Source organism: Homalodisca vitripennis, chromosome 2 (assembly GCF_021130785.1).
Source record: "Homalodisca vitripennis isolate AUS2020 chromosome 2, UT_GWSS_2.1, whole genome shotgun sequence".
Lineage (NCBI taxonomy): Eukaryota > Metazoa > Arthropoda > Insecta > Hemiptera > Cicadellidae > Homalodisca > Homalodisca vitripennis.
Window position 1 is genome coordinate 22,139,851 of NC_060208.1, and position 72,089 is coordinate 22,211,939.

The window sequence follows — 72,089 nt, forward strand, 5'->3', positions numbered from 1 at the left end:
ATCGTATTTGAATTTATTTGTTAATTTCATTTGCTTGAGTGTTGTTTTCTTTTGTTTTTCTAAGAAAGTTGGAGCCTCTACACAGGCAGTTCCTTGCCTTTTGAGGTCCTATTTTGTTTTCTTGAATTTTGTTTATTGATGTACCCTAGCTGTATTAAAATAAAAAAAGACATGTTCATATTTCTTTAATAAAAAGTAACATTGTTTTATTTTTATTCTCATGTCAATTGTGTCTACAACTAAGGAGCAATGTTTGTGTTTGTGCTTAAGGTATAAATGATGTTTATATAATTTTACTATTGTACATATTTTCAAGAAACTAAATAATTTTTCTATTGTATTCTAGATTATGACATTTTATTCGTTGTGCACCATCTCACATTTTGTAAAGTATCTTTGGAGTTATAAAGAAAGTTCAATATTAATATAATTAATTCGATATAATTTCTATGTTTTGCAGATATGTTCGGATATAAAACGACTCATTAATTCGGATATAAAACGACTCATTAATTCGTAAGATAATAGAAATCAGAACCGTTCCGAACTGAGGTCGCTATCAGCCGCATGTACAGGGTTTGTCAGGAATGTTCGGGATTTATCGGTACTGCTCGGCTCTGCCCCCACTCTTTCTCTCCGCCTGTCACGATCACCCCATTGAAAACAAACGGGAGGAGCTCGTCACTACACAACGCCTGACAGCTGTTAGATGATACACACTGGCCTCTAGTAGTGTTTATTTGAACTACTACAAGTCCACAATGGTGCTGTTCAACTGCTACTACACTCTGACGGTCAACTAAGGAACTATCACGAAAGTAGATGGTGAAGTTTTACCTGGGCATTAAAAACAAAACGTATTGTTTTCTAGTTTTTTCAGTTGCGTTTTTGAAGTTTTTTTATTTGTGGTTCATTCGGTAACGCAGAGATTACTTGTAATAACGATAAGGACTTTTTATCATTTGTTCGGGTACGTCGTTGTGAGTTAGGCATCCAGCAGTGTGTATTTTTCTGATTCAGATCTACTCAATTCCAGATTCTGGCGGCAGTACGGTAAACGAAGATGTTGCTAAAGTTGACCATGGTGAACGAGAAACACGCTACATATAATATGTTGACAATGGAGCAGCTCTGTGCATGACAAATATACCCGGCAGTGCATCACCGCTGAAAACTCGGCTGTTGAAAAGGGGTAAAGACAAATCGATATTGGTAAAAAATAGGTTGCTAATAAACCATAAACACAGAATATGGACATCATTTAGCACTAACAACCACACAGTATATAATTTATATAGTTGCGATTCTGAAAGTTCTACGATCATAAATACACATGCAATACTAATTGCAGAGGGCAAATAAAATAACATCTCTATAACGGATTATTCTGGTCAAAACTACAATGCATCGAATATTTACTACGTGATTACTACGCTAAGCGTTCCAGTAGTTTGAATGTAGCAGACCAGTCTGAGCGTTGTCAAATGAAATAATAGACAGCTAGTAGTACACCATTCCAAATGTAAAATGTTTTTGTTATAGTTATAGTTCGTAATACATTTGTGATTTCATGAGGAGTACAGTATTAAAAAATGTTAATGTTTATGTTTGTTTTTGAAGCAATATTGCATAGTATAATATTGTATTGTAAAAAGATTTGTACCAATAATAAATAAGCTTCACTCTATAGCCGGTCTTGAATAAAAAAAACCAATGTAACTTGTATTACTCGTACTACTAAAACGCTTGCCAGAACCTGAGTACTATGAACTTGAATTTGTAAGATATATTTAACATTGTACCGTTGAGATGAGCCAATATAGATATAATATAACAGCTATGCCTACATACATCTGGTTGTTTAAGTATAAACAGTGAATTGCTGTGTGAAATTCTATTATTTGTCTCTCGAAGTTTTTCGGAGTGTGGGGGAGGTCTTGAGCTCCTCATGTAGGCCTACGTCTGTGGAACAAATATGTAATGATGGGTCCCTATCAAACGATTTTTTTAAACTCGAGATTTCTTTTACTATTATTTTTTGTTCGTTGTTTTGTAGAATAATTTAAAACAACTCCCTTCAGTTTCTGATGGATAAAAAAAGAGTTAATAAAATTGTTTAGAAATGTGTTATGCGTTTTGAACTTGTTTTTTCGGTGATCGGGATTGTTGCGCTCTCGTATAACTGAAGTCGTATAACTGAATTTATAAAATTAATGTTATATGATTGAGGATATATACCTAAAATTGTGTTTGTTTGTCTAGAAACCGTGAAGTTTTGTGTTTTTATTAATATAGGAATGGAAACCAAGTGTCTAGTTTTGAAAGAATTACAAATGAATGTTGATTAAAACACAACCTTAGTAATAAACGAACTTGACAAAATACGAGAACGAAGATTGAGCAAATGTTTTAAAATCTTTTAAAAGCCAGACAATAGCGACAAAGTTCTAAATGGAGTTGGTAGAAACTCTTCTTGACAATAAGGACCATGGAACCTATGGTACTGAAATTAATTAAATTCTCTTTATAAGACAAATAACACTTCACTTTCAACACTTCGTAACATAATGTAAAAACGCAAATGTGTATTTGTGTTTAACGAAAATGTTGTTTTTTTATACATTTAATATCCATTCTCTCAAGACCTACAATACGCAAAGTCTTCAACTGTTTACCATTTACTCTTATGGTGTGTTTTTGACTTTTAATTAACTTTTCCGGTTTGATACTTTTTTCCGGTTATTATTTGACTTTTTACTACCACTTTTTAATTGCAAATTCTTAAACATTAATTTATTAAGTATACAGTTGTTTTAATTCATAAAAAATTAAAAATAGTCTCCTGTCTAACTCTTTAGACACTTTAGAGTATGTTAACTAGCAGTCACAAAAAATGCAACCACTTATCTATTTAATTTTCAAGTATACGGACCATTAAGGTGCCAATTTTAACGTGGACAATATAGGGCCTAGCGAACCTTATCGAGTTTCTTTACCGAAGATTGGCAAAATATTTAGATTACATATATATATATATATATATATATATATATATATATATATATATATATATATATCTTTAGCTCCTAGTTCGTAATAGTTCAAGAGATGGTCACTGCACCGCAGCACTGTACAACTTGCGCTAATCTACCCAACAGAATTTGGGAGATTATTCGATCAAGAAATATAAAAAATGAATAAAATAAAATCAGTACTATTTCGTAAATTGTAAAAACGTAAACACGACGGTACTGATGTCTTTTGTTTGTTTGCAGAAATGTTATAATATGCCGAAAACATTGAAGGTCTATCATTCTATAACAATGTCACATTTTACACATACACACATTACAGTTTCAATAACCAAAGTGAGTGTACTTACTCACCAACTTGCTTGTTAAAAAAATTATGGTTGCCTGTAAAGTCGGTTTTACGGGCGAAGATTTTACGTGACAACGTCTTTTTCTCGGTAGAATATTTATTGATATGAATATTATTAAATTGCACAATAGGAACAAGGAATTGAATGAAAATAAGAATTGCACAAATTTTAACTATAGAAATATATTTTGTTTACTAAAACATTGTACATAATTTGAAATTAATTAAAATTTGTTATTGTAAATGGTAAAGTTGAATAAAACATTTACTAAAATTGGAATTTTAAATTCTTGCTAAACACAGTTAAATTCTAACTCCGCGCGTGGTGATTGGTCGGTTTAGTTCGTTTGTTTGGTCGCACTGTTATGACAGGTTAGAGGTTATAATTTGTTACTTTAAATGTTTGACTAGCAATACGCGCTGTTTCTTCTCAATCGACTGAATTACAATTGATTGCAGAGTGATTTAAACTAATAATTTACTTAACACTATCAACATTTGTCAATAGTATGACATAACCTATAAACTCAGTTTCTCAACTTTTGTGTCAATCTAACAATTAATCAATCAATCATAGTTTACGATAATGAAATATCAGTGTACAATTATTTACCTTTATTGTTGTAGTTGTTGTAAATGACGAATCTAAGCACTCCACATTTTCACGAATAAACATAGTTATCTGCTTTATCCCGTGCGGCGGACCCACAGTTATCTGCTTTATCCCGTGCGGATCCCGTGCGGCGGACCCACTGGACGGGCATCGTAACGTTACCGGGCGTTACACTTTTTCATGAGTGACTCCGAGCCGCAACCTAATTTAAGACGTTGTCACGTCAAAATAATTTTCTACATTGGTTTACTACGCACTTCTATACAATTAATCACCACTTAAAACTACCAATTATTGTTAACTTGTTGTCTATGGTTATTAATTATCTTTTTGACGTGACAACGTCTTAAATTAGGTTGCGGCTCGGAGTCACTCATGAAAAAGTGTAACGCCCGGTAACGTTACGATGCCCGTCCAGTGGGTCCGCCGCACGGGATCCGCACGGGATAAAGCAGATAACTGTGGGTCCGCCGCACGGGATAAAGCAGATAACTATGTTTATTCGTGAAAATGTGGAGTGCTTAGATTCGTCATTTACAACAACTACAACAATAAAGGTAAATAATTGTACACTGATATTTCATTATCGTAAACTATGATTGATTGATTAATTGTTAGATTGACACAAAAGTTGAGAAACTGAGTTTATAGGTTATGTCATACTATTGACAAATGTTGATAGTGTTAAGTAAATTATTAGTTTAAATCACTCTGCAATCAATCGTAATTCAGTCGATTGAGAAGAAACAGCGCGTATTGCTAGTCAAACATTTAAAATAACAAATTATAACCTCTAACCTGTCATAACAGTGCGACCAAACAAACGAACTAAACCGACCAATCACCACGCGCGGAGTTAGAATTTAACTGTGTTTAGCACGAATTTAAAATTCCAATTTTAGTAAATGTTTTATTCAACTTTACCATTTACAATAACAAATTTTAATTAATTTCAAATTATGTACAATGTTTTAGTAAACAAAATATATTTCTATAGTTAAAATTTGTGCAATTCTTATTTTCATTCAATTCCTTGTTCCTATTGTGCAATTTAATAATATTCATATCAATAAAATAATATTCTACCGAGAAAAAGACGTTGTCACGTAAAATCTTCGCCCGTAAAACCGACTTTACAGGCAACCATAATGTTTTTTGGTCATTGAATTATGTGATGTTTCTTTTTAAATATTACAGCGTTTTCTATGTTGAATATTCTTCAATATTAACCTATAAAGTAAAAATAATTTAGTTTTGCCTGTATATATAATAACACCATAAAAACCCCCAAAAGAGTTTGAATGTATAATAGTACTATTTTTACAATTTTATATCTTAAAAATTAATCAAAGCAAAACAACTGAAACTGCTCAAATGGTATCAATAATTTGAGCAAAACCACTTAATGAAACATTCAACAGTTGAGTGAATCAGCTGTTTTAAATCGGTTGTTCCCATCATTAGTTTTAATAGACTTTGAGGCAACACCCCTGTATTAACTTTTGATATTTAGTGGACTTTAATTATTCAAGTACAATAAAAATATGTGAAATTTGCGAAGGTAGCATTCCGTGATTAATGGTAGTATAGGGGAAACTTCATAATTCTCTGAAATAAGTAGCAGTAACATTGCAGTGACGTTATGTTTTATTTTACAGAAAGCGTGCAATGAAGCAGGAACATGAAAGTGTAGGCTACATAGTGGACGACCGGTGCTAAGAGCCCATGTCGATAACTCGACCTCACCTGTTGCATTTATACAGTGTAATCAATTGAGATAGCAGAAAATAATAACGATAACTGTTGGTATACTTGTCACCATCAAGTTGAACCACCACGAAAATATGAACTGCTTCGATTCTGCCTTGTGATGTATATTTGTTATGTTTTGTTTGTTTACATTATGAATTTGAATGTTTTAGTAGTGTCTTAACAAAACTAATATTATTACGTTTTAGTACACCGAAACGAATTATCATAACTGAAAACGGATTTTCAGGTGAGCGATTTGTGCTGATTTATTGGCATGTAATTAATTAGTCGATTAGTTGTTATGCGAATATAATAACATACTATTACTGAAAGTTACGAAGTGGTTAATTATAATCACTTATAAAACTAATACATGTGTATCTAGAAAGAAAGTTAATTGTAAACTTAATTGGATTTGATAATTATTTCTCTGTCCAATCTTTAACAGAGAAATATGGCAGAATTTCTTATGAATAGATGTCAATTGTTTAAATTAAAATTTTTATGTAATGATTGAATAGATAAAATTGGAAAGAAGCATCCAATTTAACTGATATTTAGAATGATATGTAATAAAGATCAGCAAATAAGTACTAACTTTAAATAAATAAATTCTTGAAATGTATTTATTTACACATTTTAACACTTAAATTTATGGTACTAAAAATAGCTTATTTCAGTGTTATCAAACTGTGTTGAAATTAAATATCAAAACTAAATGCTTCTAAGAACTTCAACAAAAACTACAAATACTGTACAGCATGATAAGGAATACATAATAAAGAAAAATTAATGATTATTTTTGGGAAAGTTATGTGTAATTTTAAGTTTTTGAATTAAAATGACTTGCTAAGAGTACGCTCATTCTTCCTGTAACATGATGTAGGAACACTTTGCACATATTAAATCTACTCAATACTCTTTGTTTTTTTGTGTACAAGGATATTATGCAATCAATTTACTTCGGTTAATTAAAAAGGCAATGTGTATGTCAATAATGAGCCTATAAGAAACAAGTTGTTAAAATAATTATACGAGATTTGCAGCTTAACTAGTATGCACAGTTATCACATTGTCCCAGAAAATAAAATTGTTAAAACCCAACACGGATATCACCCACAATGTAAACATAAACAATGAAATATTTCTGAACTATATGAAGAAATCTGATTAAAAACCTTATATGTAATCTGAACTCCATAATACATCTCCATCCCTACTTTAAGATAGTTTCCCAACATCTTTAAGTTATGTGATGATTATAGGAAGATCTTATCTTGATGCTTTTTAATAAAATACACTGGACCTTCAAAAGGTGGCTTTCTGGTAAAAAATACAATATTCTAAACCATCATCAGAATCTTTGGAATAAGTGAAGAACGTTGGATGTATGTTAGAACAAAACTCACATCTCTGCACTCCATTTTAATTCAAGGACTTCAGGACTGAATACAATTGAAATCCAGTAGCAATCCTAAAATTCAAATCATCCTTAAAAATCTTTAAGGTAAATAATGGACATGGGCAGAGACCCACTCTATGTTATTTAGTTGATTCAGGATGGAATACACAAACTTGGCCTCCAATTGGAGGTCATCCAGTAAAAAATAAAAAAATTCTAAGTTATCCTTTTTACAGACCTTGAGGTAAGTTGAGAATATTAGAAGAAACAGCATTTCAGCACGCTTATGTTAAATAATCTTTTTAGAGTGGAATACATTTGGTTTCCAAATTGAGATTATCTGGTAAAGAATCATAAAGTTCTAAATTATCCTTGCAATCCTTGGCGTAATTGATAAATATTAAAAAAGAAATGCCAACCCTGTACTCTTATGCTAAGTGACCGCTTCAGTATAAAAACCATCTGACCTCCAAACAAAAAGGTCATGCAGTAAGAAATCATAAAACACTAAATTATCTTTAAAACCATTGAGTTAAGTAACAAACATTAGTAGAAACCACAATTTCTTAACTAAGATGGTAACTAACCTTCGGGGTGGAATATAATTGACCTCCATTCTGAGGTCTTAAGAAAATGTAATATAAAAGAAAAGTGTTAGTAAGAAAATTAACATAAATAATCAAATAAAATATTGTATTTTCACCTACAAAATGCTGTTGTTTCTGTTTAAATTTTAACCAAAAATATGTACGAGTATACGATTTTTTGCAGGACACTTTGTTTATATAGTTTGTAACCATAATAAATATTTGCTTTCACCTTAAAACTGTTAAATTCTTTATAAAATATTAATTTAATGTACTAAAGAAAGCAGTGTTCAAGAGAAACGAGTAATGAAATAAAATCAACTGGGAGGATTTCAAAGAGGAATATTAATATAAAGCACTAGCTCAGGAATATGAGAGGAGGACAAAGAAACACTGGAGAGCATATTGTTGTAGAATCCTCGAATGTGTCGGGAGAAAAGGAAGCCTGTACATGAAATAGAGTTGGGTAATTCTAAGCAATATATGGGTCAACCTCGATTTTTCTCATATTACAATATAATGTTCCAATAGTCAATTAGAAAAGGAAATGACTATAATTTCTTGCCGGAAAGCAGTTATAGGGAGCAGGCAACTCATATTACAATATAATGTTCCAATAGTCAATTAGAAAAGGAAATGACTAGAATTTCTTGCTGGAAAACAGTTATAGGGAGCAGGCAACCGCGAGAATTACCTATTAGTGATCAGGGGCACTGACGTGATCTGGGCTTCAAATTTGGAACTACTCGAGTTAATTTTTTTTCTAAAAGAGCAAGCAGCGCGAAGCGCTGCGCAGCGGGCAAGCATCGTGCGTGATCTTCGTATATACTGAATTGATTCAGGCCAAAGGAATGACACAGATTCCTTTACCAGATTTTTATGGAGATTTTGTATTGGGCGGATTATATTGGTTTACTTTGCTTTCCAGCATGTAATTATGTGTTTAAAATTGTTTTACATACATTACCTACATTATATTGTAATATGTAATAACAATTTATCAGAAATTTTTAATAAAAAAAGGATCACGCACGATGCCTGCCCGCTGCGCAGCGCTTCGCGCTGCTTGCTCTTTTAGAAAAAAAAATTAACTCGAGTAATTCCAAATTTGAAGCCCAGATCACGTCAGTGCCCCTGATCACTAATAGGTAACTCTAAGCAATATATGACCGTCTGGCGGTTGCCTGCTCCCTATAACTGCTTTCCGGCAAGAAATTCTAGTCATTTCCTTTTCTAATTGACTATTGGAACATTATATTGTAATATGAGAAAAATCGAGGTTGACCCATATATTGCTTAGAATTACCTAGAGTTGTAGGATCAATGATCATGTAGACCCTGGTAAAGTGTTACAGATGTGGAAATGTGTAAGCAACACAATACTAAGTAGTGGTGATTAACACAGTTTTAAAAAAATACATGAAGGAAAAACAACAAAGAGATGGTATAACCTGTATAAACTAAAAGAAACATTTTTTGCAGACTTAAATCACAGTACAAAATGAAGAAAATTCTCAGTATGTCAGAGAACTATTGAGAGGCAACACGAAACAATTGACTCTGGAATTTAGGTAACGGAAACAAAGTTGTGAAAACTGAAGTTTGAAGAGAAGATTAAAAGAAGGAATAGTTAAAAAAACCGTTGATCCTGAGTGATAAAGACATGGAGGGAAGTAGAGAGATATATTAGCTACAATAATAGTGAAAAAAGTAACAATGTATCGTAGAAAGAAGCCTGGGGCTTAAAGTTTCAACTTGTGCTGCATATGTAGATGGAACAAAGGTTCTGGCCATAAATCTCACCCCTTTAGTGTATCATCATTTTGTGTATGAATGCTATAGTTGGCAAATAGATTGTACCTTTCTTCAGGTAATGAGGGCAAATAAATTTTCAGTGTCTTTTTTAAAAAATGGAGAAATTTCTTAAATTGAACAATCATCAATAATGTATTTGAATACACAAATATTTCCATTCTGTTTTCTTGCCACACTTAGTTTCATTCAACTTGCATTCAAATACCTCTTTATTTAATTAATGCTAGCTCATGAAGATTTGTAAAGTTCTTTGGTTTTATTATAATTTTTTAAATAAAACAAGCTAATATTGATATTTTTACTTTTGTAAACTAAGAAGACCATTGATAAAAAGTCTGTAAAACATGTATACCCTAGAACCTTTGTATCATAATAATTTATGATAATCTATTAATAATAAATCAGCTTTTATATAGTTCTTTTAAAGATCTATTTGTAACATTATAAGACTAAAACATTTAAAATAACAATATCTGCCTATTTGAAACTCAGCAGAGAAATGTGATCCTGAAATATATACACAGTATCCATACAGAGTCACAGTTGTGCTTTCATAAGTTCTTCACTTAAAGTAGTCTTTGATTGTCAGACATTAGAAATAATTTTGTAGTTTTTTCAGTATGTAATTTGCAGTAATTGTGCAGTAGTATTAGTTTATTTTAAATATAAAAACTGCTAAAATTTAAATAAATATAATTCATGCTTTAATTATAATTTGTAGATTTTTAACTTCACAAACAGTATTTAATTAATTATTTCAATTGTTTGGAAATAATTTTTAATCTTAATTATACAAATATACGTAATTCACAAGAAAGTTTTGTAAACTGTAAGTGTTGATTTTACTGTATTGATTGTACAGTGGGCAGGTGGTAGTTATTGTTTCACATGGTTGGGCCCATCCCACCTGCTATTGATTGAGAGGTAGCTGTACTACGGTTGCCGCGGCAACACAACCAACATGGCCGCTGATATGTAAATGTGGTGTAGTGTCAGTGTGGCGACGGTGGCGAAGACGACCACGGCTAGACTGAGGAATGCTTGTTCACAACGATGAACCGATATATCACCCTCAATCAGCTGGGAGACGGCACCTATGGCTCGGTGGTCCTCGGCCAACGCATTGACACGGGCGAGAAGGTGGCCATCAAAAGGTGAGATAGGTTAGGAGAAACGCTTTTTCAAATTTTCTCTGACAGTGCACATGAAGTGTATCGTGGCTAGGTCTAAGGCTCAGGGAAACATGTTTATATATTGTATGGTCCTGAAATGTTAGGCAACAACATACTAAAATTTTGCATTGAACTGGTTTTTTTTGAGGTGGTTGGGTGAGAAGATAATATTTTTTTTAGTGTTTTGCAGGTATTTTTGAAAATATTAATCAAAAAATCAGGTCTAAGGTAAATTAAATTTTCTTACTGAACTGTGATAGAGAAAAAAGATAATATTGTTATAGATAATTTTTTTATTCATTTGGCTTTTTAAAACCCTTATGATTTGATTTTGAATATTGAATAAAAAAATATTTGTGCATTAAGACATAATGTTTTAAAACAATCTTGGCTAAATACAAAATCAAAGTTGTTATAAGAATTTAAAAATAACAGTAGGTTTTATTTTTAAATTGTATATTCTTAACTATTATGCAATAAGCAAGTCACAAATAAATAAATTGATTCAAAATATACATACATACACACACAAATGTATGATAAAACTCTATTGTTTTATTAAGCATGAAAAGCAAGCAATATGTAAAAAAAAATACCAAAATTGTATTTCTGATAAACTGAGGAGTTGTGATCAAATAAATTTATAATTGTGTTAAGATTCAATTATATCTTCATCTTCTTTTTGCCAGATAATCCCTATTCATCCCAAGATTCAAGATTCTTTATTTGTCTTTAAACATATATAAATGCAATTGACATCTTCAGAATATTCATATAACTAGCCAATACCAAATTCCTTAATTTCTTGTATACAAAATTATTCAATAAGCCTATAATAAAATAAATAAATAATTAAAACGTAATGTACTACTACAATAAATAAGTTCATAACATAACAACAATAAATAGAATATATAAGAAGTAATAACTGGAGAATAAAACAAATAACAACTCAACAAATTTGTAACGGTGGCGTCAAGATTGAAACAGGACAAATGCTCATCAAAAGGTTTTGTCCAATGAGAAATAATAAATAAACTTTAAAAGAAACAAGAAAGATAAAAACAGTAGACTAAAATTTTATTTCACTAGTGTCACAGGACAAATACTCATCATTTGAATAAATGGCTTTGTCCTTCAACCAACTACTAATAGAAGTTTTAAACTTGACAATACTAACTCTTCATGCATTATCAGGCAAGTTGTTGAAAAGTTTAATTTCCATGCATAAATGACTTTTCTTAGTTTTTTCTAGCCTAAAATTTACCATATCTAGCTTGCCTTTGTTCCTTGTATTATAATTATGTATATTTTGTCTGAGCTGATATGTTTCTAAATTTTCTTTACACTTTAATAAACATGAATATATATACATACTTGGCAGAGTCATAATTTGCAATTCTTTGAAAAGGGGCTTGCAAGAAGTTCTGTCAGGTAAACCTTTAATAACTCTTAGCTCCTTTTTTTGCAATATAAAAGCTTTTTGAGCAGCGCTACTATTTCCCCATAACAAAATTCCATACATTAAAAGTGAATTAAAGAAGGCATAATAGGCTGTCATGAGCATATCCATGCTAACACAGAATCTTAATTTTCTAAGTAAGTAGATGACTCTTGCCAATTTTTTACACATCATTTGCACATGTACATCCCAGCTTAGCTTACTATCCAAATATTATTCCTAAAAGTTTTACAGGGTTAAAATTTAAATCATCATAATTATTATTATCAAGAGAGAAACATATATTCTCTGTTTTATCACGGTTTACAACTAGAGAATTAGATCTGAACCATTCATTTGCATCATCTAGCAGCCTCCTACGATTTATCAATAGCTGGTCTATTTTTTCATTGCTACTCACTAGGGTGGTGTCATCAGCATATAGTACAGAAAAACATGGTATATTGTGTGCAAAGTCATTCACAGCCACTACAAACAGAAAAGGCCCTAACACTGAACCTTGTGGTACCCCTATTGTAACATTTTTAAGATCCGATTTGTCTCTACCTTGTACTACCATTTGTTTTCTACCATTGAGATATGATGAAAAGAGCTTCAATTCCTCACCTTTTATACCGTAACCTTCTAGTTTTTTTAAGAGTAATTTATGTGGAATACAATCAAAAGCTTTAGATAAATCTATCAAGGTAGCTGAACAAATCATTTTATTTTCAAAGCCAAACAAAGCCCACCAGTAAACTTAGACATTGCATATGTTTGCTGGAAACCAAATCTCAGTCTCATATCTTCACAGCATCAATTGTTTATTCATTGAGGGGCCAGTAAGTCTGTTAGCATGTACCATTTATCCCATTTTCCTTGTTCATAAGTGCACTTTCCATTAAACATGAAAGTAGCAAGTGACAACAATTTCATCTTCAGAGAGTGTGTTGTATTGGTGATCCAATTGTTAGTATTTATAAAGCTTAATAATGTATATTATATGCAAATGTTGAGTTCAGCCCAATTTCACCTTCCGCTTAGTGCAGCGTCTGAGATCTGACACTGTTACATACTTGACTCAAGGAATCTAGAGTCAATGTCCTTCTGAAGAGATCTAAAAATTCAGTGACGAACAAGCTCAAAATGAAATCTTTCCATTTGTTTCGTCAGATTAGATATTCTCATTGTCTCATAAGGTGCACTACGATGTTTTAGACACAATCCCAAAGCGCGGCGGAGCAACCGAGTTTTCTACACATAACGTAGCTATGGTTGGACGCGTTGATTCTACGCAAATGTACTGATTTCAGATGCTTCACTAAGCGGAAGATAAAATGGAGCTAAATTCAACATTCGCATTGAATCTACCCTTTTCACCTTAGCTATGTTATATTATATGCTTGATTTTTCCCCAATGACTGTGATATTTGTTTTCAAAGGATTAATGATAAGACAAAGATATTTCTCAAGGAAATTTGTAAGAAGGTAATAACACTGTATTTTTAAGTCATTTATTATTGACAATTTATTTGAAAAGATTAGAGGGTTGTTATGGACCTTTGCCATTGTTAAGTGTTACATAATAATTGGAACACGATGTATCAAGAACTTCTCTTGCCTGTAGGTGACAAAAACGTAGAACATAAGATTAAACATACAGAAAGTTTAACAAAAAATGAACATAGCACTGAATTAGTGCTGTATGTAAACAATTATTTCAGAGAGGGTTGGCATATGGTATGTTTGGTTGTACCCCAAAAGTAGGAGATGTTCAGCCTATCTCTTTAAAAAAATTATCTCCTAAGACTCATAAATTATGTTTATTAGAGCTTTGTTTTAACACAACTATAGTATAAATTCTTGAAGGATTCTACAACATCAGTGTTATTGCCGAGAGAAAAGTGTTAGATGATGCATGATAACCACATTTCCGCATATTATGATACGTAATTGAACCAATGATATCAGCATGCTTAAATACCTAAAATATTTTACTGTTAACCAAATCATTATTTTACTATTTACTCACATTCAAGTTTTGAGTAGAGTAGATTTTGAACTAAATTAATTGAGTTGAAATGGTCACATATCAGGAATTCTGATGGCCGAGTAGTCTAAGACTTCAGACTTTGGGCCTGAGTTACAGATAGCGCAGGTCCGAATCCTGTCTGTGACTGTTGCACTTTTTATCAGTACCAACGGTTTCGTATCGTACCGACTCTCCTCCTTATTCCTTATTGATAAGATGCTCACTAGAGGATATACTTTGGCCAAATAGTAACCTTTGGTTTAAGTTTTATAAAAAATAATCCATTGTAAACGGATTTCAGTTTTGAATAGAAAAACACATATGAAATATTTATTAATATTTGTGTTTCAGTTTCATTTTGGGAGGAGGGTTTTGAGCTACTTGGGTACTCTCTTATAGTTGAATTACCAAAGCTTTTTCACAAAAGAATTTCACTAAAACAACAGAAAAATTGTTGTTTTGAAGGTCGTCAACACCATTACTGATGGTCGGTGCTAAATAAGACAAATTGTTTGTCTTATCTTACTGTAGAACATCATGATTTGAGTTATTGATAACTGAAGAAAACTTGTAAGTGTTCATGACTAAGACTTTTTAGACTTGATTTTTTTATAAGTGAGAAATTAACTCTTTGTTAACATTATACATTCACACAATATTTAACTGTTGTTATACACAAGAATGTAGCCAGGACGAAATTTTTGGGAGTCCAGACAACTAATATTTTTCCATAGTGAACAGACAGTAAGACCCATTTTGTCCATTAAAAAGCTCTTGACCCATTTCTTTGTTGAGAACGATCTTTAAGCAGTACATGTCATTAATACTGTATTATTTAAATAGTAGTAATCTTTTACTAAAAATTTTAAAAATAATTGAAAATTTGGGGAGGGTCTGGACCCCTTGGACCCCCTCGTTTGCTACGTCCTTGGTTATACACTATTATAACTCATATCTGCCTGTAGAGTATTACTATTATGATGACTAAAGACTGTAGTATACCACACAGAGTTATCCACTGAGATAATGTGAGTTAATATTGGGCTACAATATTATGTGTCTATTAGTTCAATGCAATATTAATACTACTAATTAATAAAACATTATACTTGTACCGGACCTAAATATATGATTAGCATTTGCATCTAGTTTGTTAACGTAATTGTTGAACTTAGAAACCTTGAAACTGAAAATTGTGTACTAGGAAGTAAAATGGTTTCAAAATAGTGATACAATCTCAAAAGTTTGTGTTTTTCAAAATTATGAATACATATTATTAGAAGTATCATATATTCCAATCAAGTCAAAAATTGGTCTTAAACTTGAAACAAATGAATGGCAGCTATCAAAATGCATGATCATATTATACAATTTGGCAATAGCACCTTTGATCATTAAAAAAAATTATGAATGATTTTTTAAAGGACTTCAGAAGAAAACAAGATTTTGAGCAAAATTAGTGTGTGAATTAAACTCATAACTAATAACATGACAAAAACTATTGTGTCATTACTGTAAAACTGAAAACAATAATAAATGACTACACAGTTAATTGGTTAAAAATAAATTGCTTTTCATTTAACTACCCAAACATATTCATTACTACATAATTCGTTGTAATTAGATAGTAAAAAATTGAGAAACTCCAATCTGACTGCTATTTTACAACTGCATGCAATTTACGTTGGATTCATGTTCACTTCAACTGTTAAAATGTATTTACATGGTTATTTATTCACACTAGGAATAAACAGGTCCATACTATCTAAGGACCCAACAGAACATAACAAACGTTTCTACAGTTCCTCAGAACATGTCCTAAGGTATAATTTAATGTTACTACTGAACTGTGATAGAGAGAAAAAAATATTGTTATAAAAAAATAATTTTTTATTCATATAACTTTAAAAAAACCATATGATTTGATTTTGAATATTGAGCACAAAAATGATTATGCATTAAGACAATGTTTTAAGATAATCTTTGCTAAATACACGATAAAAGTTGTTATAAGAGTTTAAAAATAACAGAAGTTTAATAAACATTGTATAATTCACTTAGTCAGTATATTCATACTGACTAAGTCTTCCTGGAATAATATCTTTTGTAAAGACAACCGTTAAGAATATTTATTTAAATATTGTAATATTTTTGCTTGTTTAATCTACCACTCCTAATTTGCAGTTTGTAATTTAATTGCTTACTTAGATATAAAATATTTAATAAAAGGCACATGCAGAGGCAGATGGATAACTTAGCACTTTAGGAGATACTGTACCTTTTTCTGTTTTTCATCTTCAATCAGTTATGAAATGTATTCACAAATTTTTAATCAACCATTAACATTATGATAAAATAATGTAATACACAAAAAATTTTGTCTAATAATAATGTTTAGAACCGGTTAAGAAAGACGGTTACCTTAAAATTTAAATGACAATCAACGAGTTTATAACTCAATTTATAACAAAGATCGAGTTTCACTTTGCATACATAAACTTTTTGTGCAGTCAGATTGGTCATTTGATCAATAAAACTGTGTACTATTTCTTTACAAAGTATTACAGTTCAAAATTTATTTGGTTAATATTTTAACTTTTGATTTATAGTAGTTTTTACTTTACTTCACATTCATCTTCAAAGTACATTTCTTTATATGTATTCATTTTTGTATTTCGATATTGGCCTCATAATAATTTTTAATTGATGATAAAGTATTCCCTTCTCTTAGATTTTTCCTAGTTTTGTTCCAATACATAATAAATTAGTATTCATTTTTTGTTATTTTCTTTTTAATTTTAAAAATATAGTATTGATGAAGACTGGCGAACTCTGTTCCCTGCTCACAGACACAGACTGATACTCACTTTACCCATGTATAGAGTAATACAAAAACATGATTTTTTGCTTATTTTTTTCTTTTACATAAAAGTCTTTTTGTGATGGAGAAAATTTATATTCAACAAAATTCAATAACATCAACAATAATATGTTACTTTGTGAGAACTTACTTTTTTTGACACCATAAAAATAAACATGTGTCTAAATAATTAATTATGTGTTTGGAAAAATCCATCTATTTTTTATGCGTTTGCAAACTTTAAGGACAATATCATGAATGTGTGACTTAGAAATTAAGTTTGTGTATTTCATTTTAATGCATTTCCACAATTTTTTATGTTGTAATACAGTAGTTTTAAATAAAAACTAAATTTAGTTGTAATCTGGTGAAAGTGTATACTGAGACTGGTGTGTGAAGTTTTAGGTTTATACATTTTTTAGTTTAGATATTTTTACATGAATATAGCAGTAGTTATCAAGAATTTGACAAATAAATTGAAAAAATATACTAACAATTTTAATTACATACATATGGTACAATTGCTGGTACCAACTAAAATTTAAAATAGTAAAATATAACTTATTTGTTAGCCAAAAAAAACCAGTCAGAGAATAACAAAAACAGAAATTAGGCAATATTGTTTTTTGTAATAGTTGTCATAGTTTTTTCTATAATTTCAATTATAAATTCATAGTAACTGAATGAACTTTTCCAAATTGTACATAATTTTAAATTGTGATTTAATATAATATCATGTGGCTTACAAAGTCCTGCAACTACTATAAAAGGACACCAGTCATTATACAGGGTTAATAAAATGTCTGACTTTTTATTAACCCTGTATATAGTGAGTGATGTTTGAATAAAAGTGTGTTTAAAAAAAATTGTATAAATATATAAAATGAATACCATTTTTGTCTATTGTAATTATTTTTTTATGTCAAGGATTATTTTCAAACTAAGTGGTTATCAAACCGTTTTTTGGAGGAAAACTCTTTAAACTCTTGAAATTACATTTGTTAAAGTTGCCATCATAACACAATAATATACTTCTGTATGTATACTTTGGAATACGTTGAACCAGAAAGGGTTCATTTACCGCTATTGTAACCCGGAACAACGGATGTGGAATGTTATTAATCCTGTGTGGGCGTTCTTGCATTATTCATAAGGGTTGCATGACTCAGATCTGGGAGATAACGTGTCCTGCTCCTTGAACAACACCATGAAACTGTATTAAAAGGATTGGCTGGATCGTCATGACATCTTTTATTTTAATGCTCGTTTCCGGTTCCTGTTTCACTCAATAACTACCATCAGAAATTGCTTGCATGCTGTTTCTTCTTTTTATTCCCATAATGTTAGGTTTATTGCTTTGTGTTGGTTTTTGCTAGTGTATGTAGAAAAAGCAATAATCTATGCATGAATAACAATGCATAACGCTACCAACTAATAATTTTAAAGTACATTTTTTCTCTACAATATTTTTATGTCTTGCAGTATTGTCTATTTTGATTGTGCTTTCTCTATAAAATATTTGCAAATTTTAAACTCTGATCACTTTTCAGAATTTGTGATTTTGGACTAGGAGAGACAAAACATGTAACAATGAATCAAGTATAGTTGGTTTACTAATTATTTATTGTATATCTTTGGGTTTTCTGTCACTTTTTTTAAGAAATAAAATAAAACTACCAGGTATGAATAAGAATCTAATTAACACAAATTTTGTGGGTTAACTGCTGGATGAGAGGTTTTAGTATAATACTGAAGTTGAAATAAAATTTATTAATCCTTGTCTTTTATATAACGTTATTTATATAATAAAACATTTTCTTAAATTTTTTTATAACTTTAAATATCTATTGAGTAGGTTTAAACAACTTCTTAACATTTTTATTCAATTTCTAGTATTAATAGAAATATATATATATATATATATATATATATATATATACACATGAATGTTTATCTGTATGTTCTTTATAGACTCAGAAACTATTTCACCGATCATTATGAACATTTTTATGTATATTATGTATTTTTCTACGTAGAAGGTTTATATGGCGATTGATGTAACTCAGCACCAGACAGTGCTGCAAAATATAAAAGTTATCAAAGTGCCTGCACATTATAAATTGCAATTATGAGACAGTTCATATATTAAATAGCCAAACACTATTTGAAGGTGCTAAGTCATGATGAATATTTGTCTTTAAAATAAATTTCTGGTTGAACTTAAAGCTTGAGCGTTAGACCACTTTATAATAAAGTACATGTACGTGTACAATGGCTATAAACATACACTTTTGACAGATATTTTGATTGTGGCAAGGTAAACTCTACATCGCATTGGAATAATTCACTTGAACCAGAAGTGCACATACACGGGCAAAGTTTATGAAAAGCTTACCATACAATTTTATTATTTGCCGCCAAATACTATACATGTATAATAAATGTCTCTCCAACAGGAGTTTATGTAGGTATGTGAAGAGAAGTTAAAGGTACAAATTTTTCTCATTCATGTGTAGGGGACAATTTCGGGGTTAGATCCACTCTCTTGAAGTTCAAGTTGATTGAAATTGAACTCAAGACACTAGATTATCTTTTGTGCCCATTAACTAAAGTCAATGTATAACTTGGTAATAGTGAACATTAATAATACATTTTACTGTATGGAAAATGTATTGTGAAACCCTACCCCCACCCTAAAGACATTCTGTACCTCTACTTTTAACATTATTTATTATTCTAGTCCCTAATGCTTATGTATTATTTATAATCCCTTGATCACTGTATTATTTATAATGTTTAGACCCAGTCTCAGCTTGTGTTTGGAGCACTAGTAATTAACAATATACAACCATGTATGAATTGTATTGACTTGTCAATGCAATTATTTGTTAAAAATTACCAATAAATATTTTATCTTATCTACTTCTCTAGGATTAGTTGCTGTATCTACTCCATGATTGTATTTTTTATACATGCACACTACACATGTTCTGAACAGTAGTTTTTAGGCAATACTTTCAGAACTTAAGACCAATAAACATGCAAATGTTCTTATAAGTAATTATTACTTACTTTTAAATGGTAAAAATGGAATAATGTGTGGTGGGTAATATATACAGTAATTATGCCAAACTACTGCTGCAAATAAAATATTGTATTTGAAAATTATTTTTATACTCAAAGATATTGTTTTTTAATTGATTTACTGAAAATATTCGTTGTTTTTTTTTTCAGAATGAAAAGAAAATACAAGTCTTGGGAAGAGGCTATGAACCTCCGGGAGGTGAAGGTAGGTCCAATATTTTTATAAACATATAAAATCTGTGTTACGTCCAGTAGCGTAGCCAGAAATTTACGTTCGGTGGGGGGGGGTCCGAAAATTTGGGTCCGAAAACGGGGGAGGGGGGACGTTTTGTGTGTTATTTGCCAATGTAAAAGGTAAATACCAAAAAATTTGGAGCTTTAGTAACTACGCCTTATAGAAAATGGAAAGATGTAATAGGCAAATTCAACTCTCACAGCAACTCTAGTACCACCAAATTTTCTTATATAGCTACAGAAAAACTTTACGAAGTTCAATTCTGGCCGAATAGAAGGCACCAAAGTGATGTTGGATTCACTGGATAAGAAAGAAAAAAGAACAAAAACAGAGCTTCACTCAAGCGTATAATTGACACAACTATATTCTTGTGGAGAAAATGAAATACCCCTTCAGGGACATTGGGCCACTGACGGCCGAAAACCCTTCAGAAAAGGAGGGCAATTTTCGAGTGTTGCTCGGGTAAACCTACAGATCAAACTAACGGTCGGAAAATGCACCGGAAAACTCTACTGATTAGAAGTTCGGCTACTTTGGAATTCACTGATTGAGGTATTTATGAATGAGTTATAATGACGAATTTTTTGTATCATTACAGTGTAGACAAGTATATAATTATCGGAAAAAAAAATCAATTTCGGTCGGAAATAAAATACACCTGAAAAACTCTAATGATTAGAACTTCAACTACTTCGGACTTCAGTTATTGAGGTAAACGTGGTATTTTTTTATTGAGTTAGGACGACGACTTTTTGTTATCATTAAACTGTACTCGACCTGTATAATTATCGAGAAAAAAATCACTTTCGGTCGGTAAATACCGAAGAAAAGCTCTCTAACAGATTCAAGTTTTGAATGATTTTGGATTTCACTGGTTGAGTGGTTGAGGTAAAGTGGTACTTATAATTATGTTAGGACATTGATTTTAGGTATATTAATCCAACGCCGATTAATAAATATATAATTATCGAGAAAAAAACTAAAATAATCACTTCCGATCGGAATATATTAAGGAAAATGAAATAATACCTCAGTCAGTGAAATCCAAAGTAGTCTGAACTTCTTATCAGTAGAGTTTTTTTCCGGTGTATTATCCAACCGGAAGTGATTTTTTTTTTTCAATTTTTTTTCTTCGATAATTATATAGATATTAGTCGGCGTTCAATTGATACCTAAAATCAATGTTTCTAAACATAATTCTAAGTACCACTTTTATCTCAATGACTCAACCCAGTGAAATCCAAAATTCTCAAAAATCTGAATCAGTAGAGCTTTTTTTCCTCGGTATTTTCCGACCGGAAAGTGATTTTATTGTTTTGTTACTACTCGATATTTATATATATATAAATATTAGTCGACGTTGAATTAATACCTAAAATAAACGTCCTAACATAATTACAAGTAACACTTTTACCTCAACCAATGAAATTCAAAATTGTCAAAACTTGAATCTGTAGAGGACCCTTTTCTTCGGCATTTACCAACCGGAAGTGATTTTTTTCTCGATAATTATATAGGTACATTGTACAGTTTAATGATAACAAAAATCGTCGTCCTAACTCAGTCGAAAACACCACATTTACCTCAATCACTGAAGTCCAAATTAGTTGAAGTTCTAATCTGTAGAGTTTTTCAAGTGTATTTTCCAACCGAAAGTGATTTTTTATAATTTTTTCGATAATTATATACACGTCTACAGTTTAATGACACCTAAAATCAACGTCGTAACTTAACTCTAAGCAGTCATTTTAAGTCCTCAAGACGAATTTGAACGAAGTGGTCGCTAATTTAAAGTGTTCGCCGTGTTTACGGTCCAGGTTACTTTGCGACGTCACGTGACCCGCGGCCCTATAGAAATACTGTGATTACACTACATTATCCGAAAGGCTGAGCCCTAAGTATCGTTTGATACTCTATGATTTAAACGAAAGGACAATTTATATTTTTTAACAACGGTCACTTTAATCAATTTAAATTAATCAATTTAATGTTTGTAGACAAGAGTAATGATAACTCTCCTTTTTTCTCCTGCTCCATGCTTTATTTTTTATGTGTCTTAAAATTTTCAGGGGGGGGGTCCGGACCCCCTGGACCCCCCCCTTCGCTACGCCACTGGTTACGTCTATTACACAATGATTTCAAATTGTTTTAGACTAACAAAACAATGATAGTGACGATTATGATAGTGGGTTCTTATTTTTGTTTAGTTTTGAGCTGTCTTCTCACAAACATATGGGTTTATCATTTTTACAAATATTATGGGTTCTTCAAAAAAATCAAGCTTCATGAGTAATTTAACATCATAAAAGTTTCATAAAATAACTTTTCATAATGTAGTAACATTCTGAAACATTCTTCAAATTATCATTTTATTATGCATAACATTAATTGTTTTCCTCTAAAAGCTTTAAAATTAGTGGTTACATTAAAAAAGTATAGTGTAGTGTAGAATTAAAAAAAACAGAACTAGTGTTATAGAAAAATTAAGTTTGAAGTTTTAGTGAGGGCATTTTAAAATTGAACAAAATTATATATATAATTATCAGACTATCACTAGTTACTAATGTAATTAAAAATAGTTACATATTACTAAGAAAATAAATAAGCTAAAATAATTTGTAAAGAAATATAGAAATATATATTTGTGAATGCAAGTGTAAAAGAAGAGGGCCCAAATTTAATTAGGTTTTTTACAAAATTTTTTGGTTTTTATACAAGCTAAATCAATTGAATGAAGCACATCAATTGTGACAAAGCAGTTAATAATTTTGAGATGGTGGCTGTGTTAGATGGAGCCATTCAGTATGTGGGTCTGATGATGTGTTCTTAAACACTAAAGGCCTAAAAAAATAAAATTTAATAATTATTGGAGTGTTTGTGTATAAATTAAGTATTATACTCTAATAAGAAGAAGCTGGTAGAGAATGTAAGAATTTGAATAACAAAGAATACAGATATAATAAGACATACAAAATATACAGTAACATTGCAGTAAACTTTATTTTACAACATATTCTCTTATAATTTTCTTAAACTTGTTCAAAGTTAACAATTTTTATGTTAGAGGGATTATTATTGTAGTAGATACGAGTCCCTAAATATAATGGACTTTTTCAAATAAAGAAAAATTATGCCTTGAGACAGTTAAGTCTCATCAATATGTTTAGTATTACATAAATGCTGATTTTTAAACTGATGAAAAAGATTATTTTTACTGGACAAATAGAATTTTGTACATGTGATGGTTTGTTAAAGTAAATATATTTAGATTTTCAAATAAATGGTGACAGCTGACCAAAAATTGACCATTGATATTACACTGATTATACTCTTTTGTGGCCTTAAAAACTTTATTTAACATTTAAGTTGACATTCCCAAAAACACAATACCATATTTAACGAGAGATTGTACATATGCAAAGTAAACTATCTTGATCATGTCTAATGAAACTGAGTTTCGAATCATTCTTAAGGAAAGTTGAAATGAAGTCAACTTGTTAACAAGTGATTCGTATGATGTTTTAATTTAAAGTTTTTTGTCCATTAGGATAGATAGAAATTTATGGCAGTGAGCAAGGTCGTTATTTCCTGTTGGGAAGTGTATTATGCTTGTTTTCTCTGTCTTCAAAGGAAGGCCGTTAGTTTTAAACCAATTTCTTAGATCAGTTATTGTAAATTTTTATTGTTGATTTCAAGATTTTAGTTCGTTAACCACAACACTAGTATCATCAGCAAACAAAACAATCTTTTTATTAATTTTAGTTGCTGCTATAAACATTAAAACAGATAGGGAACCAAAGTAGACCGTAAAACTCGTTCCTGTTATATTATCATGAATTTCTGTCCTCTGCCTCCTCTCGTCAAGGTTAGCAATCATTAGTTGAAGTGCTTTTAGGACTTAATACCAACTCTGGCATTTTGGTCATAACCAGCTTATGATTTACACAATCAAAGGCGTTGGACAGGTCACTGAAAATACCAGCAATACACTGTGAACAACCCAAGGCTTCTGCCGTGCTGATGACAAAACAAATGAGTGCTGACTCTGTATTTATATTTTTTACAAAACATTGTTCATTTGTAATTAAACTATTTCTTCCCATGAAACTAAACTATCCTTTGATTGAGGGTTTTTTTTAAATTTAGATATTTTATTTAATAGTGAAATTGACTTATAATTATTAATATCAATTTTAAAAACAGACTTAATTTAAGAAAATTTTAATTTAGTTTGAAATATACGTGTTGATTGTTAAGTTGAAAATGAAAGTCAAAACAAGGCTACCTGCATAACATAAAATAAGCTTATAATTTCAATAGAAATAGAATTTCACACTACCTACATGATTTACTATTTTTAGGGTCAAAATATTATTAGTTATTTCTTTGGCAGAAAATAATGGAAAGTCACTTAGAAGATGATCACTACAGTCAACACTATTATTACTAACATACAGATTTGTAGCTTTAGGCACTTTCAGAATATCACCTTCAACCCTTTTTTAAAGTACAGGGTGTGGAAAGTATTTTGTTCAAACTTGCCCAGTTACCTCATATAGATACTATTACAATTTTCTAAATTTGTAAGAAAGATCATATTGGGCTTTAAATACTATTCCATACCATCATTGTTTTATTTTGTTTATGGTTAGTTTTGTTATTTATTATCCCAATAATAATATTGTCAACTTGAAGTAATATTATATTATATTTACTTCAAGTTAACAATTAAAACTCTGAACAGGTTATGTTTTTAATTTACTTTTTTCTTCAGTGGAAAAAATAGTTGAAAAGTAGTTTAAATTAAGTTTTCTGCACTGCAAGGAGCACAAAGGTGTTAGAAACATTTCCTATTGGTGTGAGACAGACTTTCTCGATGGGAAGAAGGTTGAATAGATAAAGGAAATGTAGGTTAGTGCCAAAGCTTGCATGTCTGACTGTAGCATGTCTGAAAGAGTGGGAAGATAGTTATAAACTTGTAGACGTCAAATTGTCTTCTTGGGAACTCGTCCGGTGGTTTGCGGTGGAAATAATTAAAGTTCGGTTTAACAACTGAAACTTACAAGTGTTGAAAATATAACTGTGCAGAAACTTGTTTTGAAATCATGTGCTTGTGGTTGTAATCACTTAGGAACATGAAAAGTTTCAAGGAGATATTTTCTGTTTTATTCTGTGCTCTTAATTTTCTATGAAAAGATTATTTTCCAATTTTCAACTTACTTATGCGGTTCTACATGTTAAGTTTAAATGTTCGGTTAATACACTTTTTATATGTTGTTGAGTGGAAATAGTCCAGACAAAAGTTAGTCACCATGTAAGATATGAATGACGTTTAAAATGTGTGGATACCACGTGTAGTCTTTTTGCAGTTTGCTGTCTAGATTATAATCTTTAGATGTGGAAACTTTCTGAACACAAAAAGTGCTTTGCTTTTGCGTTTAAACATTACATACCATGTAATTAAATGATAAAAACAAACCATTTGTGACTAACCGTTACATTATTATATATTATACCTCTAAGTGTAATGATTGTTATATTAAATAGTAATATTAATATTAATAATATTATTATTAATATTAATATTATTAAATATTAAATAAATTTTATTCTCGAGGATTTTGACATGTCATGTTGGGTCTTATTTAATACAAAGCTCATATTTTCTTAGTAAAAATGTTGTAAATTTATTTATTTAGTTCAGATGCAGGGCGTTTTTTTGTTTTTATTATACACGGTGTTCACAAACTTCTGTGAGTGATAGTATTCATCATTTCAAGCAAAAGAGTCCTATAAATATAGATTTTAAAAAAATTGTCTATCCGCCATTTTGTATAAAAAAATTAATATCTCTAGAACTATTTAAGCTAAGGAACCCAAATTTGGCACATAGGTTTGAATAGATTAGAGGAAAATAAAAAATAATTGTGTTATTTTCTTTAATATTAACAAAATATAATGTTGAAAATATTTAGTAAAAAAAACCTGTTTTTAAGACCTAGTGAATCAGGTTATCTTCTTTTCTACATTCATTGTGTCTGTCTTAAATACATATTAAATCATGGTTATAGAAAAGTTAAATATTAAAAATCATTATGTAGTTAAATGAGTTGTTAATTTTAAAACATTTTGGTATGACTCATTATGTGACAAATACAAAATTGAAATGAAATGAAATGAAATATGTTTATTGTCATTAATCAACAGTAGTTGCAATAGACATAGTCAAACTTACACAGCCTTACTGTAGCCTTAATCTTAGATATTAAAGGTTACATGTCAAATTAAATGGGTCAAATAGAATACATCTATAGTCAACAAAAGTGAATAAGATATGGTAAATATACATTTAAAATGTATAACAATAAGTGTAATAAGTTAAAAACATATAAATGAATAAAACCTATAAATAAATTAAACACACACAATATAAATGTAAAGATTCAAGTAAAAAACACATATTTACATAATATCTTGGATTACAATTTTACAGAATAGAAATTCCCATTTTGAAATTCAGCTACACTATAAAATGCTTGACTAATCAGCCAATTTTTAATTTTTGTTTTAAAAGCGTTAATTGGAAGGTTTCTAATGTTCAAGGACAATTTATTAAAAAGTTTTATACAAACAAAGCTAAAAGACTTTTGGGTTTTACTCAGTCTAGCATATCTTACATCTTTAATATAATGATTTAATACAGACTAAATTTACATTTAGATAAAAAAAAATTATTTTCACACTGGTAGTGACTTAAACACAATCTTTAAAAACTAGCCATTATACCACAGAAAATATCACAATGTGTAATTAGTTTGGTTTTTATATTTTATGTGGTTGTAAAAATTGCTTTTTTTATAGGCTGATTGTGTTAAGACCGAAGTAAAAATTTTAATTTAATAATTCCCAATTACTTCCCTGGTTGAACGTTTCTAATCACTGGTCAGAACAGACTGGTGTCCATTCATCGATCCATAGTCCTTGACCTTCACCCCTGCCCCATCCCCCATCCCTACAGATGGACTGACCACTCTGCCTTTCCAATGAATGTTCTGTGTACACTGTTTATGAACACTTTACACTCTTTTTATTATTTGGAGTTTTCTTATATTTTTGTAGTGCAAACTTCGAGAAACCAACTTATTTTGCGTAAGGTTTCTAACATAAAAATTGATGTGTACACCACATACTAAAGCAATAATACTCTACAAAATGTTAAAACAGATTCAGCCTAGTCAGTTATTAAATATTTATCCTGAATATTGTTTTATTATTCTTAAGAGCCAAATGTACCGATGGTAATCGTGATTTATATTTTATACTAGCTGTTTCCCACGGCTTCGCACGTTTTTCGTAAGCTTTGTCCGTGTATGAGCACTTCTGGTTCAAGTAAATTATATTTGCAATGTAGAGTTTATTGCCAGAATCAAGAAAATCTGTCAAAAATATATTGTACATGTTCATGTACTTTATTATAAAGTGGTCTAACACTTAAGCTTTAAGTTCAACCAGAAATTTATTTTAAAGACAAATATACATCATAACTTAATGCCTTCAAATAGTGTTTGGCTGTTTAATATACGTAACCGTCTCGTAATTGCAGTTTATAATGTGCAGGCCCTTTGAAAACTTTTATCTTTCGCAGCACCGCCTGATGGCGAGTTATATCAATGGGCATAGCATATAAACCTTCTCCATGGAAAAATACATATACATACAAATTTTCATAATGATTGGTCAAATAGTTTACGATTCTATAAAGGACATACAGACAAATTTCATTTTTAAATATACTCGTATTTAGAAGAACATTTCTAAAACATAACACCTTTGCTGTTGTGGATACCTTTGGTTACTTGGTACTATGGTCTGGCTTGAGTATATCACCGCAGTTAGTGTTTATACTATTTCAATCTTTAATCTTTATTTTTAGTGGAAGAGTTTCCCATGATGACTCATTTACATATCTGACTGTTTTTTGTTCTTTTGTAGTGTTAAACATTTTCAGCGAAATCAGATGACTAGTATTTGTTAGTTAATGGTTTTTTAAATCATTTAAGATTATAAATACTTGACTTGTATGTTTATTTATCTAAGTATTCAAAGGAGGCCAATGTTTATTACACAATTTTAGAAACAGTTGTTGTTTCGGTTTACTAACTTAGCTACAGACAATTGAAATAGTTGTGAAGGAAGTGAAAACGTACTAAGAATATTTCGGAAGGAAACGAGGTCATACAATCAAGATAGTGGAAATATGATTAATATCCTGCACAGTGTGGCAGCTGTGAGGAAGGATTGTGGTGAGGGGCAGGGGGGTTCATTGATGTGTGACCCCTCAATGTGTGGGACGTTGACCCTTCCTTTCATTCCCTTATAACCTCCCACACTCAATTTCGTACTCCATATGTCAACAAAAGTGTTGTGCAACAACAGAATTTACTTTAGTAGCATCATTGGTGAATATTCTGATACACCTTTCAGAGGGTAATTTACAAATGGCACTGTGAAGGAATGTTCGAAAAAGAATGGATCTGTGCAATTTGAGTTGAAAGAATGATATGCCCTATGTAGGCTTATTTTGTAACCTATGCATCTTGGTTTAACTTAATATTATGGTTATTAACCACTGTACCATTGATGAGGAAACGAAAAGAGTCAAAAGCAAAGAATCTACAATTTACTACAAAGGAAAAATGGTATTTAGAAACTCACTGCTGTTTTAATTACCATGTATTGGAGATAGCTGAACATGGATTATAAAGCTGCCATAGAGGTCGCATCAAGAGTAATGAAGCTGAATGTAACCAATGGCTGGAGCGTTATCCAATGCTGGTTGGTACGTGGAACGAGCATTGATGGCGGTTCATGTAAACCCAACATGAACTGCAAAGTAGGTGACAATCCATTTGTATCCAACACAGAGGTGTTCCTGCATTGGCCAGTTTGCATACCACAAAGGTGGCCAAGTATCATGACAACCGGTTGAGGATGATGGCTCTGTCACAAAAATACAGTGGTATTTCATACTAGTACATCTAAAATGTTCATATACACACATCACATTAAGAATCTGGACTCTGCAAAGTTGTTGGTATTATTTTGCAGCTTTTTTCAGAGACAACGAACTTAACTTCTCTAATAGGTGGGACAAGATGGATGACTATCTAAGTTCCATGGACTTTTGAAAATTCAGGTAATATATCATCCCATGCTTGAGACTTTGGAATAATAAGTACGATACAATACTAGAGGGTCAAAAGGGTAAAATAGTACTCCCCATGACCATGGGCCCTGAGGATCTATTGTGACTTAATCCTAAATCTAGACAACCCAGGTCATCTTGAGGCTCTTAATAAATCTCAATACATCCCTGGGAGCTAAAAATCCCACGTCAGGAGGTTTTAGAAATGCCCTGTACAGGTTTTTCCACCTGATCAAAGCAATCGCTTCACAGTCACAAATTATGTATACAACAGTCTCCGTGGACTCCTTGCAAAATCAACAAATCTCTGTCTGAAAGATAACTATCTTCAACAGGTGGTAGTTAAGAGGGCAATGTCCAATCATCACACTAGAGAGCAATCTGATGCTTGGTCTGCTGAGGCCAAGAATAGCTCTGCTGTCTATTTGACTATTTGCTTGCTGTCTGATTTGGGGTATATGACAGCTTTCACTTGTCTCAGGCCTGGGAGGTTTCCCAGCCACACATTTCTTGACAGTTCCTGACGATACTTGACCAAGTAACAATAGGGTTACAGTCCTACAAGTCGCAACATAGCTCCAGCTCTGACCAAACCAGTCTGCCATCTCATTTCCTGCAATTCCTTTTTGTCCTGGTACGATACTTAGCCAAGTCACAATAGGGATACAGATCTACGAGTCACAACTGGACTTTTTCCAGCCCTCTGAGTAATAGCAAAACATACAAAATTTAAATTCTGCAGCTTAATTAATTCTCAAGATATCCCACTGAGTTATAGGCTTTGCTAACACTCAGCCAAATCACATGAACAGACAAGTATATTCAAACTTGTTGTTGCCTGTATAGAAATAAAACTGGATACAAAGTTTCAAGTCTATAGCACATTTCGTTCACGAGAAATCCTGTGGAAAACAGAAAAACAGTCAGAAGAATATTTTTACCAGCTCCCTTAGTGGTAGAATAAAATAAGCAAGATTCCAAGGCTATAACTTAATCTGTTCTTGAGATATCTGAGGAAAGTAGACTTCACTCAGCCAAATCTCACTGGAAGACATGCACCATCATGGAACTCGATGTTGTGTACATAGGAGTGAAGCTTCATGCAAAATTTTCACGTTTATATCTCAATTAGTTTTTGAGATAGACATGTAACGTATTAAGTAAAATTTTTCTAGTTCTCCGAGTGATAGGCTTTATTAAACTTGAAACAATAATGTGACAAATGTTAAGATCAAATAACTGATTTAAGCCTAATTTAAATTTGTTTAAACATTCTTAAAAATAGAAATAAAACTCACAGGACATGTTGGTTTTCAGTTTCTAAAGTATTTACCTGACAACACTTATATATCAAAATCAGTTCAAAATAACAAAACATTTTTCTTACTATTTAAAAAAAATATATTACAAATAAGGAACAAAAAACAAGTTAAAAATTATCAAAGCTGAAATAGGCTGAAACAGAAAACATTGAATTATTACCTAAACTGTGGTGGAGTATGATTGTACACACAACAAATTAAATTGTAGTGCTCTCCTGGGCACAAGTAATTTAAAAAATATTTAAATCTAATTTTTTGTGGTGTATTGATTTTTTACTGTTCTTAAAAAAAAATTTTCTTTCAAAATTTCATGGAGTATATATCCTGATATCTTTCCCCGGCTACACCTCTGGCCAGGATAGGTACTGTCGTGATACCTTCTCGGACCTTTGTGTCAATGTGATAGTGACCACATTATTTCATTTTTCTTGTTTGAATCCACCAAAAACGACTATGTATACAATGCGAAATATAAGAAGTTGAATGTGACGTTCCTGGCATGGTAACCAGTTGTGTTGAGTTAGATGGCCTCGATGTGTGATCAATAGTTACGGTGAATATGTCACCAGTCAAGTGGTCGTGACTTGATGTGACAGGTATGGCTGCAACAACACGTTGTGATCACACCTCAACCTCGCATGTCACAATAACTCCTCTGTTTCATGGCTGCTGGGGTGTGACCATGTTAGCGGTGGTATTTTTAGCCTCCAGGTGTGGATGGCAGGTCTCGTTTCACTGTAGAAGTTTCAGAGCATGGAATCCCAGTAAGTTATGGAAAGGTGTGAAACTTAATGTCTGTGTTCAGAGTCCGATTTGAATTTGAAGTGATTAAGGAGTAGTCAAAATAAAAATTCAAAAAAATTCAACCCTAGGAAAAGGTGTTTTCATCTCTTTAATTTCCCTAATAATCAAGTTTCATTCTTTAGAAGGCAATGGGATTTTAACTTCTTTAACTCATTTAATTTTCTGCAAGAGGAGCAACGTACCAATCAGATCAGTGATTCACATTTGGTCTAGTTTTTATGTTAAACTCTTCCTATCTTGATCATGATGTGTCAATCAAAAATACTGTGTGTCCATAGAAACACAATGTATTTATCACATATTTTTAGTAGTTATGTCTACTGTTTAAGTGTAAGAAAAAGCCAAGTGGACTTACATTTACCTGTTCAAATACAAGATTTTCATTTAATTTCAGTCAGTGCTCTTAAATAAATATCTTAATTACTGTATTGTATTAAACATATACCATGTAGGTGCTCTTTTCTGATTGGACATATTTCTTTACATGAAGAATCTTGGAGCATTGGAAAAACGTGTAATTTACTATCACTGGTAAATAAATATAAATTTTCCAATATTTATTTTATTATTGCAAGGCCTTTCAGAATCGATGATTCCTTCATCAGGCAATTCACAAATGATGATGCCTGATGACGGAAGCATTGATTCCAAAAGGCCTTGCAATAATAAAATAAATATTGGAAAATTTGTGTTTATTTACCAGTGAAAGTAAATCATACTTCTTTGGGTTAATTTTTAAATAAAACAATCCAATAACTTTTATAAGTCCTGAGGTCTTTCTTTTTTGAAGAAAATTTCTTCAGCCCCAAATAACTGAACAAAAATGATTGAATTGAACAAAATATTATTAAACAGTCCTCATTATTTAATGGACAATATGCACGCCACTACTGATGTATGAAATAATGCATTGTTTATTGAATGTTGTATTGAAACCCATTTTACTATTGGTAAATGCTATTAAATATAAAATAATATAAATGTCTACAAGTATATAGTGAACCAACACACAATTTGAATAGTTGAACATGATGAGTGGGAGAGTACAGTACAAACATAACCTATAAATATTGGATGGTAAAGATGGGTGTGTGTACACAATAAACCACCTAATGGCAGGTCTCTAGCCATAGATCAACATAGTGTATTGTTTAATAGAAGATATGTTCACTGTGGCACGCTATCCTATTCCGTCAATAGCCTATAGAGGGTTAAACATGGGGAGTAGAAAGTACAGTGCCAGTAGCGTAGCCAGAAATTTTCGTTCGGGGGGGGGGGTCCGAAAATTTGGGTCCGAAACCGGGAGATCCGGGGGACGTTTTTATGTGTTATTTGCCAGTGAGTTCACTGGTAAAAGGTAAATACCAAAAATGTGGAGCTTTAGTAACTACGCCTTATAGAAAGTGGAAAGATGTAATAGGCAAATTCAACTCTCACAGCAACTCTAGTACCACAAATTTTCTTGTATAGCTACAGAAACTTTACGAAGTTCAATTCTGGCCGAATAGAAGGCACCAAAGTGATGTTGGATTCACTGGATAAGAAAGAAAAAAGAACAAAACAGAGCTTCACTCAAGTGTATAATTGACACAACTATATTCTGTGGAGAAAATGAAATACCCCTTCGGGGACATTGGGCCACTGACGGCCGAAAACCCTTTAGAAAAGGAGGGCAATTTTCGAGCGTTGCTCGGGTACAGATCAAACTAACGGTCGAAAAATACACTGGAAAAACTATACTGATTACAAGTTGGGCTACTTTGGATTTTCACTGATTGAGGTATTTATGAATGAGTTATAATGACGATTTTTTGTATCATTACATTGTAGAGGAGTATATAATTATCAGGAAAAAAAATCACTTTCGGTCTGAAATAAAATACACCTGAAAAAGTCTAATGATTAGAACTTCAACTACTTCAGACTTCAGTTATTGAGGTAAACGTGGTATTTTTGATTGAGTTAGGACGACGATTTTTGTTATCATTAAACTGTACTCGACTACCTATATAATTATCGAGAAAAAAAATATCACTTTCGGTCGGTAAATACCGAAGAAAAGCTCTCTACAGATTCAAGTTTTGACGATTTTGGATTTCACTGGTTGAGTGGTTGAGGTAAAGTGGTACTTTATAATTATGTTAGGACATTGATTTTAGGTATTAATTGAACGCCAACTAATAAATATATAATTATCGAGAAAAAAAACAAAAATAATCACTTCCGATCGGAATATACTAAGGAAAATGAAATAATACCTCAGTCAGTGAAATCTAAAGTAGTCGGAAACTTCTTATCAGTTAGAGTTTTTCCGGTGTATTATCCGACCGGAAGTGAATTTTTTTTCAATTTTTCTTCGATAATTATATAGGTATTAGTCGCGTTGAATTAATACCTAAAATCAATGTCCTAACATAATTATAAGTACCAATTTTACCTCAACAACTCAACCAGTGAAATCCAAAATCGTCAAAACTTGAATCAAAAGTGTTTACAGACCGGAAGTGATTTTTTTTTTCTCGATTATTATATAGGTACATTGTACAGTTTTAATGATAACAAAAATCGTCGTCCTAACTCAATCAGTAGTATTAACATATAGTATCAACTCAGTCAGCAGTATTATGAATAAAAATAATCGTTTGGACTCAGAAAAAAAATAAAGAACTTCCATATACAGTTGTAAAAAATAGGAAAACAAAAACATGCAACAAATATCATTTTTCAGAATAAAGATTTAAATTTTATTTCCAAAAATCAATATGAGGTGCTGTCGGTGGAGGAAGAAGAAGAAGAAAATGGGCCAAAGGAACAGCCAGTACAAACGTCTTCAAGAGAGAAGAAGAAGCTCCTCATTTGTGCCGATAGTCATGGGAAGAGACCTAGCTTGGAATCTAAACCAAACTCAACACACATATGAAAGCTGTGGGTTTTGTTCGACCAGGTGGTCGTACAGGTCAAGTTTTGGACAACCACAACATCGAGGAGGAAAAATTGGGAGAAGAGGGATGGACTAGTGATTCTTTGTGGGACCCAATGACGTGGCAATAAATAATGCTCAAGATGCAATAAAAAACATTGAGTTGGCGCTAAATAAAATAACAAGTACTGTTTCCAAAATCGTTGTAGTAGATATACCAAGGAGGTATGACTTGGTGGAATGGTCCTGTGTTAATCAAGAGGTGAAAAAGACTAACTGTGCCCTTAAAGAAATGTGTAATAAATTCAGAGACGTGAGTTTTGGTGGAGGTTAGTAGAGCTGAAAGACACTTGCACACCCGTCATGGTATGCATCTCAACAGAAGAGGGAAGATGTGGCTAGCACATCAGATAGCCAGAGTCCTGGACAGCAAACAGGAGCAAGAGACTTATAATGTTTCACCAACTCTTAGGACCGGCTCAGAGGAATCAGTAGCTGACGCCATGATGACGACGGAGATCAGCACTCCAACTACCGAGGACAGTACAATGTCATCGGGAAACTCTCCGCTCCAGACACCAACCCACAAACCGGTAGGCCTACCCCAGTACTGCTCCAGGGACTTAAGTGTATACCATTTGAATGTGCAATCTATTAGAAATAAATTAGAGGCTCTAGAATTATGGTTAGACAAATATTGTTTTGATATTTTGACAATTAATGAACATTGGCTGGATAAAGAAGAATCAACACTGTATATACCAACTGGTTATACCTTAGCCAGCATTTTTTGTAGAAAACCCACCATTAAAAAGAGGTGGAAGCTCAATTTTTGTAAAGAATTGTATTGGACTTTAAATTGTTAGATATTGACAAGTTTTGTGTTGATTACTCCTTTGAGGCAGCTGCTATAATCTTGTCAAAGATTAATGTCATTGTTGTAACTGTTTACCCGTACTCCAAATTCTGATACCAACCAATTTTTCCATAGTTTAGAGTTTATCGTAGAATTTTTTAAATGAAAAATTTGCAAATTTAAAAACTTATTTTAACTGGTGACTTTAATATAAATATTAACAATAAATCTAATGAATGTAATTGTTTTCTGAACATACTTCGCTCTTTGAATTTATACTGTTTAAATGAGCAAAACACTAGACAAGAAGCCTGCTTGGATAATATAATAACAAACCTTAATGAGTCAAACATAGTACAATGTCAAGTGTTAGATCCTAATTTGTCTGACCATGCTGGTGTATCTGCAGTGTTTTTTGACTTGATCATAGTTGACAACAATAGTGAAAAAGTTTCATTTTTGTTAAAAAGAATGCTTTCTGCTAATTCAGTCTTAAAGTTTAAGGAACAACTGTCACAATTTAACTGGTCACAACTTACGAAGTGCACCAATGTTAACCAAGCTTTTGACTACTTCTTATTTATTTTGACAACTTCTCTTGAAGAATGCTGTAAAACTAAAAAAATAAAAAAAAGTAAATTTAAAAGGCCAAAAATCACATGGTTCACACCAGAGTTAAAAAAATTTAGAGATTTTATTGTTACCTTATATGATAGATATAAGTTATCGGTAGGGGGAGAAAGTGAACAACTGCATAAAAAAAACGTTATAATGAAGCAAAAAAATTATATAAGGCTAAAATTTTAGAAGGCAAAATATCTGCGAATGACGAATATATAAAGAATTCTAAGAATAAATGTAAAGCTGCTTGGAATATTATAAAGCTTGAGACCAACCGTTCTAAAGTTAGTCAAGAAGTACCTGTTAATACTAATGATTTTTAATGACTATTTTATAAGCTCTGTTTCACTTACACCAACAAATAATGTTTTAGCAATTGAGTTTGTTGATGATTTATATTTTAAGTTGTAACGGTGGGGTCAGTTGTTTTAAGTGGCAAAGCATTGATAACACTAAGGTGTTAAAGTGTGTGTCTCAAAGTTAAGTTCGTCCCAAAGTGAAGATTATTATGGGTTCTCTAACAAACTTTTAAAAGAAATAATCGATGTACTTGTAGACCCATTAACTTTTTTGTTCAATATGATGTTGGAATATGGTGTCTTTCCTGAAGCATTAAAAGTGACCAAAGTCATTCCAATTTATAAAAAGGGTGAGAAATCACATCCTTCCAGTTATCGGCCAATCTCTTTGGTACCTATATTTAGTAAGGTTTTTTGAAAGTTGTGTAAAGGACCAACTAAGTTTATATTTTTACAATAATAATTTATTATGTAAAGATCAATTTGGGTTTCTTCCAAAACTTAAACACAACCAAAAGCCATAGAAGCAATAGTAGAAAACGTTTTAGAGAATTTTGAAAATAAATTTTTGTCGTCTGCAACTTTAATAGATCTCACAAAAGCATTTGACTCCATCTCTCATGAAACTGATTGTAAGTAAATTCAATAGCTATGGAGTTAGAGAATTCTGAACTACAGTTAATTTCCTCTTACTTAAGTAATAGAAAACAAATGGTTGTAACAGGCTTGGAACTATCTGATTTTAAAACAATTCAAGTTGGGGTACCGCAAGGATCTGTTCTGGGTCCTTTTCTATTTATAGTTGCTGTGAATGATTTTTCATTCAATGTGCCATGTAAAGCAGTACTATATGCCGATGACACCACTCTTCTGAATCAAAGTAAAGATTTGAATGGGTTATTGTTAGAAGAAAATAATTCAATGATAGCAGCTCAGGAATGGTTCAAAGTCAACGGGCTACTTGTAAACAGTAGTAAAACCGAAAATATTGTTTTTTCTCATTGAATAAACTTATAAATGAAGGTACTAAAAACCCGTTAAAACTATTAGGATTATATCTAGATAGTAGGCTTAGCTGGGAATGTCAAATAAATCAATTGTGTATAAAACTATCTAGAGTTTACTTATTTATTAAGAAAACTAAAAAATTGTGTTAGTTTCCCAATGTTAGTTGCTGCTTACTATGCCTTCTTTAATTCCCATTTATTATATGGAATAACACTTTGGGGCAACAGCTCACAATCACTAAAAGTGTTCAAATGGCAAAAAAAAGCTATTAGGATAATGGCAAATATCTCAGGTAGAGAATCATGTGTATTCCATATTTTAAAGAATTCCAGATAATGAATCTTCCATGTATGTACATATATTTTAGCTTAGTTAGTGTTAAGGAAAACTTAAATAATTATAATTTTAGAAATGAAGTTCACACCTATAATACTAGACAAAATTACTTACTGATTGTATTTCTATAAAACTAGAAAAATAAAAAAAAGCCATGTGTTTTATGAAAATAAAAATTATTTAATAAGTTACCAAAAGAAGCATGGTCTGTAAACCTTAGCAGATTTAAATTTATTCTGTCAAAATGGTTGAAAAGAAATTGCCTTTTACTCTGTTAGTGATTTTTGGCCTGTGATATTAGTACTTTAAGATTTTAACCGTATTTTTAAATGTCATCTTGTTTTTTAATTTATTTTGTAATTCTAATGTCTATGTGTTATCTATTTTATTTATATAGATATATATTTATGTCTATGTTTATTAAACAGTCAAGATATTTACTCTTTAGGAAGATGCTTAAATATATAATAATTTTCTAGACCTTATGTAAAATATAAATAATGTTTATTAACTGTTTATTTATTTTGCACATGTATATATATTTTTTTTTTTTGTAGAAATTGTATTAGATGAAACTGTATTTTATTTGACTTTGTCTATTGCCATGTGCTTAACGACAATAAAATTCTTAATTCTTGATTCTTGATTCTTGATTCTTGAAAATCGAAAACACCACATTTACCTCAATCAATCACTGAAGTCCCAAATTAGTTGAAGTTCTAATCAGTAGAGTTTTTTCAACTGTATTTTCCGACCAAAAGTGATTTTTTATATTTTTTTTCAATAATTATATACACGTCTACAGTTTAATGACACCTAAAATCAACGTCGTAACTTAATTCTAAGCAGTAATTTTAACGAAGTGGTCGCTAATTTAAACTGTTCGCCGTGTTACGGTTCAGGTTACTTTGCGACATCACGTGACCACGCCCTATAGAAATACTGTGATTACACTACATTATCCGAAAAGGCCGAGCCCCAAAGTATCGTTTGATACTCTATGATTTAAAACGAAAGGACAACAACGGTCACTTTAATCAATTGAATCAATCAATTTATTTTATTTGAGACAAGAGTATTGATAACTCTCCTTTTTTCTCCTGCTCCATGCTTTATTTTTTTAATTTGTCTTAAAAATTTCGGGGGGGGGGGTCCGGACCCCCTGGACCCCCCCTTCGCTACGCCACTGTACAGTGCAAACATAACCTATAAATATTGGATGGTAAAGATGGGTGTGTACACAATAGACCACCTAATGGCAGGTCTCTCGCCATAGATCAACACAGTTTAATGTTCAATGGGAGATATGTTCACTGTGGCACGCTATCCTATTCCGTCAATAGACTATAGAGATGTTCTGCATTGATCCAAAGACAGCTGTCACTTATTTGTGGCTCTTGCTTAACCTTTCCTATACTTTTGGGTTAGTTTGCTAAGTTCAGCTGAAATATTCAATATTTAATTATGAAGGATGTATGTATGATGTCTTTATCGTTATTTATTCTACAGGATGTTTCTTTATGGGCAATAAATATCTTTAAAAAATTGGTTTAGGGCATCAAATAAGGAAAATAACTTAATAATTATATGTCTGAAAACGATACGTTTTCAGCTTGTCCATCCATATGTTTTAGACATATTTTTCTATTTGTCCATGGTTTGAAACAAAGCATTGAAATTTGGTACAGTATCATAAGGTTGGTTACTGATAGTAATATAAAACAAAATAATTTAAATTTGGTTGTTAGAAGGTGGCAGTTCAAAATCTTGGATATAGAATGTTATGGGTTATTAACAATACACAAGTAATAATAACAAATATGAATAATTAAGTTGATGATGTCAGACTTTACATTCTTATACTGAATAAAACATATTTTCCTTCAGCCATGTCTTCACTATATGTTGCTGTGTGGGTAATTGAAGAACATAATCAAGAAATAGAATGAATTTGAATGTGTGCATGAACTTTTAATTTAAATAGTTTTATAATCTATGAATACTTAAAACAAATTAATATATTCCCAAAGAATTGGATTATTGGCAAAATAGTTGATGGTTAATTTATAAAAGCTAGTTTATTTTAATTTTCCAATTCAGCAGTTAACTCTGTGAGGTGAAATATTCACCTCAATAAAGAGGTGGGTATTTTCATTCCATTCAAGGTTTCTTGTGTTCTTCCAGTCCCTGAAGAAGCTGAGCCATGCCAATGTGGTGAAACTGAAGGAAGTGATTCGTGAGAATGACACCCTCTACTTTGTCTTTGAGTATATGAAGGAGAACCTCTACCAACTGATGAAGGATAGGTGAGTGTCCCAGAATTTGTTCTAAACAGTTTCAATCCCTGAAGAAGCTGGGCCATGCCAGTGAGATGACTCATGAGTATGACATTCTCTTCTTTCAAATTATGATAGGAGTTCGGATATTTGCCATTTCGGATATAGGGCTGGAGGCAGCTCCCTTAACCCTTCTCCCTCCTTATCCTCCCTTAGTAATTTACATCATCTTCATATATACTAACCACAAATGTCAAAGTATTGATGTAAAGAATTGATTGAAAGGTGTAGTTTACTGTGAGGGATGATTGTTGTTAGAGTGGGTGGGGCATGCTTAGTTTCAAAGGTTTTTGCAAGCCTAAATGTGAGGGTGAAGGAGAGACTTCCACCTGTCGTAATATATTTTGTCATCCTAAGTTTTAAATTTCCTGAAACAGAGAAATATTTGTGTTGTCCAGAGACTTATTTCAGCTACTCTGTGCTGGCTGTACTGATAGATGTTAAGGCATAATTTCAAAACTAGATTGAAAACCATGTCACCATCCCACTAAAAGTGAAGTGTCTTTTTATACTCTTTGTCTGTGTCCAAACCAAGGGTTTGTCATGACACCAAGATTCTTGCATGACTCCAGAGGTTTTAATCTGGCATTACTCTAACTACCATCACTTTGTTCCTAGACCATAATGTAGGTTCTTCAAACTAGTTTTCATAACTTACATTGTCAGAAAATAGCAAAAGTGTAATAAATCACTAGTTATGCTCATTTGCTTACATTATTCGATTCAAAGCAATGCCTTGATTTTCTTTCCTTGATTCTTTTTCCATTTGAGATTTTTATTTTTAAATTATCAACATCTTGATTCTCAATGTTGAAGTATCCATGTTATAATTTAATGTTGTATTAATAATGGTTTTTTTTTTTATTCCAGTCAGCTTGTTTAATAATTTGTATCAATTCTCTATGAGTACAGTTTGAAGTGTCCACGTTTTATTTTTCAAAGTAAACAATCATAAAAATGCATTTTATACTCTGTAAAGTTATTTCTCATAACGTAAAAGTTTTCATCACAAATTTTGAGGACCCTGTAAAAACTATAGAATTAATGCCACAAATAAATGAAATAATACAACTCAAAAATAATAATTATATGGATTTTTACAATAGTATATTAATCTTGCATGTAATTATATTAGTTACACAATAATAGATAATACATAGTGAAATTTTCCTTTTTCTTAGAAAAACCTTCCTGAAGAGAAGGGATTTTATTTATATTTTCTATTTCATTAATTAATTTTCTGTACATTACTTTATAAGATAGAGTCCAAATCCAAATTTATTACATGTTGTATAAACATAATACAATAAATCTTTCAGAGGAAGAATGGTAGAGATGTTTGCCTTCACTTCAGTGATGACTCAATAGCATGAGGCACTGTCGTTTCATCCATGAATAACTTAAACATGAATGTCCCATTTGTGAATTTTCATGATTTGACTTTACTGAAGGAGTATTCTTAAAGTGTTATCCTCTTCTTCTTCTTGAAGAGAAAATTTATTGAAATAAGTCAGGAATTGAACTACTTTAATAAAACTCGTGCAAAATATCGCTCTAATATTGTAGTCTATATAGTTCAAAAGACGGCACTTACATTTTTATTTATCTATTCTTTCAAAGTTATTGTTGTATGGATTTTCTACTCGCAATCGTTAAATTATTTTATGTACATTGTTATGTTGGTGGTAATTGCTGTTATTTGTATAATTACGTATTGATTTTTGCTATGGACAAGGAGAGTAATAAATTTGAGGCAAGAAAAAACATAATAAAGAGGTGTTCAAGGTGATGGTAATAAAAGCTGATTTTTCTTGAATATTTTCTTCTCCTGTCATAGGGACAAACTGTTCCCGGAGCCGGTCATCCGAAACATGCTGTACCAGGTGCTACAGGGACTGGCGTTCATGCACCGGCACGGGTTCTTCCACAGAGACATGAAGCCGGAGAACGTCCTGTGCTGCGGACCCGAACTGGTCAAGATCGCAGACTTTGGGCTTGCCCGCGAGATCCGCTCCAACCCTCCCTATACTGACTACGTGTCAACTAGGTATATTTAGTATAATTGAAATGAAATTAAAAATGTATCTATTGAACACAAAGAAAACATACTCAATTGGTGAGGTTAGGACTATTAAGTCCTCTCTAACACCTAACCATAAATGTATAAACAATATCTTTTAGTGTCAAACAGAGCCACTATCTTTAAAAAATTGCTGGTTTTTAAGATATTTAAATACAATGTTTTAATGCATTTTGAAAGTAACAATGTTTAATGTATTTTGAAAGTATTAAAGATAATACCACAATAATTGTTGTAGTAACTGGCCTTGTTACCATAAACTTTTGGCCCGAATTTGGTAAGATTTAAATTATTAGTTTTTAAGATATTAATTTTGCCATGAAAAACACATACAGACAGACAGATGGGAAACTAAGCTCTGCATGGGGGAGACCCATGTTCATGTGGTGAAATATGTTTGTCTTGACCTGAGCAATAATGTGGTATACCTTGGTCCAGAGAGTTATGGCACACCCTGTGTAATTTAATAAATTTTAAACTTTTAATATTTACAAAAATGTTTGATTTGTTTTTGTTCGAGCCCTTTTCTTCAACTTTCAAATTTTTAAAAATGAATGACGTCAAACCATGTAATTTACACTTACACTTTCCAGTGTTTATATTTCTTCTAAATGCAGTTTTAGCAGTAATTTTTACTTCTAAAAAGAGGCTATGTAATTTGAAATTGGCCATATGACAGTATCCTTTGTCAGTATTATTTGCAATAAGACTACTGGTGATTCATTTGGAACAGTTCTCATTCCAATAAATTTTTGAAGTTGGTATCCATTGCTACATAAATGATTCCGGGTTTTCTGAAACGTTTGCTTTCACCTTGGGAAATGTTTACGGTGAATGCTTAGACTACGCGTGAGAGAGGCTATTCAATACTGCCCCAGGACAACCGGGGCGGATAGAAGTGTCAGGGAAGGTGATATAACTGTCAGTTTGGCGAGAGACTCGTGACTTATACTGCAACTTCTGCCGTGTACCTCTGCACACCTGGTTGTCTGTCTTGTCTTTACGCTTCTAAATATACCACAGTCTATCTCTTGTTGTTTTTACGTGCATAATTCCACTGCTTGTATGGATTGTTTGTTGCAACAATATTTGTAGGCCAATTTATTAAACAACTTATAGGATGAAATAAAATAAAAAGTATATAGAACTAAACTTTAATTAGACTTTTTGAGGTTTAGTTTAATTACTAACATTTATTTTTCCCGTTTTATAAAAAAAATAGAAGGTTGTAGGTAATTTAGTATTTTAAAACAACTATCTCCAGTGTGTGACTAAACACAAAATATAAAATCCAATATATATTATGTATTTTAATGTAGTGGTTACTGTTCAATAAAAATTTTATACTTTGCTTTAAAAATAAATAAGCTCCATCCAAACCATTATCTGATGAAATTTGAAGTAAACGCTTCTGGAAATGACCACCAAATTAATTTGAAATGTAATTTGAATTTTGGGGTGTAATTAGATCCTACATGCATGTAATTACACTATCACGTGAGGATTTTACCCTATTTATCCATAGAGTTTATGGGTTTAGTACGAGTTGTGATTGACTGTATTATGTGAATTTCTACAAATTAACTTTAATCACATTATATTCAGTATTTTTTAATATTTTTCTTGTAGTGAAAATATTAAATTATAATATTCTAGTATACACAAACTTCATACACTGATTTAAATTTAGATCACTCATGCACTATTGATGAAAACATGTAGTAATTAGAGAAATAAAAGTAGATATTTTGCATAATCTGTACCACAATGGCTCTTATGCTTTTCTCACAACCCTATATAAACTATAATTTTATAATTATATTACCGTAACCAAGCAAACAAATAAGGGGCTCTCCATCAAGTGTTTTCCTGAAGGCATAACCACTCAAAAAATACTCCCTTCTTTTCTTAGACCAACCTGGAAACGGTGTTCCCTATACTTCAAGTTAGGCCTTTTGTTTGAGCCTATTCAAGCTTTTATCTGGTTTCCTTTTTTCCTACATTAGTTGCTCACGATCTAGGGTCATCTTTTTCACCCTTAAGATGTTTCCACGTATTTGGCAACTATATTCCTCCTCAGAGCATAACTCCAATGATAGTCTGCGGTTGAAGATCATCCAAGCTGTAACATTAGCTCCCGCCTTTCTTCTGTCCATCATCTGCACTTTAAAGAATAGAATAGAATATATTTTATTGCGTTGACAATATATACATTACATTGTATTGCAATAGTCAATAATACCAATTTTTTTTACGGTATTTATCTTAAAAACTAAATCCATTCACTCGACTGTTCCATACAGTTGCACGCTAGGCACACATTCATACACATACAAAATTCATAATTCGTGGAGGATCAACCCCCAGGATTGCAACACTGCCGCGAATATCAATCCCAAGTGTGCTCCATAAACTCGCCAACTGAGTAAAAAGCACAAGACACCAGGTAGTGTTTTAAATTGGGTTTTAAATTTTTTTTGGATTTGTTTCTAAATTTAGTGTTTCAGGGAGATTGTTAATGAATTTGATCCCAGCTTGCGATAAGGGAAGGCGTTTCAAATGCTGCTGTTCTATGCTGTCGGGCTCGAAAGCGCCCCCGAAGCTCTTGTCTCGTATTTGTGTATATCACTGCCCTGCGTCAATATACACTGAAATCGACAGTAAAATGAAGTCTCTAAAATATACAAGCTGGGTTAGAGTTAGCAAGTTGAGCTCCCTGAAGGCACTTCGACATGACTCTCTGTTGTTCAATTTTGCGATGATTCGAACAGCTTTTTTCTGCAGTCTGAATACTCTTTCCAAGTTTGATATGGCACAATTGCCCCACAGAGAAATTCTGTACGACAGGTATGGAAATATTAATCCATAGTAAGCCATCATTAAGACATCAGACGTACAAAAACTTTGATAAATTGCGAAGGACAAAAATTCCAGTTGCCAATTTAGCACATACACTTTCAATGTGAACTTTCCAGGTTAACCCTTTATCTAGGTGTATTCCTAGAAATTTAGCAGAATCAGTTTCTTCCAGAAACAATGTTATCCATCATTACTGTTGGGGTTTCATAGTATTCAACCCACGTAAACAGAAGTTGATGTAATTTGTCTTTTCATGATTAGTTTTGAGGAGATTATTTACCAGAAAATTTTGAATGCAGGAGTTAAGATCAATGAAGGTTTGAATCTCCAATGTAGTTAGAGAGAATCAGCCCGGAAACAGAGAGTCGTGTCATCTGCGTATTGAATGATTTTCCCATATAAGGCTGACGCATGGATATTATTCACATAAATCAAGAAAAGGACAGGACCCAAGATTGATCCCTGTGGGACTCCTTGGTATATTCTAATAGTACTTGATACTGCATTCTGGACCTGAACACATTGACTTCTACTGCTCAAGTATGAGTGGAGCCACTGGTGTGCTGTCCCTCGTACACCACAGCCTTCCAGCTTGTGTTAGCAATATACCATGATTAACAGTATCAAACGCTTTTGAGAGATCAAGAAAGACACTGAGCGTTCTTTGGTGTGTGTCTCAAAGCCTTCCACAATAAAGTCTACAAGTTGTGTGATTGCTCCAAAAGTTGATCTTCCTGGTCTGAAACCAAATTGTAGATCAGACAAAATTTTGTGTTTGTCAAGAAAATTAAGAAGTCGGTCCAGGAACAGTTTTTCAAAAAAATTTTGCTAAAAAACAGGTAAAAATTGAAATTGGTCGATAGTTATCCGCTAACTTTGGATCGCCTTTTTTGAAAACAGGTACGACTTTTGCCAATTGGAGTGCGGCCATGGGAATGTGCCAGTTTCGAAAGAAACATTTATGATTTTTTTGTCAATGGGCTTAATATGTGCTGATAACATTGTTTTTTGTTTGAAGGTTATTTTTGACGATGGAAGGATTGTGAAGGAAAACAGGATTTTTCCGGACATTTGCCATCGTTAAGTGAAACAAGAAAACAGTAACACTACGTTTCGAGAGATTCTGCAATCTGATCTCTTCTTCAGGTAAAGAAACTAACCTAATACATAATTACAAAACTAGGTTAAAATAAACAAATCTTACTAAAGCGTTGTGGCACGCCTGAGTCAGGAATCACAACCTACATGTTGTATATGTCAAACTTCACTAACACTAAAGACATGCACTTAATAAAAAAAAAACTATACAAAACACCAATCATTAAACTAAACTACGGAATACAGGTCACAATATGTCTTCACTCGTCTTTACTAACCATTTACGACTCCGTAATGGTCGTAAATGGTTAGTAGACGAGTGAAGACATATTGTGACCTGTATTCCGTAGTTTAGTTTAATGATTGGTGTTTTGTATAGTTGTTTTTTTATTAAGTGCATGTCTTTAGTGTTAGTGAAGTTGACATACAACATGTAGGTTGTGATTCCTGGACTCAGGCGTGCCACAACGCTTTAGTAAGATTTGTTTATTTTAACCTAGTTTGTAAATTATGTATTAGGTTAGTTCTTTACCTGAAGAAGAGATCAGATTGCAGATACTCGGAAACGTAGTGTTACTGTTTTCTTGTTTCACTTAACGATGGCAAAATGTCCGGAAAAATTTCCTGTTTTCCTTCAACATTGTTTTATAATGTTTTATTGATATGCCATTTTATGTCATTGGAAGTTTTAGCTGAAAACTTCTTACAATACGTTCCCACTTCGTCCTCACACACAGGGGCCAGAACCATAGATGAAGCAGGGGTATGTGTGGTGACTGTATCCAGTTCCAATTCACGGTCAGCATCAAAGAGAACCAGCCACTGAGGAGAAAAAATTTTATTAAATTCCAAAAGCTATTGCATTTGGATCGGTTAATTTTATCCCATCAGCATCAAGCTGAATGGATTTTGAAGATGCTTTATTTGTTGAGTTTTTTATAATGTTCCAAGCTGTCTTAGAAAAGTTAGATGACTGTTTTAGTTTTATTGTTTATTTCGTATGATTTTGCAAGCAGTTATTACTTTTTTATAAATTCTTTTGTAATTTCTATAGAAGGATTTGAATCTATAATCATTAGTGTTCCTGAATATTTCATTATAGAATTTTAATTTATTTCTAGAAATCAGAATTCCAGGTGTTATCAAGAATTCTTCTGAACTTTACCTTTTGTTTTTTATTTTCCTAAGGGGACAGCAAACATTTAAGTGGAACATGAAACAAACTGTTGAAAGAGTCGAATATTGTGTCTGCAGAAGTAAAAGAATCTAAAAAAAATCCAATTTTCATCTGCCAGACATTTATTTAAAAGATTTATATTATGTGGATTGGAAATTTCTCCTTAAAATAATGTTGTGGGATTCTTGGCTCACTGAACATCCACGGATCACCACCTCCTGTGCGTAATGGTGGATTATAGCAGTGTTCAGCACTGACACAGAACTATTGAGTACGTTTTGTTATGACATTATCAATGGCAGTGCTCGATGTCGCTGTCACACGAGTTGGCGAGTTCACAGACCAGCTAAGACTAAAAGATTTGAGCAAGTCTCTAAGTGTTGAGTTTGCTTAAGAAGGTATGTCCCACATCATCTCGAGGTGAATCTCCAAAAACGAAAGTGGGCAACTCCCGTTTCCCCATCCTGTGCAGGTACGATCCAAAATAACCGTTGCCCGACAAGAATTGTGGGAGGAAGAAGTCCACCTTCCCAACGGTATACCTCGGTAGTTCAATATTTCCAAATTTGATAGTTAAAAATCTTATCGTTCCCTATGAAACTATGTCTATTGAGTAGCAATCTGTTCAGGTGGTACAGAGCCCCGGAAGTGTTGCTCCATTCTACTGTCTACTCCAGCCCCATAGACCTATGGGCGGTGGGTTGTATCATGGCAGAGCTCTACACATTCAGGCCTTTGTTTCCTGGAAACAGTGAGATAGACCAGATATTCAAGATCTGCTCAGTTCTCGGCACTCCTGACAAGGTAATACATTACAATCTTGATTATCCGGATTAGTTGGGATCGGAAGTGAACCGGATAAATCGAAATCTAGCCAAACCAGGAATACAGTAATAAAATAGATTGCAGATGATAATAAGCAATTTACTTGTTTAATGATAAAGATAAGAGAGTCAATGTACTATTTCATTTTACAAAAGAAAAAACAACAAAATGTTTACTGTTTTGTGAAACATTCTCTTTTGTTTGGCTTTGACGCTGCTTCCAGGATGTTTGATGTTTCAAGGCTATAATGTCTGTTAACAAATGGCAGACTGTAACTCAAAATTAACCTGTGGCCAGTCTAGATTAGCCATGCCTCAGAATTATACATGAAATTTTCTAGTTCTGCGTTATCAGAATGGTTTGTATTGGCCTTTGTTACCATTGAAGAACAATCTGCTCATACAGTTTTCTGTTTTAGTTTTTTTAATCATTCATCACACAAATACTATTGTTGGTATGATGCCAATTATTTACACGTTCTAAATTTCTAGATCAATCTCTAGAAGGCCTACTACAACATTGTTAGTCAGTTATTATATTATTATATGCATTATTTCAAACACAAACATGTATTAATGGAAAACAAATTGTGCTGGATTTCAAGAAAAATTGAATTCCATAAGTCCCATGAATGAAGTGTTGGCTACAATTTTGGTGGCTAGTCTATTGTCCTATTTGTTGGGCAGAGGGAGTGGTATGAGGGTCACCAGTTGGCAGCTAATATGAACTTCAAGTTCCCACACTTCCGGCGTACGCCGCTGGGTTCTCTGATCCCTCACGCAAGCCGTGATGCCATCGTTCTGCTGGAGGCTCTGCTGCATTGGAACCCTGCCAAGCGACCAACTGCACAGCATTCACTGAGGTACTGGAGTTCAGAGCAAAATTGAGGTAGTAAGAAGAAGTGAAAGGATTTTGAGGGTTTTCGATTGCAATAAATGATAAATTAGGAGTGATTAGATCCTCACAAAACTTTTAACTGAAGAATTGAGGCAACATACAAATGCATACTTAGCTTTTAAAAAATGAATTATCTCTCTTATTAATCTACCGATTTTGATAAACTTGGTTTTGTAAAAATTTGGAGTTCCGGACATTTCTAATTTTAAATTTAAAAATAGTTTCCTCTAGGAACATACAATTTTTTAAACTTAATATACCAAACTCCTTTCAGCTAATTGAAATTTACATTGAGCTCGAACAGCATGAAACCAATACTTTTTTAAGAAAGGTATCTCGTTCTAATGCAGGGCTATTTTTGTTTAGGTGTGTTTCCTCCACTCAGCAAGTGTTGTTAATTTGTGGTTCTAATATTTTTTTCTGTCTGTTATTGATAAACAGTATATTGATAATAATGATATTGTACATAATGAAACCAGTAAAGTAAAGATATAACAGTAAATTTAAATTTAGAAGTTGTAAAACTATTAAATAATATTCAAACACAATTGTTTTGTTAAAGTAAATATGCTAGAACATGTTAGAACTTACATGATGAGAACTTGATATACTGTTCATGAACTAATCATTATAGTTGTATAGTAGATTAAAAAATATTTCATTTAAATCACAAAAAGACTATGCAGCAGTCAATAATAAAATAATTAGATTACATTTACATTATTTTTATGTACTGCAGTACTTGAATGAACCTATTAATTATATATGACCAAAATAATATTAGTCAGTACAAACTAACGTATGTACTCGTATCTACAATGAGTAGAGATGCACATTTCAAGATATTTTTGAGTTTTATAAATCTCAAATTTTATTTCATTTCTTTGTGGATAATTCTAAGAACTTCAGCTATTATTGCCTTCAGTAGTGATAAACGTGAAGCATTGGTGAAATCATGACTCAAAAGTATTTGAACAGTATACATTGCGCCAACTTGGGTTAAATTTAAATTGTACTTATTCATCTGCCCATTCTGTGAAATCTTAAAATATGCATTATATTAAGGAAGGACTTGATAGTGCCTTTTTTAAATCAGTCTTTGCCTATCCGTGTGTGTGATAGATCTTGATAGAATGGTCCTGGAGACTTTAAACTTGGTACATAGGGTCCTCTTAGTCCAAGAACAAACTGTTTTGATTAAAAAGGCCAAAATTAAAGGTAATAATAAAATTTCAAAATTTTTACATTGGTCCTATGGGTTACCATTACGGAAATGAGAAAATTGCAGAATTAACAAATTAAAAAATATCATGATATTTTATCCTGTACGTAATAACACGTATTATAAAGTTATTTTGTTGGATGGTTGGTAAGATTTTGTGTGTCTCTACTGAATCCTATAATTTCCCCTCCCAATCAATGCTGTATGGTTTGTCAGACAAGCGTACTTCCAAGTGGGAGGCAAACTAAGTGGGATGCTGCCAGAGGATCGACTGAGAGCGCAGTACATCCGGCAGCCGTCAGGGCGCAGCACTGTCAAGTTGCCGGCCCATGTCACACTCAACGAGAAGGACTTTGTTGATCTTCTCAGGTGAGTACAATGTGGAAATAGAATTAGGGAATAAAGAGAAGAAGTTTGAGTTGAGACCGTGTAGAAAAGTTCTCAGACAAGCATGACAGTTTTGTTTTTCATTGTCTGATTCACATTTCATCCGTGTTCACAATATGGAAACATCCTTCATCTTTTCACAGGTCTAAAAAGTCTTGTGAAGCTTCAATGTGGCTTTTGTAAATCGGCATCAGCATTTTGATCATCCATCGCATACTGATTTCATTCATATACAAATGAAAATGAAGAATGTTTCCCACGTTTCTTTACCACCATTACCATTAATGCTTACCATCTCAGCAATCTGCCACAACTTGATTCTATGATCGTCCAACACCAATCATTCACTTTCTCAAGGGTCATCTTCAATTGACTCAAACATAGGCTCTGCCTTACATTGGCGCACCCAGAAATCTTCTTTGGATGGTGTCCGGAACAACAGTGAGTTGGGGGTATGGAAAACCCTCCACATCAGTAGAGAGTGCAGGAGCCCTCTCCAAGGAAATCTATGAAATGTTAGATCCAAAAACCGTTATTTTATAGTACTTCTCTACTAATAACAAAAGGCCAAAGTTCAGATCAGAGTATGTAAAGTTTACAGTAAAACCACTCTACCACCAATCACCAAGAAGCTTATACAAGGATAATAACAATCTTCTGCAACAAAAACAATGTATATGAAGTATGTTGAACTAAAACAAAACTTAATTATAACATTAACCAAATATTGAACAAAATAGTTAGGTGAAAATCACAAATCAAGACCAAAAGTAAATCTTTTCTATTCTTGAATAAAAAAACTCTAGATATCTGATTTTGAATGATGACTGTAATCTAACTAATAGATCTACAATAACTGGAGTTATGTTAAAATTGAACCAGTTTATTTCTGGGTTTCTACATATAAAACTGTTTACTAACAATAACTTTCAGTTTTTATATTGATAATAACAAACAAATGACGGTTTTCAACCAAGCTGCAACTTTGAAAATTCATAACTCGGTAACTTGTGTTCCGATTAACTAAATGTTATACAAGATAGATACAAGTGCACTTTAATTAAGTATGAAATTTTAGAATAGCATGAAAATAAAGTTGTTATTAAATTACCACTTTAACTTTTATTCTTGACCGAGTGATCCACAAAATCCACATGTAATTTTGTGAAGAACTATTTAAAACATATAATTTTTATCACAGATTAAAAATTTAGCAGGTTTTGTAAATTTACCATAACCGGCTTGTTTTAATGTGCAAATCGCCAGACTTCCCAGGGCAGTGTTGCCTCGTGGTACCAATGGAAGACAACAAACTAACACAGTACCAAACTGCTCAGAGCTTGACAACTCACTCACTACCGTGACAACTGATCACGTTAAGACTATACTGTAACAAATAATTTTTACCGGATACTCATCTGTCCAGAGAGTTACAAGTTAACGCAAACCGAAAATACCCTGTTATAGGTACTTTTGTATTACAGATACTTTATATGTTTATAGCTGTTCCTGGTAAAAAGTACTCGGACTCGTTTAGCAGTACCAGTAACTGGAACATAACATATACCTGTACAATTTTAGGACTCTCTGTAACGTATGATTCTAAATCAGTACTTGTACATTTTGTATTTGGTTACTGAAAGTACTAGGTACAGATAGCAGCCACGAGAAATAGTGAGAACTAACCTCACTTTCTTAGTCGCTGCGTGACGGTAAAACTAAAATATTTACGGTTTTAAATAAAATTGAATCATTATATGTTCAGTGATGTGTATTTTGCAAATTAAAATAGTTGTAAACTTATACATTTAATTATGACTGATTTCAAAGTTCCAAAATAAATTTTCAGTCAAAAATAGACTATAAGAGGACCGATCATTTTGAAATTAAATGCTCTTAGGGGTTGGGGGAATTGTCCCGTTTGTCCCCCCTGTTGGTGCGCCCCTGCTGCCTAACAGCTTACTTCAAAGTTTTACTGTGGCATACAATGGGCCACAATCATAGTACACAGAAGACATTTGCTCAAGAATTTCTTTCCATGTTTTATTACTTTTAGTGAGGTTTTAGTGGGTTGTGGAAATACTAATTTGTAAGATGGGTGTATGAGTTTTCTCCAAAAGTCTACATTCAAGTCAATTAAGATACTGTATTACTTTAGTTTACAGTCTTCCTAAGATGATTTACTCTCCATCGTTGACCTCAATATCTGTTCTCGGTTGCTGTATGCTTCCTCAGTGGTGACAAGGAAGTCAAGGAGAACCGAGGCTGGTACCAAGGCACGACGCCGAGGTCAAAGAAGCTCTCAGCCAAGCAACATTACCTCTCGGTGGCTCGGTACGTCGCCGGACATCCAATTACTTTTGTCAATAAGTAAGTCCACTGCCTCTTTCTGGTAGAATTGGCCAGATTCAGATATGTCCACTGAAAATTACATTTTTTAGTCAATTTTTGTTTTTAGGTGTAGAAGACCTGATTTCACTTTTTGAGATTGCACGTACTTGTAAGTCATAATATTCGACTATTTTGGACCATTTATTCTGTGCAGTACCCCGTCTTTTCAACTATATCCCCTGGCCATTTTATAGTAGAACCAAATACAATCTTTATAAAACGCCAGCAAAGCAGTAATTCTTGAACAATAGAAACTAGAGACCAAACCCGTTTTAATATGTCTTCTGTAGTTTAAATTTATTCATTCATGGAAAAACCAACCATCTTTAGTTCAACGATAGTTGCACAATTTGTGACTGACCTCTTTCCAAAAAATTTTGAAGATTGATTTCATTAAATGTAAGAATATTTTAGTATTCTGAGTAACACAAAAGACAGTACAAAAAGTTTTGCTTTTATGTCAAGTGTTAGATGGCTTGGACATGTGTCGACTAAACCATCCTGTTTTCTTAAATATATGCAGTATCCAGCAGTTTTCATTGGTTCAGCAGAGGCCTAAGGACATTATAGTATCCAGGTTAACTACAGACATTGTTCTTAACTCTATAATCTGACCTGTAACTTAAATAGCTATACCTGTATTATTTATCCCCAGAACACATTTCTTGAGCCGGTTGCTGACCCAGCCACACTTCACTGTTGCTTGGTTATTATACGATTAATATTATGTACAAATGTATCAATTTTTTTTTTTGTATAAAAAAGGAGAGACCGATCCCCTTTTAAGCCTTATTCTGTCCGTCCTCATGGGCCACTGGCCTGTGCGAGGATCTTATCAAACAGAATAAGGGGGAGAGTCGATACAGTACAAGGTTGATTGTACTGATAAAAGTGCAACGGTCACAGACAGGATTTAACCTGCGGTATCTCTAACTCAGACCCAAAGTCCAACGACTTAGACCGCTCGGCCATCGGCCCAAGTATATAAAGGTTGATTCTTACTCAAAACAGTTATGTTGTTCTAAATTATAACTATTAATTAAAATTTGAGTAAGCACTATTTGGTGTACAATATTTTTAGTTAATCTCTTTTGTTAATACAAATGAATTAGATGGTTTACATTACTAACACGTGAAAATGCAACAAATAGTTGGCCATGAGAGAAACATGGATTTTCTAAATCTAAGCCGCAAATGGACTAATTTGGCCTTGATATTTGTTAATGGTCGTCGCAAATGCTAATAGAACAGGGAATTGAAGCCTTTTGAATGATATTGTAGTATTTGACAGTATCTTTGTAATACATGGCAACAGAGCAATTTCTTCTTTACTTTGTTGATAACTCCACCAATAATTTACCAAGACATGTTAGAACCTTTCGCCATTCCACAACTTTAGGACGTTCCCAAGTTGATTTTTCAGCTTGAAAGTTCATCTCCACACTGGTCATTTGATGGCCATCAATGTTTAGGTGAGCATTTCCTACAATGTTGGATTGTAAGAGGTGGGCCAGTACAATGGCTACTTTGTTGTCTTGATATCACACCTTGTGAGGCTTCATAAAGGACATTATTTACAGAATACAAGTACGCGTAGTAGATGAGTCCAGAAAGAGAATTTACGGCCGGCCTTTCTGCAGATTTCACCACAAAAATTCGTACAACACATGAATAGAACTTGACCATTATCTTTATGTTCTCCTAGCCACTAATGGAGGGCCTGTAGAGATATTCTAGGTAGTTAGATGGAAAATATAAATATATTTTCAAATTTATATAAATACAACGAAATAAACCTAACTTTTACATGCATTTGTATTATTACTAAACGAAGCTGTACTAATCATTTGTGGACACCCTTGTATATGTAGAGTTTATAAATACAAGATAGATTCATTTAGTAGTACGTGTGTTTAGTCACCTTACAGGCTTTTTAAAAACCATTTATTTTACCATAATTAACTAAGAGTGTTCAACCTCTGCTTTCAGTGAGCAATATCAAAAAAAGCCACTGGCAACGCGTCAAGACATATTCGCGCATAACAAGTTGTATGCAGGTGGCAACAATCCTACTACAGGCCGCGCGAGAGTCTACGGACGCACAGACTGGGCCGCTAAGTAAGTAAACATCTTTTTTGATACCTCTTACAGTATTTGCCTTCCCTTCAGTTGTTGACATTGGTTTGTGGATTGTCAGAAAGAAAGTGAAGCACCGTTCTCCGCTGCGGGCCGTCACCAGTAAGGTCCCAAGGGCGCCGGGTGATGTCGTCACAAACCGTGCTGGATCGTTCCGCAAACGCACCCTATCCGTGAGTAAGGGGAGGCATGCGTAGCGTGCAGGGGTGTGCCCCCAGGCCTATAAAATCTCTGTCTCTTTGTAGATCTAGTGTTAGAATTACTGCTTGGAAATGTCACCTTTTAGCTGGTTTCCATAGGGAAATCGCTCATGGCTTTGCTGTGGAATTTGCACTGATTCCACAGATTTCTGTTTGGGTGGGTATACCTCTGCACCCTTCCGATGCTGAAGTTTCAACACCTTGTTTTCTCCTTTAGTTTCTCTATTTCAGTGTTTGCAACACCCGAGTTAACTTCGAATCAACAAGCTAACTTCCTCAAGAAGCAGCAACTGTGAAAATCTCCAGCAGAGTATCGAGATTCATTGCATGATAGATACGTGTGTCTCTAACTTTTTTTTCAGAATTTAAGTTTTCCTGTCATTATTAATTTGGTACTTTATGATATTTAAATATTAAATATGTAAGATGTACTAATAATTTATGTGGACTGTAAACATTTGGTTGGGAGCTAAATAAACTGCCTAAGAAATGAGAGTTCAATAGATAGTTGGATTATAGTCTGTATTTTAAATAGAAACTTAATAAAAATAAAATATTGTATATGAATCTAAAATTACCATTTTATGTTTCAGGTACCTGAAGTGACTCCTCTACAATCAACCGATGTAAATAAACGCATTATTTATAATTGCTATTTGTGAAATATAAAACTGTTATTGGTATTATTTTGCTCCCCATTCCCTCGAGTGATTTGATCTACGTATTATACAAGGTGTATCTGAACAAATGTATTTTTGTATCCCCTTAGTAGTCTAGGAATGTTTCAGTATCTTGGAGGTCTTATGGGACCGTTGTATGTGAGCCATACAATTCTTTTATTTTCATCAGGAGTGTTGCAAGGGGGGTGGTGGTTAGGACTATTAATTAACAAAAGACACAATGGGTTGAGAGAAAGGGAAGTGAAAAGAATCACCTCCAGTCCATTTTTTTTACTGTTTCTTTTTCTAGACTTCACTTTATGCATCCTTATTTAATTGGAAAAGGTTCCTTTAGTTTTTTAAAAATTTGTTTACGTTTCCCAGTTAATTCTTTTTTATTTATTGGTAGCCAAAGTGACATGACTTCAACACAAGTTAATTTAGCGACTTGTCTGCTAATTTTATGTGTAAGGCACCAATAAATTATCAATTATGTATGAAGACTAATATTTCATCGTCAATAATTGATTTTAAACAAAAATGACAAAATAAATTAAATTTACACTGTAATGTAGTATTATCCCAAATGTATTATATTTTACAAATACACTTTAAGTGTCATCTGCGTGTTTTTAAACAAATGTGATTATCTGATTTGTAAAGTTTTAAATTACCAGGCATAATTGATGTTTTATTGCACGCATCCATTTGAAAATGTTCATCTTAGAAGGAAAATTAGTTATTAAGAGAATTGGAAAATTATGAATCTAACAGGTTATAATAAATTATTGTTTGAAGTATACATAATTTTTACTTAGTGTTTTGCTCGTATATAATAACACTAATTATTTTCAAGTTTCATCACTGTATTACTGGTGCGTACAAATAAATAAAAAAGAAAATAAAGAGACAGGTTTAAATAGCAAATGGTATTCAAACTATTTTGATATTGTACATAACAGGTTGATTGTACATGCAGTAATGTCGAGTATTTTGATAGCAAATTTATCAACAAGGCCCTGGTTTATCTTCCTCATGCATGTGATAAAATTCAGAATAGCATTTAGATTGTGAATAAAACAGTGATTTGGTGTGGGGAAATTTTATACTAATAACACCTTGTATCAAACTCAATTCTTTCACTGCAACTATTCTGGGATATCTCTTTCTCTATATCACTCATTAAATTTGGATATACCCAAAAAGGAACTTTCCCATTTCTGGATGGCTGACTATCATACGTTCTTCTATAACTAAGTCAGATAGCTACATTTTACGGAACAGGCATATTTTTTTATAATTTTTACTTATTAACTAAATAACAAGACTTCTGATATATTTCAAGTTGAACTGGGAAGAAATAATTATTTAATTTTCTGTTGCCTATGTTTTTATGTGTAAAACAAAGTGATTTACAAAATTATTAAATAAAACTATTGTAAATAAAGTTTTTACAAGTTTTGACATCAACTAAGCTTCAAACATCTTGAGCCTTTTCATTCATACAGGTATGGGAGATGTACACATTTAAAGACATCATTAGTGTACATACACATATTTGTGTACTTATACAGAGTATACTTTATGAACTTTTAAATGATAAAGTAAAAAGGGGTTTTTAACTAATAACAATAACAACACAAAACACATTCGGTGTATGTGTTAATCATATTAAAAAAATGATAAATCTCACACAATTCTACAACCTAAAAAAAGGATGTGAATGGGAGTGAGGTTTAATATTTTCTTATGTGGCTAAAGTCAATGTAACCGTCAATACAATTGGTTCTCAACAAGCCAATTGGTTCTCAATTGGAACCAAAAATTTTGTAATTTTTGGTTTGTAATGCAATATTAAACTAAACATAAATATATCAGCTTTCAGATTATTGGATTTATATTGAAGTTTTATTACTTTTTTTAGTTCAGTAGAAAGATGCAATTCGTAAGGCTGTGACATATTAAACAAATAAGGTTTTGGAAAAACATTTCCAAAAACTATATTTCTGAAGGTATTCACATATATTTTCTGTATTGGTGTCAAAATATGTATATTTTTTTACAATAATAATGGTTTCCTTTGAAATTTTTGTTACACTAGTCTTTAACAATCAAATATAAGTAATGAAAAAATACTAATGCATTAAAAATACAGATTTCATAAAAAAAGATTTTTATGCTTTTAAATATAATACTAAGGAAAACAAAACAAAAATCATTTAGATGCTAATATTTATAGATGAGTTACACCAGTTTTTGTAGGAGTGTGTCAAAAGTGCCATTATGAGGCTGGTCTTTTTTGCAAGAAAACTGGATTTAATTAATGGCTGGGGTGTTTAGAATTAAATCTAAATTTACGGTCTGGTCTTCAAAGGGTTAAGTTCCCCAAATTACGATGAAAGAATTGGAGAGAAACAACGGGTATTCGTTAGATCTGCATCTCTAACAAAGCTATTCAGCACTGTACTAACGATATCTTTCTACTTTACTCCGTGTTTGTTATCAAGATAGGATATTAGCCAGGATCCCTTGTAACATATCTATTAATCTGTAAGAGATGAAAATTTGTATCAAAACTGTGAGTACACTGTTTGAGAGAAAATTTTGATTTTTTAACACATTTCTACTGAACTAAGAAGAAGAACGATAACAAATTTTTACATGTTTGATATATCCCTTGTCAGACCGGTGAAAATTTCATTAAAATCAGACTATCTGTGTGGCTCTATAGATGGACAAACTTTCTCACAAGACCCACCCTTTCCAATTCAGGATATCCTAAAACAGGGGTGCTACAGGTCAGGGAAGTCAGGGGAAAAAAACAGGACTGGAAATCAGGGAATTTCAACGTTGGTCAGGGAAAAATATAAAGTCCATTTACACAAATAAACTTACTGCCGCCGCGCCGAGTCCAAGCCTGCAGATGACGCGGCGCATATTTTACTTCTGTGTTGTAAAAGATCATTTAAGTCAATCTTTTTGTACGTATTAAACTGTGTTCACTTTATTTTTTGCTTTTTTATATTTGCCACCCTGTTAGCCTCAACACCGCTTTTTTCCACCCATTAATTGCCAAAAACCCTGGGGATTGCATAGAAAAAAGTCAGGGAAAAATAAAAATTTGGTCTGGAAATAAGGGAAAAGTCAGGGAATTTCATTATTGGACTCCTGTAGCAACCCTGTAAAATGAACATTACTTCCAAAATATCTAAACCAATTTTTTTACTCCAAGAAGTTTTGTGCAGCAGAAGAGAATAGTGCACCAGAAATCCATTGGAGGATATGCCATGTTTACGGAAAATTTAAAATGTTCTACCCACTCCTCGTGGACCGATCCCATAGAAGAATAGCAGAACACTGACTACATTTTATAGTAGGTGTTTTAGTATAGTAATCTTGTGTCAAATTTTGTAGCTTCATCTGATATGGTTACAATAAAATTAACAGGATTTTTTCGGACATTTGCCATCATTCAGTGATAAAAAAAATTAGTAACACTATGTTTCGAGATCTTTGCTTTGGTTGCAAATTCTAAAAAAATGAACTAAAAAGAAAACCAAAAGTCGAATCAATCAATCAATCATATTTCTATTGCTTTCAAACAATGTTACATTGTATTTGCAAACATCAATAAATAAAGCTAAAAATCCTGCAGTTTGCTATTCTAAGATTCATTCACTGCTCACATACATACATTAAATTACATTCTACCTCTCATTCATACATGGCTTCAGTATCGGTGCTAAGTTACGAAAAATTAGTGGTCCCAGTGGCGTAACATGAACTCATCTACAGAGTAAAACACTTCGGACACTAAAAGGTCCTTTAATCGAGCTTTAAACAGGGTTGGGTTGTTGACATTTTGGATGTAGCTCTTTATTGCTGATGCCGATGTGAGTTAGTGCGTGGCAGGGACGTCCACAGGTATGATACTAGAGGTGGGGACAGCTATAGGATGCAACATCAGCATGCTCTCAGGGAGATTATTTATTAATCTGACACCAACTTGTGAAGGAAGTTGTCCAGATGCCAGTGTTCTATGATGTTGCATCCTACAGCTGTCCCCACCTCTAGTATCATACCTGTGGACGTCCCTGCCACGCACTAACTCACATCGGCATCAGCAATAAAGAGCTACATCCAAAATATTGAGGCAGGGTAAAGTCAGAAAACCATGCTCCCTGAAAGCATCGCGGCATGACTCTCTAGGATTCAATTTGCACACAATTCTAATAACTTTTTTCTGAAGCCTGTAAACTCTATTGAATCTGATCCTGGCACATCCACCCCAAAGGCGTATGCCGTAGGTCAAATGGGGATATAAAAGGCCAAAATAGGCCATCCTTAGAATCAAAAGTGCAAACCTGTGCCAAATTCCTCAGGGCAAAAACGCCTGAAGCAACCCTTGCACATACATGCTCAACATGATCGGTCCAAGTTAATCCTCTATCAAGATATATTCCTAAAAATCGAGTGGATTCCACTTCCTCTAAAAGGGTGTCCTCTACCATGGCAATGGGTCGAATTTCATTAACTTGTTGACGGAGACAAAAACTAATATAATTCGTTTTTGTATTATTTGTTTTAAAATTTCAATCCGAGAAATACTGAATACAAGAATTCATTTCAACAAAAGTTTTTATTTCCAGAGCTGTATTTGATTTTGCTCTGACGCAGAGAGTCGTGTCATTCGCATATTGGACTATCTTTCCATTCTGAGTTGATAGTCCAAGATCGTTCACATAAACTAAGAACAGTACAGGTCCAAGGATAGATCCCTGGGGGACCCCCTGATTTAAAGGAACTCTCTGTGACTGAATATTAGAAATTTATACAAACTGATATCTGTCACCGAGATACGATTTCAACCACTTCAATGGCAGACCACGTACCCCATACGATTCCAGTTTTCACAAAAGTAGCATGGTGAACACAATCAAAGGCCTTCGAAAGATCGAGAAATACACCAATTGTGTGCTCCCGACCCTCAAAACCCTCCACGATCGCATCCACAAGGCTTGTGATGAATATTGGAAATTTCTACAAACTGATATCTGTCACTGAGATACGATTTCAACCACTTCAGTGGCAGACCACGTACCCCATACGATTCCAGTTTTCGCAAAAGTAGCATGGTGAACACAATCAAAGGCCTTCGAAAGATCGAGAAATACACCAATTGTGTGCTCCCGACCCTCAAAACCCTCCACGATCGCATTCACAAGGCTTGTGATAGCATCAGTTGTTGACATGTATTTCCGAAATCCAAATTGTCTTGAAGACAAAATGTCAAACCTATTGAGGAAATCCATGAGTCTTGCAAGAAAAACTTTTCAAATACTTTACTTAAAACTGGCAGAATTGAAATGGGACAATAGTTGCTTGCAAGGCAAGGATCGTCCTTCTTGAAAACTGGAATCACTTTGGCTGTTTTTAGCTGGGTTGGAAACACTCCTATTTCAAAGGACATGTTAACCAGTCTTGTAAGTGGTTTCAAAATGTGCTTTAGGCAACGTTTTAGTAGCCACACTGACATGCCATTGATGTCGCATGATTTTTTTGTGTTGAATCCCTGTATCACCACCTTGTTCTCGCTAACAGGAGAAAGCACCATGGACGATACCGGTCCCCTTATAGGTTCCAAACTAGACCAACTACCGCTCAAAGGCAGGTTCGGTACCGCAGTTAAAAAAAATTACTAAACTCCCTGGCCACTTCTTCAGGGGACTGTTAAAGTTCATCCCCAACTTGAATTTTTATTGGTTTTGAAAATTTGAAAAAATTTGGTTTTAAATTTGAGTTAATAATTTCCCATGCTACTTTGGATATTTTATCTGCTCTATTCAGTCTACTTTCAATGTCACATGCTTTAGCTGCTTTTATGACTTTCCTGTAAATTCTCTTATAGCTTTTGAAAAAGGTTTTAAAACCGCTCATCTTGAGACTCCCAAAATATGGAGTAGTAAAACTTAAATTTTTCTGTTGATTTGAGAATGCCCTGGGTAACCCATTGATTTTTTTTGAAATCTTATTTTTTTTCTTAACGTTTTGAATGGGCAAGTGGCGTCAAGATGTGTGGTTATGCAATAACTAAATGCGTTAAATGCCTCATTTAGAGATTTTAAATTGTTTGAGAAAGCCCAGTCTCTTTTGAAAGAGACTGACAGAGACGATCAACATTTCTGGGATGTAGAGACCGTTTGAGTTTTTTAGTTTGGTGTTCTGATTCCGGCCTCACTCCAAGGATGGTAACCCCCTGCGCAAAATGGTCAGAGATGGCGGTGTCCAATACAGAGACCACGGGAGTTGAAATGTTTGTGATGACATTGTCAATGGCTGTGCTCGATGTAACAGTCACTCTAGTGGGCAAGTTCACAGCCCACTCCAATCCGAATTACAAAAATGGCCACACCTCCCCCTTTGAAAAGACTGCGATGAAAAGAGTTTGCCAATTAATTGATAATTGTTAATTTTAAACTGAGAAATTTAATTAATGTTGAAACTTTGCTCTGTAACAACAAAAACATCAGGATTAAATTCCTCGCATAGCAGTGACAGTTCACTCACTTTGTTCGTTGCGATCTGGGCATTTTGATGTACCACAGAAAGCTTATTTAAATTAAATTTAGGGTTTGTTAGTTTTGAACGATGCCAATTTTTGTTGTGGTGTACCGATACTGAAACCGAGATGCGTCTACTGGGACTTCTTAAAAAAGATTTGGTCTATGTACAGTCAGTTTATCTCCCTTGTTCATTTTTAATGCGTCCGCATATGAGTCTGTACAAGGGCACATACGTGGGACGTTTTCAACTGGAGGTCCAAAAACGGATGAGAGCTCACCGGAAGAAAGTGGATCGGCAACATCAGTCAACCCAGCAGCAGGAGGCTTCAGATGGAGTTCAGCAAGTACAGGAGGATCATCACGAGGTTCAGTGGCAGGAGGAGGGCCAGCAGCAGAAGAGAGCCCCGCATCGTGTTCAGGCCCCGCAGCGGCCACAGGTTTGGTGTCATCAGAAAGTTCGGTCGCATCAGAGGATGACTTGGCTCCATGATGTAGCTCCGTAGCGGCCACAGGTCCAGTGGTGTACGGGAACTTATCAGTAGGAGACGCCATGATAGCTGATTAAGGTTTACAGACGGGTATATTAATCCTCAGCAAAGCCTCGATGATAAGTTTAGCGAAGAGGCTCTTGCCGGGCATCCTAAGATGCATGCCATGGCTCGTGAATAGGCGGCGATTAATGTTATTGAAACCAACAACCTCAAGGTTTTTATGTTTGGCCCTCGTTTCCTTAATAAACCCATTTACTCGCTTCGTGTGTCCGTTGACTGAATGGTCAGCCGCGAGGTCGTGACGATGAGGCAGAGTGGACACAATAACCGTTGAAGAGCTCAGTTTGGCTGTGATGCGCTGCTCTAGAAGTTGGAGAAGGGTAGTGTGCTCACCCGCTGCGACATCATTAGTTCCAGCGATTATTATTGTACATGTATGAGGTGGAGGCAGAGTGTCGGATGTCACACTCAGAAGCTTCGCTCCCGACTTGACCACCGCCGTAACCCTAGGACTCAGGCCTATGATCCCCTGAAGTAATCCTACAATATGGCAGCCGTGGCTGTCACTCTCTATGTGTAAATTTTGAAATATGATAGGTAGGAGGTTCTGTTGCTTTTTAAAATTTTTAGTTTTCTGCTTATTTTCTGTATGTTTATTTTTAGCTGTTTTTTTTTTTTTGTTATGGCGTTGCGAGAAGCATTTATATTTATTATTAACTTGGGGGGCTCTATGCTTTTTGTTAATTTGCAAAACTTTCCACTCATGACTGCTACCTTGCATGATCGTTCCTTGCAGATCTTAACCTCATCCTTGTGGCATTTTATTTCTGCCTCCATAACCTCTATGGTGGTCCTGAGGCTAGTTATGAGGGTCTTGTCCTGCATGCATTGAGTGTTGTGACAGGCGGTCTGAAGGTCACATTGCACTGCGATGTCCATAGTAGAAGGCGCAGCTGTTAGTACGGTGATGTCATCGATCTCGTTGGGCCTCGTGAATTCGTGACAAAAATTTCATTGGTGAAATCCATGAGACGAGTATCGGATTCTATGGAGTGGTCCAAAATTGCCCTAACTCTATCCCTCAGTTTAGAAACTTCTTCTCCTAGAATATTATTTTCAGCCTCTAAGTCTTGAATACGCGACGATGGACTCAACGTACTTGCTGCTAGAGTCGTCTGGGAGGCAGAAGGACAAGTTGAGGAGAGGGGCAATGGAGTTAAAGACGATTCCAGTGATGTGTTACTGAATTTTTTGTATCACTGAACAATGGCAAATGTCCAGAAAAATCCTGTTTCCTTCACAATCCTTCCATTGTCAAAAATAAACTTCAAACAAAGAATAAAATTAAGCCATTCTTTCTTGATTTTGCATGTAAGCTCAGTATTGAAACTTTCGAGGGCCACCATTTTGTTTTGGATTAACCTTCTGAGATCTAATTTTTACTAATTAAGGCATAGTTTTACTAATTAAGACCTTTAAATGCCTATGCTTAAATTTAAGAGTTTCCACCAACTCCTTACGAGCCATCCTCCTGAGGTGGTGAAGAGCTACTGATTACATCGAAAAGTTCAATTTTATACCCTTATGCCACTGTACAAAGTTTTATGTTTGTATGTTTACAAGTGAATAAAATATTAGACCGTTTTAGGACTTTTCAGCACCCCTGTATAACATTATATAATATTGGTAAGGTACTCCCAGAACTTAAATTTCTGAGAAACCCAAGACTAAAATACTGTGATTAGGAGCCAGTGTTGTTATTTGTGGAAATAAACCTTTTATTAATTCATCCATAAAAGTAAGTAATAAAGTACCTGATTGATAGTTAAATGGACAAAAACAGTGTTTAAACTATTTCGTACATAATATCTTTAAAGAAGGGAAGACCCTTCTTTCTTAATTGTTGGTAACTTTTAAACTGGTATGAACCAGAAATCTTAGATAATAGGATTTATCCAATGAAAAACTTACACTTTCAATTATAATTTATTAATTTAATTTTGTTATTTCAATTTACAAAAGTAGTTCTACATTACTAAAACGAAGCTTACTATCAATAAAAATATAGCAATCTACGATACTAAAGAAAAATACACAAGTTATAACCAAACTAACACTTACAAAACAAATTTAATAACATATTAACAATTTAATAGAATTACAGAAATAAAATTTTACCCACTTGTAAACACATTTCAACATTACCTAAACAAGCTTGGTTCAACATTACCCAAACAAGCTTAGTTCATTTTACAAGTTGCGTGTTTAGAAAAAAATATCTTTTCAATTTTCATCCCTAACAGTTGCGTAAACAGAAAATTTACAGATATCATGTCTTGTTTTTCACAAAAATGATTAGACTGATTTTGTGTTTAAAATATTTCAAGCAACTTTAAAACTTAAAACTAATATTTTAGGCATATACAGTTGATTAAAAGTCTGCAAAATAGTGTTTTTATTATAAATTTATTGATATCTTTAAAATGTTTAGAAAAAGACAGAGTTAAAATGAAACCTTAAAAACATTTCTATTTTCAAATACTGATTCTAGTATATTTCGGTTATTCATATTTTACCAGTATCTAATGAGACATTGCTTAACCTTTTACTACTTTAAACTAGATTGTTATCTTTTTAAAACTACCACTTTTGAATAAATAATCACAGAATAACCGTGCATTCAAAAATTATTTACTGTTGACTTAGAAATAATAACATTTAACTTCTAAATAAATAATAAAACACAAAAACTTTCTTATGCTTCAGCTTTGCTTGATAATAATATAAGGTTGGCCCATAATTTTATTGTTGTCCTGAAATTATATAGTCAATTCTGATATCCAATATACTCTACGATATTGAACACCAGGGCGATATCATATCTAAACAGAAAATGTTTTAAACTTCCAAGAGAAAAATATGCTTGCGATGAAATTGAAAGGAAAACTATAACAAAATCAAAATATTTTAAACACATCCATTTTATGTTGCACTGTTTAAGATCAAAAAATGACATAAAGAACAATTTAGCGTATTTATAGATTTATTAACAGTGGCAGTTTGAATGAATATTTTACATTTATTTAGCTTCAATACTGTTTGGTAAATTTTAAATGTTTGAAGCTTTATGGCAGTTTATATAAAAAAAACCAAGCTTTTGACTAAGCCATATGATTTGATTTCACTATCAAACATTTTGTAAACTGAATTCAATTCTGAAAGAAATTTTAAGGATACTATATATTTATACCATTTGTACTGTTCTTTGTCGCCCCAAGTAATAAATAGTCTATCATGTGTCTTACCTATCATAATTCGCACAATTTATCTTTCAACACAAATATTTAAATAAATAGCGTATGTTTCATTTATTTCAGTATAAAAAAATCATTCAGTTCCACCATCATTTCTTTGAATTTCACTAAAACTGTCACCACTAAGTTTTTGCTGCAGCAGATCAGTTCCAAGTTTCCACATGAAGATCTTCCAGCTTATAATGTCTTATTTATATGATGTAATCTTAAAATGTGGTCTGAAACAAATAAAAATTACACATATATCTATCTGCCTCAAGTACAAAATACAGATAAATTGTTTTAAAATAATACAGGCATTGACTTTAGACCTGTTTCTATATATTAGTAACTTTTATTCAAAACAATAACATTTCTTTTTCAGCTTTGTTTGGTAAAGAGATTTCACCAAAACTTGTTTCACACTATTCATGAAAATAAAATGCAAAAAAGGAAGTGAGAACACATTCACTACTAAAGGTTACAAGGCCTGTGTATGGTGTCAGCCAACAATAAACATAGGTGAAATTTTAAATGCCAAGTTGATAAAACTACACGCTTGTGACCGCTCACAGTAGAGAAACCCACATCAAGGGAGGTGTTTGTATATATAAGCGTACTGAATTTAACAACATTCACATCCTGGAGATTGAAAATCACAGCCACAAAATGGAATGCGAAATATCTGCAAAACAAATAAAACTCAGTAGAAAAACACATCTATGTATCCTAGGTGTATATAGACCTCCCAAATAGTTCTATTGACACTTTTTATCATACCTTAACAGAGGTACTAGACAAAATAAATGTCCAAAGAGTCATATAGTTATCCCTAGTTACATTTACATTAAACACTCCAAAGAACAAAAAGAGGTAATGTACCATCTAATGAGAATGGTACTTTCAGCAACAAGCATGACAGTTAATTCTGCGACTTCAATTGACACTATCTGTACAAGCCTGGAGCCCATAAAGTCACTGTACATGGCACACACACTGGAATATCAGATCATATAAGACAATTATGTTTAGTACAACTAACCAAAACGTGTACAGTCAAATATTCAGAAAGTGTTGACATCTTAATGAATGAAATCTCTCGAAATTAAAACTTCTCTTAGCTGCAGGAAACGTCTTAAACTCTGACAACATTGACAAAGCTTACAACAACTTTAGTAATATAATTACAAGAGATTTGGACTGTACTTGCACATACAGAAAATCTCCCAGAGAGATTATCCAGAGAGTGCACACGTAAATTACTTGCATTGAAGAAATAAAAATGCTAAAGAAGAATTTCTCAAGGCACAAGAAAAACACGAACTCTCAGGAAAACTAAACTGAAGCAGCTAGAAAGAAGAGATCTTAAAACTTTAACAACTTGCACATGAAGCAATCACTGACCACATCACTCAGGCTAGCAAGAAGAGCAAAGCAATATATGGGAAATTATAAATAGCGAACGGAAAGCAGCCCATGAAGCTCAAACAATATCTATGATATGCTTAACAATGAGTGGACAGAAAGTGACAAATGCCACAGAAATTTCAAATAATATTAACTCATTACTTTCAAGAATCGCAGAAGACAGCAACCAAACGAGGTGTAACTATTTCTAGGAAAACCTCATTGAAAATGATTGAGAACCTTTCATCTACGCTTCACCCTGCAACAACTGAAGAGATACCAACAGTCATAAATTCCATTAAATCTAAGCAATCAGCTGGGATTGATGATATATCAAAATTATCAAGGTCTGTGAAAAAACTTTTGACTTATATTTTACCTATTTGTAACATGTCTCTTAAACAACACATCTTCCCCTCCAGACTTAAAACTGCTCAAATATATCCCAAACATAAACAGGGCAAGAAAGATGAACCAGCCAACTACCAACCCATCTCTCTTCTACCTACTGCCTCAAAAATTATCGAAAATGTAGTTCTTAAATGATTATTTATACACCTTCAAGAAAATGGCCTCTTAACAAACAAATAACATGGCTTCACAAATGGAAACTCAACGACAATTGTGATTGCTGACCTAGTGGAGTTTATAATGGAAAATATAGAGTCCAGTAACAATGTCTCCAGTGTATACTTTGACCTGAGATAGCCATGATCTAATTTTGGCCAAATTAAAGTCTTGGTAATATAGGAAGAGCCCTAAATTGGTTCAAAAGCTATCCGGAGGAATGAAATCAAGTTGTAGAGATTAAGAACAATTAACATGGGCTCACAAGTACAATGCTAATTGCTAAATACAATGCAATCGCAATTAAGATATGGTGTAACTTTATGGGGAAACAGTACTAGTGCACAAAGAGCATTCATATGGCAAAAAAAAAGCGATTAGGTCAATAAAAAATGTATCAGACAGAGAAACTTGTGTTCCTCTATTTAGAGAGTATAAAATTATGACACTGCCAAATCTTTATATTTACTGTTGTTTAGTAAGTGTAAAAGAACTCCTCCCCAGCTTTACAATTAGGGAACAAGTACATGGGTATAATACGAGGAGGAAGTATTTTTTAGATCTTCCTCAAGTAAGATTAGAAAAAACTAGAGGTAGCCCCCCCCCCCACCCCCCCCCCCCCCCACCCCCCCCCCCCCCCACCCCCCCCCCCCCCCACCCCCCCCCCCCCCCACCCCCCCCCCCCCCCACCCCCCCCATTCTCAATGTTTCTAATAAACACTTAGTTAGTGTTTAAATATTTATTGTACAATCAATCGCGGTTTGTGCCTGTTTATTGCCTATAGGGTTAAGGGCAGTGTTTGAATTTCCGATTTATATAATAATGGACGGAATGCGTACAGTAAGTTTTTTATATTTTTCTGCTTAAATTTGTGATTGACATATTCGTAAAGTGGAATGAGGTTTTCCAATTTAAACACGCGTTAGGTTATTGTGTAACCTACTAATACAGTCCTAATACTAGTTGACGTTTTAAAAATACACAGTCTGTGGAAAAACACTGCCCTCTATTCATGGACAAACTCCCATTTTTTATTTATCGACGTAGGGGTTTAAGTTCCCAATTCATTTTTTCATAATTAAAAATACTTTTCTATAAACTGAACGAAATCTTGGCTCCACGAAGTCAGGATGATTTCCATGAATGTTGACCAACGTAACCCGACCTAAAGCAAGCTCAAATCAAAATTAGTTTTTTAAGGGGATTCAGTGGCATCTAAGAAAGATGGCAAAAAAATGACAGAAAATTTGAAAAAAATATATTCTATTACATATTCTTGTTACTCTGTTTAATTCTGGAAACCATAGAAAACAAACATTAACTTTTTAATGGACTAAAAAAATAATATTTTTATCTCATAATATTTATTTTATTCGGCCATGTCCTGAGTGTTGAAACTCGACATTTTCTGAGTTTCAAAGAAACTGTTACATGTTAATAAGCATTATTGTTTTACTCTGTTGTTTCTATAGGTTATTTATCCTTTGTTTGTTTTGTCTTTCTGGCTAGCTTTGTATGTTTAGTTAGCTAACCAACTGTTTTGCTCAAACCAGCTGAATCAAATGTATTTGAGTCTATATGGTAGCATATATCACAATAACAAACATTCACAAAATAATTTCTGTTTTTTGGTTTACAATTGTTAATTGTGCAGTTTTTCCTTGTGTTTTTAGTGTCTACAATAAAGTGAATAGTTTAGTCAAATTTGGGTCGTAAAAAAGAAAACTTCCAAAAAAGAGGAGACTATAGTGATTAGGAAAAATAGACAATGCGATTTCGCCTAAGATGGAAATAGGTATACAAGTGACAATGGAAATAGAGCTCCAGTTGAGCCTAGGCCCTACTACCTACAAACTTGTGATCACCACAACCTAGTGTTAGTATGCAACAATGTTTTTACAAATGCACCATTTGTGCCAACTAACAAGTTAAGTGAAAGGAGACTGTGGAAAATGTAAGTAGGCCTACTGGATTTGCATTATATTCTAGTTATAATGAGATAATTCCAGAAAAAAACGAATCATCAGAATACATTTTAGTCGAAACCAAGAAGCTTGAAAGTTTTATAGGCTCTTTTCCTTGTAAAATGTGTTTTTCTGAGAGGTCAAAAGTAATAACCAAATGCATAAAAGGTTTTTGCTGTTACCCTGAATGTAAAATGTGATGACTGTGATTATGAGACTAGCTTTTGTACGTCCCAGTCGACGAATACAAACGACACTCCGAGAGGTTCTTATGACGTAAACCGCAGAGTAGTCAAAGCAATTGCTTCTATTGGCAAAGGGCATAGGGCTTTAGATATGTTTTGTATGCCCTTGAACATGAGTCCAATGAATTATAGAACGTTTCAAAAACATATAAGTAGCCTACACGCTTCTTCAAAAACAGAAAATGGAACATGTTTTGGAATTAGCCCCGATTCGAAGTAAAAAAGTGTTATGGCACTTTAGATGCTGACAATGAGGTGTTTGACATAACTGTGAGTTATGACGGATCATGGCAGAAACGTGGTTTCACATCCAAATATGGGATTGGTTGTTGTATTGAAATTTTGACAGGTCTTGTTATAGATTTTGAAGTGATATCCAAATTTTGTAACATATGTGAGGTAGCAAAACGAAAAATTAGCAACCCTGAGCATTTTCAGACTTGGTACAACAATCACAAAGGTGTATGTAACCAAAACTATGTAGGTTCATCACCAGGAATGGAGGTGGAGGCAGCAGAAAGATTGTGGCGGCGTTCGGAAAGCATTGGATTTAGATATACAACCATGTTGGTCGGATGGCGATGCAAAAACAATTGCACATCTAAATGATTGCAATATTTATGGTGACAAACAGATTGAAAAAGTGGAGTGCCTCAATCATGTTGCAAAGAGGTTAGGCACTGGATTGAGAAAACTAGTAAAGGATCGTTCAAAATCAAAAAACCCAGTTGGAGGTCGATCTCGAGGTCACCTAAGTGAACCAGTTATACAAAAACTAACAAGGTATTACCACAATGGTATACATAAAAACCTTGGTAATGTAACCAAAATGAAAGAGGCAATATATGCCACTCTCTTTCACTGTAAATCCACTGATGAGTCCACCACATCATAAGTTATGTCCGCTAGGGAAGGAATCTTGGTGTTTTTACCAAAGAGCCATTGCTGATGGAAGATTCTCCTGAACCACATGCATTGAAAATCAAAACACCTCTCTCTCCTAATGTAGTGAAAGAAATGCTTCCTTTATATGAGAGGCTCTCCACCGAAACTTTGTTGACTAGGTGTTTAGCCGGTCGGACTCAAAATGCCAATGAGGCGCTCCACAATGTTATTTGGTCAAAGTGCCCCAAAACTGATTTACACATCTAAAACAAAACTTGAACTGGGTATTTTTGAAGCCATCAGCATTTACAACACAGGCTATATGAAAACTTGTTCAAGCTATCAAGAGGCTGCAGGTATTAGTCCTGGGAGGCACAGTTATATAGGATAGCTAAGCGCTTTGATAAAAGCAGGCTACGACTATCAAAAAGGCGCAAAGAGTTACAGATTGGAGAATATAGGAGGAGACTGAAAGTGGCACAGAATAGCAGAAGAAGAAAGACTAAGAGCAACAGAAGGGCTGGTGTATGGTGCAGGAGAATTCTAGGTCTAAAACCTAGTAGGCTACATTGGCTGTAAAGATCTGAATGCTGGAACCACTACTTGATACGGTAGGTCTAATTTTTTTTTTTTTTTTAAGACTTCAAAACTTAGATTTTTT

General features: G+C 33.1%; 1 protein-coding gene across 4 annotated transcripts; it reads left to right on the plus strand.

The window, feature by feature from the left end:
• Positions 1–5,792: 5,792 nt before the first annotated feature.
• On the plus strand, positions 5,793–56,036 carry LOC124353671 (serine/threonine-protein kinase MAK). Of its 4 annotated transcripts, none has more exons than XM_046803624.1 (11): positions 5,793–5,993; positions 10,541–10,704; positions 20,290–20,344; positions 39,930–40,051; positions 41,919–42,128; positions 47,925–48,099; positions 48,807–48,982; positions 50,456–50,608; positions 52,862–52,960; positions 55,007–55,135; positions 55,215–55,628. In XM_046803624.1, the coding sequence occupies exons 2-11, from the start codon at positions 10,604–10,606 to the stop codon at positions 55,348–55,350; spliced, it is 1,356 nt and encodes a 451-aa protein (XP_046659580.1). In that variant the 5' UTR covers positions 5,793–5,993; positions 10,541–10,603; the 3' UTR covers positions 55,351–55,628. The 4 variants fall into 4 exon arrangements, with proteins under 4 accessions (XP_046659580.1, XP_046659579.1, XP_046659578.1 ...); XM_046803623.1 differs by having other exon boundaries at positions 5,795–5,993; positions 10,413–10,704; positions 52,862–52,996; positions 55,215–55,625; XM_046803622.1 differs by having other exon boundaries at positions 5,795–5,993; positions 52,862–52,996; positions 55,215–55,625.
• The last annotated feature ends 16,053 nt before the right edge of the window (positions 56,037–72,089 follow it).

Coding starts and splice junctions, on each gene's coding strand:
- LOC124353671 (XM_046803623.1), top strand. CDS start 10,604: ATGAACCGATATATCACCCTCAATCAGCTGGGAGACGGCACCTATGGC. Junction 48,100..48,806: donor TTCTCGGCACTCCTGACAAG/GTAATACATTAC, acceptor TTTGTTGGGCAG/AGGGAGTGGTATGAGGGTCA. Junction 48,983..50,455: donor ACTGCACAGCATTCACTGAG/GTACTGGAGTTC, acceptor ATGGTTTGTCAG/ACAAGCGTACTTCCAAGTGG.